At 36.3% G+C, this 72,089-nt stretch overlaps 1 protein-coding gene across 1 annotated transcript; it reads left to right on the forward strand.

The window, feature by feature from the left end:
- Positions 1–2,806: 2,806 nt before the first annotated feature.
- Positions 2,807–51,208, forward strand: AHR (aryl hydrocarbon receptor). The gene is made up of 11 exons (XM_059933951.1): positions 2,807–2,947; positions 13,210–13,397; positions 29,418–29,521; positions 36,569–36,658; positions 39,219–39,342; positions 40,037–40,167; positions 41,936–42,138; positions 42,857–42,966; positions 43,586–43,727; positions 46,400–47,666; positions 50,048–51,208. Exons 1-11 carry the CDS (start codon positions 2,883–2,885, stop codon positions 50,180–50,182), a joined length of 2,559 nt encoding a protein of 852 aa, XP_059789934.1. The 5' UTR covers positions 2,807–2,882; the 3' UTR covers positions 50,183–51,208.
- The last annotated feature ends 20,881 nt before the right edge of the window (positions 51,209–72,089 follow it).

Consider the following 72,089-nt stretch of genomic DNA (forward strand, 5'->3'; position numbering starts at 1 on the left):
TTACATACTGAAGTTTTTTGGTGCCCAGTCCTCCTTTTCTAGCATATATTTGCACCCCACAACCTTCATAATCTCTTCTTTGTCACTTAAATGCAAATGATTTCTGAGATGATATTCTCCAGCTCACACATCTTTGAGTTACAAACCTATATATCCTACGGCCTACTTGACACCTTTGATGTCTCAGAGGTACCTCAAACATAAGAGATCCAAGCTAAATTAATAATTTCCCACCAGCACATGTCATTATTACATAGCCTGATACATAGTCCAAAAAGCTATTATTGTGTTTTTGACACATCCTCTTCCGTCACTTTCCATCTTTCAAGACCTCCTCAAATTCTATGGAACCTATTCACTTTTTTTCCATCTACACTATCACCTCCACCCTTGTATCAGTAATTGTCATCCCTTGGCTGGGCTACTGCTAATGGTTTCCTAAGGAGTATCATTTCCATTCCTTTCTGCTCCTCCCTCTTTTATCTGTTCTACACCCTGCAGATATGGTGATATTTTGAAACACAAATTTGATCATTTGTGCCCTTCTCCCCTGCTCATCCTGAACTTGTTTTCGTCCATCATACTACTTACTAGGCTCCTTCCCACTAAACATTGTTGCTTGTACTATTTCATTGGCTTGGAATACCCTTCCCCTCTTTTCTCCTAAGACTTTATCCTTCAGACCGCAACTCAACCGTCATGATTTTGGGAAAGCCTATCTTTGTCTCAATGACTGGGTCAAATTTCTCTACTAGGAGACCATGCTGAATCGTGTACTTCTCCATTACAGTACTTCCTGAGAGTATGGTACTTTTCTGTTTTTGTTCACCACTGTCTCCTCAGTACTAGAACAATCTTGGCACACAGGCATTACCCTCAAAATATCTCTTAATTGAATTAATGTGTGGAGGGGATGATTATCCACAATATTTGGGTAGGAATCGCAAATGATATGGCATTTGAGTTGGGCACTCTCGGTGTTATTGAAGAATAAGGTGGAGGAAGGTGAATTAGGGATGTTGCTAAGCACAAAATTTAATAGTATTTGCTGGAATATTTAGATGTAAGTGGTAGGGGAGTTGAAGATGTTTCATAGGTTCATTGGAGAATGGTTGAGCCAATGACAGAGCAAGGTTTCAGCTAAAGAAAATGATGTTCAATTTATCACTGTTCTGAATTTGAGGTAACAGACTCACCAGGTGGAAATGGTTTGATGACGTTTTGAAATGTAGGAATGGATATGGTGTGAGATTTCATCTAGACATCTTAGTCTGATTGCCCTTCTGCTCCTGACAAGCAAAACATACTCCGCTCGTCATCTATTTCCTTATTAGCTATTCTTTCTTTTTTTTCTCTATCCCACTGTCACTTCCCTGGACTTTTACCTGGACTACTTCAACAACTCCCTAACTACTCTCCCTGCATCCAGTCTTGCTCTCCTGTAATCCAGTTTGCACTTTCATTCCAGAGTGACTTTTCCAAGACACCAGAATGTCATTTTCCTGCTGTGGATCCTTAAAATGTTTCCATTGACTGCAGAATAAAATCTGGACTCTTGATCAAGGCTTTATGATTTGATCCTAGAATTCCTGAATTTCACTTCCAGCTCCTCTCTCCCACCATACCAGACTACTTAACCTCAAATGCCTCCTGCTGCCTTTCTTCCTTCCTTTCTACCTTACTGAAATCTGACTATAGATGAACAAAGTTATTCTGGCTGGGGAAAAAATACTATACTGTCTAGTATGGAGACAAAAACCAAACCCAAACAAAAAGACAAGTAAACGCATAGCCTTCAAGTTCAACTCAGATGTGGCCTCCTGAAGATTTCTTCTCTAGGAAAATTTATAGTTCCACTGGTTATCTGCCAGCTCACTGTAATTCTTAGCCCAAAGTTAGCTGCGTCACTGTCTCTTACATAGGTGAATTTAAGCTCACTATTTGGCATTTCTATCCTTGAGACTGTCTAATTACAAAGCGTTTGGCTACACATAATTTGTTGTCACACGTCTATTCTGGGCTGGAAACGTGTCCACAGATTCCTTCCCTTGACCTCAAGAACATGGATACCGGGGGTGGGGGAGGGGGTCATTACGCCTTGCGTCATCACGTGCTGGGAGGGTGGGGCCCTCAAGGGAACTGTACGGAAGGGCGGAGTCAAGTAGAATGGGGCGGGGCTACGAGGGGCGGGGCCGCGAGGGCGGGGCCACGAGGGAGGGGCGGGGCCAGAGAGGAGTCGGGGGCGCTTCTGCCATTCAGCCGGTGCAAGCGGCGGCGGGAGGCAGTGCGTGGGGAGTCCCCTCGACGCTAGGTTACGAGAGCGTCCCTGGGACCACCGGCTCAGACCAGAGGCAGACGCGTAGTCGAGCGGAAGCTGGTGGCACCGAAAGCGGCGGCCGGAGTCCGAGCTCCAAAGGCGGGAAGTAGCCGGGATCGGGGAAGCCCCGAGAGCAGCGCGGCGGCGCCTCCCTTACCCAAGGGGCCGCGGCGACGGTCACGGGGCGCGGCGCCAGAGCGCGCGACCCAGGCTGGGATTCCAAACAGGCGGCCGAGGCTCCTCCTCCATTCGGGCCGCCTCACCTGCGGGCAGCGCGGCGCCGCCTCCGCTGGTATAGACGGCACCTGCGTCGCCCGGCTCACCGGTCTCCGCCCCTCGACCGCCGGCGCCAGGCCCGGGCGGCGCACCTGGACTCGGGGCTGCGGGAGCCGAGGCTCTTGGGGTGCGGCGTCTTCGCCACCGCCCGGGGAGGGTGCAGGTGGAGTGGGCGCGGCTGCGTGGAACCCGGCGCCGGCTGCTGCCGCCGCCGCCGTCCCGGTCGCCGCCGGGTCCCGGGGACCGGGCTGTCCGCGCCCGCGCCAGGAGCCGCCGCCAGCCGGGCACCATGAACAGCAGCAGCGCCAACATCACCTACGCCAGTCGCAAGCGGCGGAAGCCGGTGCAGAAAACGTGAGTGTCTGGTGCGCGTCCTCGGCGCGGGGGTGGGCGCGCAGGTGCGGGAGGCCGCCCCACTCGTGCCCACATCCCCGCGGCCTGGGGATTAGGTTCCTTCCCCACGCCGTCCGTGGAATCGCGATTTGGAGGCCGGTCGAGAAACCCAGGCCTTGGGTTTTTCCGTGTTTAAAGATTGCATTTAAAAAATTGTGCCCCGCGTTCCCCAGTCTCCAGAGCACGCGCACCCTCGCACCCCCCTACCCATTTGTAGCACTGTTCACTGTGCTGTGGTCCTAATTTGTTGACAGCTCTGGTCTGCCCTGTGGGGCTGGTGGATTAGTTAACCTAAGCCCGTCTTGAAATCCCCTTTCATATTTAATATCCTCCTCGGTTAGGTTAGAGGACGGTCACCATTCTCACTCCTGGTTGGGGGAGATGCTTTTAAGAGCTAAACACGTGCTGTCTGCAAGAAAGGGACTGAGTGCTTCTGAAGGTATTTTTTAGTACGGTGCAGCTGGCTTTCTGTTGCCCTCTTATTTACTTATTTGGCAGTAATTTTGTAGCGCTCAGCGTGAACGCATCGGTAGAAAGTATAGAGATGGTAGCAGTTTTGAGTGAGTGTAGTAGCCAGAATACAGTAGCGGATTTGTATTTTCAGTCACCTTTTGGGGGAGCTTTCTTATCACTTTGGAGGTGGTTTTAGGGTCTGTAAATGATTTGGAGCTGGAATTATTGAAACAGACGTTTTCATTCTTAGCATCTTTCTCTAATTCCCTTTTCCCTCTACTTCCAAGTTTAGTCAGTTCTGATAGATTACAAACTTAGATTTTTTGTTTGTTTGTTTTGGTGGGATATTTGTGTGAGATGGCAAATACTTTTTTTTTTTTTTCAGAAAAAAGAAAAATCCGTGCTTGAGACAGATTTACTTTTGTGAATTGGCAGTATTCATGTGTTTATTCCTAATTATTATCCCTGAGTTATTTTACTTCACATTTTTCAAACTTGCATAAACAATTTTCAGAACACATTAAACAGTTACCCAGAACAAATCAGAAGTGTGTATTTGGCTTAAAACTTAATTTAGGTCCAAACCAGAAAAATAACAGTTTAAGATTAATATTTAAGACCAGTTTAAAAGTTTCATTATTCTGGAGTTTTAATTTCCTTTTAGAATTTCAGTGATTATAGGTCTTCAGATCTAGACTTGGCATTAACAGAGGATATTCATCTATAAATAGACTGATTAAAATTTGGAAGACTTATCCTGCAGTGTGGCCGACATTAGGAATACTGCCGAGTCAGCAGTTTTTGTCTTGGCAGTTCTGTTGACATTGGTTTACGATACTTGCGTTTTATAGAGTGGTTTCTTATATAAAAATGTATTTGTCTAATTTGACTTTGTCCTTAGTGGTTATTTAAAATTGAGAGGCGTCACAAACACTTCTATGTATTTATTAATACAATAGTATACTTGGCACTATATATAATAGAGATATCATAGGTTTTATGTATATGGTCAGATAACCTGAAGATGTCCCTGATGGATTTTTAAGTTACTGCATTTCAGTCAGTGTGTTACAGAAAGACCTAGATGACTTTAATAGAATGTTTTAATTTTTATTCATCATAAAGTTTAACATTTTTGGCTTCTCATTAATGTTTTATTAAAGATTTTTCCTTTAAACACAGTACTGTACATTTTCTTTTATTTATGTAAGATGTACCTCCTATTATTTTAGCATTTTAATATACTTTCTAAGATGTTAGTATATTTGTATTTAATAATCTTCTCTAATACAACTAAAGCGTTTCCACATTCACCCTTATTTTATTTAGTTAGTATAAATGTTTATCAGATCTTTATTGAGCATCATGCGTTGCTTTTAATCATATAAATGCCTTAAAATGTCACTGCTCCGTAAGAAAAGCCTAGTGCTGGCATTTACAGAATCACATGAAATTGTTTATAAATTGTTTTTACCAGAATGAAAAAATGGTTAACTTAAAATGCAGTTAATCAAAGTCCATTTTAAGAATGGGGCCATAAACCCAATATTAAGTTTAATGCGTTTTTTTAGTTAAATTACTAGTTTTTGGCTAATAGGCTCTATAATATGTTGGCACATTGTCAGAAAAATTCATCTTGTTTGAGTTGAAAATGTTATTGAGATCTATTTCACTTTGACCCCTTAAGTCAACCATTGTATCTTACTTAAAGAGAAAGTATGTTGTAGCATAATTATAGGACTGTTAATAAGATGGCCATTTAAATATACAATTCCATAAAATTTTGGAATCAAGTGGGTGACATAATTTTAACCTGAAGCTCTTCCAGTCAATATTCAATGGAATTTATTAAACGGGATAAACGCCCCCTAGTGGCAAAGTCCAACGTTGAAAATTATCTTAGTACGAAATATATTTTAAACGTGTTAAATTTCGTCCCACTAAAGTATCTTGTACATAGCAGACACTCAGTAAATGTTTCTTTTCTTTTCGGAGTAATGAAAGCTAGAAGATTAAAGGATATGAAGCAACCTTGCATCTGATCCATGTTCCTAAAGAAATTTTCAAAGGTACCCTTAGGAATAGGTTCTGTTTCCTTACATGTTCCTTAAAATAACCCTGCTCAAAAAAAGAAAGAAAGAAAGAAAGAAAAAAACAATTTGTTTTAACTTAAATCCTCTTCTTGTTTTATTTTCTTTGGAGATGAAAGCCTTTTTGTACATTTCTTTAATTACTTTGCTGCATGAAGATAGGTGAAAAGCACACTATTGAATTAAATAGTGTCTGGGGTTTTTTTCCCCTAATGATAATAACTTTGGATGTATTTTTGTAGTTTTTAAGTTCTATTAATACATAAAAAGTTTTAGTGGTACTTCAATTTACCATATTTTTAGAAAATTAGTGCTGAATATTGGCAAATAATAGGTGTTGAGTAAATGAAATCTACACTTAAAAATGATATCAGCAGTGGTGGTGATCAAGCCAGCCATCATGAAGTGTCAGTTAGAAATAACTTCTCAGCCTTAGTTGACCCTTTTTACTTTGTTAACACACTAATAACATTACTATAAAAGCAGTGTCTTCCTTGCTATGTTTGCTAAATTGCTATTCATTCTATTTAAACCTAATGAGCCTCACTTATACAATACCTACTTAGTTGAATAAAATTATGTTTTACTGAAAACGTTTGATATAAACGTACTATGATAAAATTTCCTAAATAGCTTCTAAAATAAAAATATAGGTATTTTTAGTTACATAATTGTTTCTCCACTGTTGTTTTTCTTTCAAGTAAGCTTTGTTCAGATAGTTTATACATAGTGACTATAAAGGCTTTCACATATTGGACCTATGAAATAAAGTAAGTGAAAGTGATTAGTTATTGGTAACATTTATAAAAATAAATGGTGTAAAGACGAAACAGTGAACACTAGTTGAAAAAGCGCTAGTTCTAAACTAAAATTGAAAAAGCACTAGTTCTAAACTAAAAGATGAGGTCTAGTTTTCTCACTTGTGTAGGTCTGGGCAAGTGATTGACCAATAAGGCAGGCAGTCAACACCTACATTGCCACTCTCACAACTAAAATTAGCAGAAGAAGAGTATTTTATAAGCTGCAAAGACTTCTGAGAGAAATATAGATTCTATTCTTAAATAATTTCAGCTTACATTATCACAGAGCAATCAATTCTCCTGTGAAACAGTAAGAGGCAGTATATGATTGCATTCTCAATTGTGGGTAATGAAATGTGCTACTCCACTGGTGAGAAAACTTACACAGTACATGCTTATTGGTGCATATAATTTAGACACTTACTTAGAAATTAGTACCATGCAAATCTTTAACAACAGTACCTTTCTACTTCCACTCTTCTTTTAAAATTGATATTTTTGCATACTGGTTTTATATAACAAAAAAACTACTGTTTGTTAGTACTTATTGTGACATAAGCATGCACAGTGCTTTACAGACATCATTTTATTTCATTTTTATAATAGTAGTATGAAAAGGTATTATTATTTCAGTTTTCCAGATAGGGACCTGAGGTTCCGATTCAAAATTGTTAGGTAGTAAATGAAAGGATGAGTTTTAATATCAGATTCCAGGTCTTTTGGCTCCAAAGCTTACGTTCATTCCAACTTCGCAATGCTGTTCAGGTGGGTAAGTTCAGTGATGGCGTATGGTACACCCATATACTAGGGATTTCCTTAACGCTCACTGTTTCTTCTCAGATAGTGTTCTGAAATAAATTATTTACCTTTGCCCATACATGATTTGTGCTTGCTTGACTCCACACTCGCATTCATGCCCTTTCTTCTTAGAGTCTTTTCCTCCTATTTTCATTGATGTGCTAGCTACCTCCCCTCCTTTAAAACATTGTTTTCAGTGGCTGCATGGTACTCCCTTCTGTTAAAGTTCTGTAATTTATTTTGAGGCGGAAATTCTGTTATTTCCAATCTTTAAATATTTCAACTAGTACTTCAGAGAATACCCTTGAGATATGTGAATTTCTATGCAAATTTTTAGTTCATTCCTTAGGAAAAATTCCTGTAAGTGGAAATTTGGGTACAAAGATATGATATACTTTTACGGTTGAGCCAAATATTATGCTCTGAAACATGCTGTCAAATTACTCTGCAAAAAATTTCCAATCCTATTGGTAGTCTGTAGGAGTGCCTATATCCTTGCATTTTTGCTTTAAAAATATTAATTGGCAACTTCATAAGCAAAAGAAAAAATGGGATAGATAATTGAACTTCTATGTTGGGATTGTATGTGTGGAATAATAGTGAGTACGTTTGCAGATTTTTCTACTTGAGATGTCCTTTACATACTGATTTTCTTTGTCTTATGTTTTTTAGTTGTTTTTCAGTTTGCTCTTTTACCTTATTTTTAACGAAATACTATTTTGAAAAGTATTCGTTTTAAATAACACATGCACATGAAAAAGTCAATAATGTGTATAATGTTATCTTAAGTTTAGCATACTAGGCATTATCTGTTGATGTTTTATTGTGACTATTAGTTATGGTTATTAGTGCTATTTAATCTCTCCTCATCCTCCCAGTATAATTTTATCACAATTCTGGATTAAATTCACATGCAGTGTTTCCTTAACTGTAAGTATTGTTTCTTGCTGAGTTAAGTAATATACTATGATTACATTTTCCTTTCTGTTCTCCATTGTCATTGATTTCACTTACCTAATTTTCATCTTCATATTATTTATATCTGGGTTTAGCTGTGTCTTAGGTTTATCCAAGACAGATTTTGTGTTTCTATCTCTGATTTCCTCGTTTGGCATGATCTTCCAGAGAGAAGGGTAGTTGCAGAAAGCCATGTACTCTGCCATCATGAAACTGGAAGCAATTTACCTATCTTTAAGACCTAATGTAGAAGCCACATTTCCATGAAACCTTCCCCCATTACTCTACCTGTACGTGAGCTCTTACCTTCTTGAACCCTCCAGCATCACTTTTATGGCATCTACATTATTGAGCAGTACATTATGTTTGATTTTTGCCTTGTTATAGAATGTATCTCCTCCTAGTAAGAAAGACAAGCTCTGTAAAGATAGGTCTATCTTTTATTTGTCTTTATAGCAACCAGAGCTTCCTAGTACCATACACATAGTAGGTATTTGAGAATATTTACTAATTTAACAATTGGGCACCAGTTAAAATTTTTCATGTTTCAGTGATTTATTCTATGTGGGTTCCAAGGGAAATACAAAGAAAAAAAGTGTATATTTGAAAAAGAAGAGGAAAAAGGGAACATTCTTAATGATTTTTTTCCAGGATTTTGGAAGTAACAGTGATTTCTAGGGCATATTTCATGTTCCAGTTTTCATTGTTAAAGTCTTGTGCTCAAGATTATATGCTGTTTGTACCTCATCACCACTCCTTAAGCATAGCAAAAGAGGGAAAGGGAAGAACCCATCACAACTGTAGAGTGGCTGCAGGAGAGTGACTGAAGAATTCAGACTCCTTACAAGTAACTGCCAGCCAGAATTCTCAGAAGTTTTTGTAGACATTTTTTTGCCTCACATAGGGAAGTAAAATATCCAGCTGTATTCAGAGTAACAGTGAAATTTGACTTAATTTGTGTCACAGATCCCCTCTCCAATATCACATTAAGTATATAATTTATGATGATAAACATTCAACATTTATATTCAGAGATAAATAAGTATGCACTGAAGCCATGGGGAGGAAATGAAGAATGAATGGGTTTAAGAGTTGGGCTTAATGGGGTGTACGTGGTATGATAGAGAGATTTATCGAGAAATACTTCAATTTCCTAGCTGTTGGAATGAGAGTCATACCATAGTAGATGCAGAGAAGCAGTGCCCAACTTCTGAAAAATATGAATGTGAGGACGTTCAGGTACAGGGGCTGGAAATAAACAAGTTATTGGTAAGAAGACTGAAGCAGTGAGAGTAGATTAAATCACCCACAGGAAAAAGCCGATAGAGCAAAAAACTCAGTACTGTGATAGGTAATCTTCGTTAGAAAATGCCACCTTAATGTCAGGATTACTGAAACTTTGTCTTTGCCTGTCATTTTGAGGTTTTATGGTAAATGTCATAAAAATATAAACATTTACAATTACAGTAATTTATGATTAAACTGGGTTGTTATGTTTTTCAACTTTGTTTCAAACCCTGAGCACAAGTGATGAGCCTAAGAGACATTTTAGCCTGGGATATTAAACAGGCATTAAAGAGAGCATGCAAGCTGGCACTGGACATGCTATTGGGCTTGTTACCGCCAGTACTTATGGCATGCAGGGCTTCTAAATCAGAAGCATGGCATGCAGTCAGCTAAAGTCTTGCTTTCACAACAATTTTGATTTACAGGTTGGGACAAGATTTTTGAGGTTAAGGTTTAAAAAAATAATAAATTGCTCCTTTACCTGATCGACATCTACAGTCTATTTCAGGAGGTGTCTGAATTCCAGATATCCCAAATCCAATCTTGCGGGGACACTTATTTACATTTCGGATGTAGCCTTTTATTTAAATAGATGGTTGGCAGTATGTTTTGGCATAGGTTTAAAGACAATACAAAAGTAAAAGTACCAGCATAACTCAAGTGTCATTGGTGTAGAATTACTCTCTATTTTTAATTACTTGGTGCACTTTAATAGGTGTGGATAAGTATGAAGTATTTTCACAAAATAGTTCTGAATATTTCTCATAAAATCGGTGAAAAGGTGTCGCAGATCTATTACTTCAGCTTTAACAACAGTGGATTCGAAATGCCAAGTCCAGTGGGTACTTCTCAGCCCTGACTTTCCTTAATAACTTGGTGCATTTGACTTTGTTCTGTGACCTCCAAAATCTTCTGCCCGGATTCTTTTCCTATCCGCCTTATCATTCCTCCTCCGTCCTCTTTGCCCGCGGCCCTTTCCTCGACATTATACCTAAATGTTGGCGTCACTGAGGTCTGTCCTCAAGTCTCGTCTCTCTTCGTTTGGCATACCTTCCATTAGGAAATAGAGTTGTGATCCTAAGCTACGAATCCCAGTCATTTGCAACCTTTCCTCACTCACCGTTTTTCTCTCCCTTACTTCCTGTACCTAGGAAGGCAGCACGCCAGTTTAGCTGAGTGAACACTTGAGTCTGGCTATGTACCGAGCTCTGTGGTAGGTACAAAGTGCTGTGTTTAAACATCTCAAGCCAGGACTTACTTGTTATCTTCCCACTATCACTCCCTGTGGTCGGGCTCCAATCATTTCCTTTCTGGACTCTTCTGATCAGCAGCCATTAATTGAGAGTCCACTCTGTGTCAAGTCCTATGGCTGAGCACTGGGGATATAAAATGATTAAGTTGATATCGTAATAAGAGAACAAACAAGTGTATGCAATATAGGTTGCGTAACACTTAGGAAATTCAATCTCAAGCTAAATATTCCGTAATGTGCATAATAATACATTAGAGCTGTGGCCAGTTTTGCATTGTGTATAGACATAGTCTCATCTACTGCAGGGTTGACTACTGCAAGAAGCCAGCACAAGATAGGCAGCAATATCACATGGAGAAACACCTCTAAACCTCTTTATCCTGCTGTTATTGTTATTTCTTTCTGTGTCCTAGCAGCTTGTCTTGCTTCAATGTTTGTGTTACTGTCTTCTCCCCAGTGTTTTATAATCGTTACTGGAAAGCTACCAAGAGTGCACGACTAGATTTTATTTTCAGTTACGGGAAACGCTATCTGCACAGAATATTCCTTAATGGAATGGTGCTTAAGGCATTTACGTAAGATGCATAAAGTACAGTAGTCACCTGGGAGGAATCCAGTGGGAGTAGGTCAGGGAAGACTCTACAGTAAAGTGATCTAATTGAGCAGCGCTTTGAAGCTGGTTCACTGCTCAGTGTTCTGTGCTTGGCACGTGGTGGGTGGTCACTGTTTACTGAAGGAAGGTGGCTCTAACTAGCTTCCTCTTCTCTCTCTTTACCCTGTGCCTCACAGATAGGCCCTCTCACAGTTCACCTTTCCTCAGTTACGCCGCCCCCTGAAATACTGTTCACCTTTCAAGATGTAGCTCAGATACCACCTTTTCTATAAAAATCTTTTTTTCAAGCAGTTGCTCACTAGACTCAGTTCCCGTCACACTTTTTGAGTATATAGGAGAAGAATGTTTTCCTGGACCACCCGGGACATAGGTGCAAATAAATATTTGTTTTAACAGGCGATTAGTCAGTAGACAATTATTCAGTGAGGTAGACATGCCATTATAGGTAAAAGTTGAGATTCAGTTGATTAATTGGAGAGATGCAGTAATTAGGTGTGACTTGAATTTGATTATACACATGACTAGGGAAAATAGCTAGAGAAATAGTCACCAATTTCTGTTAAGTATGGAGTTACACACATAGTCTAGAGAAAGTATCTACTGACTTATTTTGTATATATGCCACTTTACCAGTTTCTTACTCTTATTTATTGTAGAAATAACATGAACTGTAATAGAAAAAAATAGAAATAGACAAGTTCTGAAGAAATTACTGGGTAGGGACATTGAAAAAAGCCTGTTAAGTTTTCATATTACTTTCTATTATCTTTTTGCATAAACTATTACTTCTTCATGTTCATATAACACTGAAAACATGTTATCTAGAAATGTTTTGATTGAATCAAATTAACAGCATTATACTCAAGCCAATTTCCGCTTTTTCAGATGTAATTAATTTGGATTATCAAAAATGTCTTTGTCTTCTCAGTAAAACTGGAGGAAAAAAGTCTTTGTCATAAGAATGCTCCGGCTAATTCTTTATTTTTCTGGCAAATGGAGGGGTACAGAGACATGATCTAAAAATTACTTTGTTTGGTTTTTTAATATCTTCTCTTTTCATTCAACATTAGGTGTCTGATGATCTGTAAATCCACTTTAATGAATTTCTGTTATGAAATCCTGGCTAAGGCTTTTGTGTGAAGTTCAGTTTCTCATTTCTGAACTCGAGTTATACTCCTAACCATAAGTATCTTTTCTCTCAGATGAAAATCATGCTAAATATTGGAATTTCATTGGATTTTCTAATTGAGACACAAACTATGATGGCTAATAATTAAGAAGGATTACTGACCAGTTCATAAAAGAAAAATTTGCTGGCAATTGCTGGTAAACAGTTAACCTCTAATATTTGTCACAATCAACAAATATCAATAACTAAAGTCAAATTTTTTCTTGCCTTAATATTGGAGGACCCCGTTAGATGGCTGGAGGACCCTGCGGAGATGCCACAATGGCTTTGAGAAGTTGTCACTGACAGGAAAGTGTTAAATATAGGAAGCTGAGGATGATGAAGAACAGCTTTTTATTTAGGGTCGCTCCTATTTATTTGCAACATAAATGATGCCAAGATGATTTTTGTGGAAGATAGCAAAGGAGGCATAATTTTCACATAACTTACTGCAGATTTCTTTCTTCCCCCTAACAATAGATGTGTCTGAAGGGGAAAAACTCCTAATAGATTTGTTAATTGGGAATCATGTACCACAAATGTATGAGGTATATAAGAGGTACTCAGCATTTTCCTGTGATGGGTTCATAAGTTTTTAATAAAACATTATGAAGGAGTTTACCCATTCCCTTGTTTTTCTTAATTAAGATATGAAGGGAGCATTTTGAAAGGATTTATGTAAACTTGGAAGTAGATTTTAGATGTTTGTTTTGTTAGAAAAATAGTTGAGGAGATGTTATAATGCGATCGAAATTTTTGCTTTATAGATTTTAATGTATTTTATGGAATTTTGTTTGTTTTTTAGTGTCAAGCCAGTCCCAGCTGAAGGAATCAAGTCGAATCCTTCAAAGCGGCATAGAGACCGACTTAATACGGAATTGGACCGTTTGGCCAGCCTGCTGCCTTTTCCACAAGATGTTATTAATAAGCTGGACAAACTTTCAGTTCTTAGGCTCAGTGTCAGTTATCTAAGAGCCAAGAGCTTCTTTGATGGTAAGACAGAAGGGTTTAATTTTTCTACAGTCGCTTACAAAATACTTACGTTGAATATGGCTGTTTCTGCTTCTGTGTTGAAAACTGCAAAAATTAGCCTTACGTGAAAAAGTTCTGTTTATTGCTGGATAGTAAAACTTAGGTAGCAAAGCCAAATTTTTAATATTTCTAAAATCAGTTTTCCAGATTGATTCATCAAACATATGCTGCCACTTAAATGATATGTGGTGTCATTCTTTGAAAATCGTAACACTCATATTAAGAAGGACACTTTCTGGTTCTTCTCCTTTCTACTCAATTTTTTAAGGTCTTTTTTTTTAATGGAAAGAATAAAACACATATTAACTACTATGATATATTTTTGCTGGATTTCCTTCAATATGTTTCACAGATACATCATTTTATTTGTCCTTTCAAAGTTATGTATACTTCTACTGCTTTATATTAACTATATGTTTGCTCCAGGAAAATGTAATTAAAAAATTGTTTTCCATTGGAAAGAGCATTTTGTCACTGGAGTCAGTAGAGTTGGATTTCAGTCTCCATTGTGCCACTGACACCTATTTGACTTTAACATGTTAGCATCGGTTTACTCTGCTTTAAGCTAGGGATTTGAACTAGGTGATATTTGTTACACCTTAATTGCACAGTATATCGTAGTCATAAATTATTTTAAATGGAAGTTTTTGTTTGAAAATAATGCTTCAGTGTGTCTTCTCATGTAAAATAATTCCTCGATTTCTCTTTTGGTCTGTTTATATGTCAGAAATAGATTTTTTAGGAACTGTTCCGTCTTTTAAATATACCATGTCATTTTACCCATAGTAGTAAAGAATTAATGATAAAATCTCAGTGACATGTCAGTGCTCTTAAACTTTAACGTGCTCGTAAATCACATAGGGACCCTGATAAGCTGAAGGTTCTTATTCAGTAGGTTTTGGTGTAGCCAGAGATTTTGCTCTTCTTACAAACTGTCAGATGATGCTGATACTGCTGCCCTTGACATATTTACAGATACTTGAATTTGCGATTTGTGTGTAGAATATTGCAGAACAGTTACTTCCCTTTAGGTTTATGTTTAGATGGTTTGCTGTGTTTAGTCTGAGCATCTTTTTTATTTATTGGTTTATTTGCATGCTGTATGTTCTTCATTTTGGATTAAAAATTATATAGTTTTTTTAGGTGAGAAATTCTTTTATCATATTTAGAATTAAAATATTTGCATTTTACAGTAAAAAGAATAGCAAAACACAAGATCGTGTACGAGCTTAGGTATTCAAGTTTTTGAAGAGCGAAAAAGGAAAAGGAGAATAATGGACTACCACAAAGCTGTAGTACAGTAATAAACGCCTTCAGTGAGTGCAGACTAAAGCGATAAATGTACTCCTTGGGTTTCTGATTCTTGGTCAAAAACTGCTCGACTAAATGATTAATATAATCCAGTTAAGAAGTTGCTTGGCTTTTTGTTGCTCCTACCCTGAGAAAACCATAATTCAAAAAGAGTCATGTACCACAATGTTCATTGCAGCTCTATTTACAATAGCCGGGACGTGGAAGCAACCTAAGCGTCCATCGACAGATGAATGGATAAAGAAGATGTGGCACATATATACAATGGAATACTACTCAGCCATAAAAAGAAACGAAATTGAGTTATTTGTAGTGAGGTGGATGGACCTAGAGACTGTCATACAGAGTGGAGTAAGTCAGAAAGAGAAAAAGAATTACTGTATGCTAACACATATATATGGAATCTTAAAAAAAAAAAAAATGGTTCTGAAGAACCTAGGGGCAGGACAGGAATAAAGACACGGACGTAGAGAACGGACTTGAGGACACAGGGAGGGGAAGGGTAAGCTGGGACGAAGTGAGAGAGTGGCATGGACATATATACACTACCAAATGTAAAATAGGTAGCTAGTGGGCAGCAGCTGCATAGCACAGGGAGATCAGCTCAGTGCTTTGTGACCACCTAGAGGGGTGGGATAGAGAAGGTGGGAGGGAGATGCAAGAGGGAGGGGATATGGGGATATATGTATATGTATAGCTGATTCAATTTGTTATAAAGCAGAAACTAACACACTGTTGTAAAGCAATTATACTCCAATAAAGATGTTAAAAAAAAATTGTATAGTTTAACCATTGTGATCTGGGCAATATACACTGATTTGAGGATAATAATTTCAGGGAAGATTATATATTTAAGTGTTCATAGTAGACACTTGTGTTTTCTCTGATCTATATAAAAAGCCTTTGAATTTTCAGTCTTCATGTATACCAGACCCTTCATCATCTAGGTGAGTCACGTGATGTTCAGTGGTGTGTGTGTGTGTGTGTGTGTGTGTGTATGTGTGTGTATCAGCTGTATATTTATTTTGTGATCGAGCTAGAACTAGGTTTCCACATTCCCTCTGTTGTTTTTGCTGACCATATCTCAGTTACTTCTCTTTTCTGGGAACCATATATATAGCAAAATCCTGAGAACTTTTCCCTAGATCTGTGATTCTCAAAGTATAGACCCTAGACAGTCAGCATTAGTGTCACCTGGGCATTTGTTAGAAATGCCAGATCTTGGGCCTTACCCTAGACCAATGGAATCATAAACTCTGGTGGTGTGGCAAGTTTGGGAGCCCCCGTTGTAGATTGTAACCCCAAGGTCAATCCCAGCTTCTTGGGATGCAGTCATGATCTTCAGCATTTATTCACATGCTGTGCTGTTTGACCTTATGATGGAGGGTTCCGTGACATGTAAGATGTGGTCTCTGTCCTTAGAAGGTTTATAATCGAGAAGCCAGGGAGGCACTATTCCTTGACTCTGGTCAAGATGTATTGACATGATCATTTTGCCTTTTCGTTTCCTGCTCCTCTATAATGGGAAATCAAATTATATGTTAAAAAGAGAAAAAAAATGTATGCGTTGTTCCCTGTTTAGAAGCAGTGGAGCAGAATTGAAGCTGCTTGGAGAATAGCCAGTGTGCCATTTCAGTATTAACATACTTACTGCTTTCTAGGCTGTCTCTATGTGTGTGAGTATGTGTATATGCTTACACACATGCATACACATACATATACATTATTATATGTATATTTCATGTAAAAAGTGGTCTCTCTCTCTCTCTCTCTCTATATATATATATATATATATAATTCATGATTAGATGTTTATCCTGTTCAATACCTCAAGTAAAAGTGATTCCCAAATCTACCTTATAAAGAATGTCATAGTGTAGCGGGGCTCATTGTGGAATTCTCACTTGTTAAAAAGTATTTTCTTGGCTTTTCATTAATAAGTTTATTTTTTATTCTGGCTCTGTATTCGACAGTAAGATCTTATTACCCTATTTGTGTCATTCCTTCATCAGTTATCTTTTTTTTTTTTAACATCTTTATTGGAGTATAATTGCTTTACAATGTTGTGTTAGTTACTGCTGTATAACAAAGTGAATCAGCTATATGTATACATATATCCCCATATCCCCTCCCTCTTGCATCTCCCTCCCACCCTCCCTATCCCACCCCTCTAGGGGGACACAAAGCACCGAGCTGATCTCCTTGTGCTATGCAGCTGCTTCCCACTAGCTATCTGTTTTACATTTGGTAGTGTATATATGTCAATGCTACTCTCTCACTTCGTCCCAGCTTACCCTTCCCCCTCCCCATGTCCTCAAGTCCATTCTCTACGTCTGCGTCCGTATTCCTGTCCTGCCCCTAGGTTCTTCAGAACCATTTTTTTTCTTTTTAGATTCCATATATGTGTTAGCATATTGTATTTGTTTTTCTCTTTCTGACTTACTTCACTCTGTATGACAGACTCTAGGTCCACCTACCTCACTACAAATAACTCAATTTCATTTCTTTTTATGGCTGAGTAATATTCCACTGTATATATGTGCCACATCTTCTGTATCCATTCATCTGTCGATGGACACTTAGGTTGCTTCCATGTCCTGGCTATTGTAAATAGGGCTGCAATGAACATTGTGGTACATGACTCGTTTTGAATTACAGTTTTCTCAGGGTATATGCCCAGTAGTGGGATTGCTGGGTCGTATTATCTCTAATTTTAGGTCCTTTGAATTACTGGTTTTTATACTTTAGTTTGCATCAGCATAACCTCGAAAGCCTGTTAAAATGCACATTCTAGGACGTGCTCTTTTTATGCTGATTCTTTGTAGGTTTATGTAGAACCCAGGAATCTGTATTTTTATAAGCATTCTAGATAAGTCTGAGGCAGTGATTTAACGTGGTTTTGATTATATCCTGAATTATTAAAAAAATTTTTTTCTTTGCCTTTAGAAAGACAAATCCAAATGTACAAAGTTTTAGAAAGACTCTAAGTGTGATTTCAGGGTAGTGTGTATATCTAAGCAGTTTTGTAGGGTTGTTCAGTACAGGAACAGAGTTTGATGGAAGGTGAGGGAAATAATGTGTGAAAAATCCCAAAGTCTTCCCCAGACCACCAGTTATCTAGGAAGGCAATGCAATATGTTTAGAGAATAAAATTTGCAAGTAATTCTTACGACCTGAACAAGTACTAAACGCAAACGAGGAGACTCAGAGCTGGCGGACAGTGAGGAGGACTTGTGTGTGCGGTTGAAACCACTCTCCCACTATTAGGGAAAGAGTAGAGCGAAGTGAAGGGAAGCTCCAAGTGAATAACAGGATGCAAACGGGGGGTGTGTGAATTCCTGCGGAAAGAACAATATAAACGAGTAATCATACAATCTTGTCAGAAAGGAAACTCAAGTTTTACTGTAACAATAGATATTTTTCCAAGAAAATACATCTATTTATTGTGAGTTTAAATAATCCAGCTTGGATGGGATCTTCTTAAACTTCGTGGAGCCATGACTATACTTCTAAGACTGTCCGAAAAGCAGCACTTAAGTTTCAAGTACAACATTAATCTTTATCCATTTCTAATTAACCAAAACATTCTAAAATACAACTTTGAAGTACTTGAACAGGACGCAGTCATTATGGTAAAGTTAGAAGGTGTTTCTTTGACATAATTAAACTGAAATTATTTTTTAATACATTTTGTAATTCAAGATTGTGCTGTGTTCTAAATAGTGTGCACTGTGCTGAATTCATGAAGAAGAGAAAGAGGGGAAAAAAGGCTTCTGCCCTCTAATAACTCAAGGTCGAGCATCTCAGAAACTGTGACAAATACTGTATGTGAAATCCTTTAAAAATGTGCACATTAAATATTTATAATGCAACATTTAGGGAGCATTTTCAAGGGAGGGAAAGGGATTAGAAGTTTCATTAGTTATTAGTTTTGGTTTCAACTGAGGAACAGTGGGAACCTTTGAACGTTTAATCCTTGAAAATTCTTGAACTATATGTATTCTAGACAGTAAAGCTCAGAGAATTGTTTTTCAGTTTGGACACTCTTTATTTTACAGATGATGAAGCAATCATTATAAAATTTTCATTTTCATAATATGCTTTTTTTTTGGTGCACTTAAATATGCCATTTATTGCCTGTTTTTCTCACTAGAATGGAAGGTCCTTGAGAATATTATCAATATGTTTACTGTTACACCTTAAACACTTAGGACAATGCCTGCCCCAGAGTGAGCACTCAATAATTATTTATTAACTTAATTGTATTAACATATCTGAAAAACAATGTGGAAATTCTAAATTATATACTTAGAAATATGGCTCTAGGGCTTAGTTTTTGACATTAATATTTTGCTATTTCCAAGTAAGCTTTCTGTTAAAAGCCAATTATAATTATTGGTTCTATCAATTATATTCTTCTCTATTTCTAAATGTACAAATGCAAGGAATGTTTGTTTTAAGGAATCAGAGCAGTAAGAAACTTTTTACATGGTTTTTAATTAATTGATTGGCTGGATCATACAGTGAAACGTGTAGAAGTATTTAAGGATTCAATCTTCTTTGAGCTAACTGTATCACTGTGCCCTTTCTTGGTGCTTTCAGTACTGCCCCTTAAGTTCTTATGCCATCCTCTTTGCTCCTTTGCCTTCACTTTGTGTTTATTATCTTGTTCCTGGGCCTACGGTCGTTTTCTTCTTTGCTGCATGTTCCTGTAGTATTAATACTTCCCAGTCGTCTGGCAATCTTGGTGTGTTTTTCAGTTTTGTCAGTGTAGATGGGATGGACAAATAGGTCTCTGGATTTAAAGGAAAAAAATCACTCCCTTTGTAAATTTGATAGATTAAAAATTCCAGAATAAAGTGATACTTTATTTTTAATTTCTGCACAATGGACACATTTAAACATGTTTAAGGATTAATAACAATGATATATTAATAATAGGTTAATTGAAATTGTAGAAGGTGTTTAAGTTCTATTCAGTTTCCTCAGTAACACTGTTCTTCTGTGTTACCGTCTATTCTTCCCTGCTTATTTTAACTGTTTAAAGACTTTTCTAAATTATGTATCTTTGAAGTACTTCTGTAGTGTCTTTTGTATTTTTAGGAAACAAATTTTAAAAGTTCAAAATTGCTATTTTCTCATGTTGGTAATTAAACATAGTAAAGTGCAAATTTTGCGTCTTGATAGATTAAATCAAAGTTGAGGGGAGCCTGAAGACAGAAAATTACCAAGTGGAGCTATGACCTGGCAAGTCAGTGTGGACTTAGGTCTTGGAAGTACAGACTGAAAGCCTAAAATCTTTAACATCACGTTCACACTTTTTCATCAAATTTCAAATTGTTAAAATTAAACTATCCCCTTCTAATTTAAAAAGAAAAGTAGAGAATAAAAAGAAGACCCCAGTCATAAAATGAGTTTTAGACTCACATATCATGTTACCTTTGAGATAGAAAATATTTAATAAGTTTAAATTACTTAATGACTATGATCAATCATAGTTTATTAGGAGAGACGTAGATTTGGGTGGTTATACGTAACCCAGTCTTTGAAATTGGTTGATGTGAAAGGAAAGGGTTGTTTCCTCCTATATTGTGTCTCTTAATGTCAGGATCAAACAGTGGACATTGTGCTTGTTAACCAGTTTGAATCAGTATGGTAATGTTATATTCTTAGCAAGAGTAATTTCAACATGTAAAAATTTTGAATTAGATTTCATTATCCGTTTTAAAAATATTCATCATCATGTAAGGATTGTTTAAATTATTCTACTTTTCGACAGCAATCCCCAAAATTGATGAGAATGACTAATCCACGTTCTTTGTTGAGACACAAATACCTAATGAGGTAAAAAAGGCAGAAAAGTTTTCTTTCTTTGAGACAATAGTAAATGTCAAGGGCATGTAGTATTTGTTAATTCTGTAAAATATTCATGGTAGTTATTATACCATTAAAATATAGTCATTAACTGTGAAATCTTTTATATCCTTCATTAATCTCAGTCATGAGTTACTCTTTATGACATCTCTATAATTGAGATGTACAAATTTAATTTGTGGGAAGGAAAACTTATAAACAAAAAGTGATTTTTGTGTAGGCTGCATTAAGCCTGACAGAGGTGAACTTGAGGATCTGAGTTTCTAATTCCAAAGTTCTGTGTTTGCAACTGTCATAGGGAATAGTTTTTTCTGGTTATTTTTAAAACTAGGCAGTGCAGGGGCAATGAGTCATGAATCATTATAAAATGGTGATTATTTTAAGCATGTATTAAGTGTAAATATTTTACATATTGGAGTATTTTAAATTCACCAAGTCTAAAAATGCTGTGAGAGGAGAGGATGGTGAGAGTTAACTTACATTATGTTGTGTTGTGATCTAAAATTTATTCAACCTCATTGTTTACCATGGATCTTTCTTGACTTCATTTTACATTAAAAATTATATGTGCTCTTTTCTTGGTCTTCCTTTTGTAGATACTTTAACAGTTCATTTCCAGTTCATTAGGTTTTCAAAAAGAGCTATTGTGTTTATTCATCTTCAGCTTGTGTGTTTCTCTGGATTTCAGAACATTATCTTGAAAAACAAATATATATGCATGTATATATATGAAGAATGAGCTTGAACGAGCAGTAAAAATGAATTAAATAGAAAGCCTTTTTAAGGGTTGATGTTTTATAAAGTTTAAGGCGTTTGTATGTGCGTGGTTTTTTACATTCACAGGGTTTGGGTACTAACTTTATCTGTTTTTTTTTTTTTTTTTTAATTACTGTGTGTCCAGTAATTTACAAAACTTTCAGTATCGCAGCAATTGTGATTTCTGAATTCTAGAAATGTCCGAAGTAGGTTTGTTTGCCTAAAAGATCAGCACATTTGAAATCATCAAATAGTGTTGAGTTTCATTAACCCATGGTGCTATCCATTTTAGATGGTAATTTAGATATGTGTTTTTTTCCAGAATTTACATTCGAAAACATGAAACTCTAACATTCATGATACCTTCTGTAACTAAAACTGTAAGATTTAGAGATTCTTTTAAATTTTAATTTATGGACTTAATATAATCAAATCCATGCAAATTGAAACATGGATGGATGAAAAGAATGGTAGGACATTCTTATTGAGTCAGGGTATCGTGGTATTCAAATCCTGGCTCTTATAGTTAATAATATGGCCTCTTTGGATCAGGAATTTAATGTCTCTTTTCCTCAGATATCCTAACTTACAGCAGAAGAGTCAAATTCTATGAATAAGTAAAATGAAAAAATAATTTTATGATATTTTACATAGGATACTTTTATCTCTGAGTGTTTTCCTTTGCTTTGACAAGTATTTTTTTAAAAACAGTGACAAATATATAACAGTTTCAAACTGAACCTACACTCATTATATCCTTTATTATATGTTTTGCTTCTTTCTTGTCTCTTTTAAATTTACTGCTTTAATAGGTTTTCTCTTTGAACATTTCCTAGTGTTATATGACTCTAGGATCCTTGATCCTTAATTGCTTGGCCATGAACAGTTCCAGTTGGTCATAAATTTATGGGCTTAGCTTTCTTTTTTAAACAGAGATTACCATTGAGGGAATATTAAAGCCAGCCAACTTTCAGCAATTTTCTCTTTTTTTTTTCCCAGTACAGATTTTAAATGTCTGTAGTTAAATTGTTTGACTTTCTGTGAGTCTTTGCTGATCTGGCTAATGGAAATATACATCTGCCATGTTATAGTGTTTTAGAAACTATTTTCACATGTAATGTAAAATTAATCACTTGAGGGTCTGTAATAAAACACATTTATATTACCACTAATCATTTTTATTTAGTAATTATATTTATGTGTTCTTTTTTAATCCTGCTCTTACGGCTTTTTGACTTTTTGATCAATCATTTTTAATCAGTAGATCAAATTCATTTATTTGTTTGTACTGGAGATTTAGATTTTGGAGTCATCATAATGTCATTGGAATAGTATTTTAAACTATGAAAGTGAATAAAATATTCCTGGGGAAAGCATATAGAATAAAAGGGAAAATACCAAAGATGAAATGTTTTAAGGATGGGCAGAGATAGAGGAAAGCACATCTCTGTGTGTGGAATATGAAACTGTGCTATGGTGATAATGAGTTTGCTCAAACATGACTTCATTTGGTGTTTCAAGTTCTTAAAGGGGCAAAGAGAAAATTGCACATGAAAGTGTAAACTAAAGTGAAATTAAAGTCTACAGAAAAATAATAATACTAGAGGAGGTAATTTCTGATTCTTGGTTGTCCATAGAAGACATAAAGCCATTCAGGTGTCAGCAGTGGGAGGTTGAGAGAAGAGACAGTCAAATTGGATCAACTTAATGAACCTAGAATTGTCTGTATTGAATTCTTCTAGCCTTAAATTTGCCCACATGATGTGGGAGTGCCTTTATGGTCAGTTTTACAGAATATTCTGTTGCCTCCTGCATCTTTGACAGTGTCTAGTTTCAAGTGTCTAGTCTCTGTGTTAGAGGCAGCTTGCCTCTCTTTGTCCTGGCCCAGTAGATGGAGACTGTGTCGTGTAAGGGGAGCACCAGCAGGCAGGGGACATGGGGGTAGTTCGGTTACTAACCCTGTGGCTTTAGATTAGACCTTTGTCATCACTGGTCCACAGAGTTCATCTTCTCAGCATGGACAGTAAGAATGCTTGCCTGCCTGATGTTTTAAGTGCGTAGTGGGTTTATCCTAAAAAGTAACATCTGTGTGAACCACAGTTATAAAATTAAAATTGTATACAGTTGACCCTTGAACAACACGAGGGTTAGTCGAAAATTGGCATATAACTTTACAGTCGGCTTTCCATATCCATGGTTCCTCCATCTCCAAAATTCTGCATCCGTGGATTCAACCAGTCAGGATCGTGTAGTGCTATATTATTTACTGGAAAAAACCCACATGTAAGTGGACCTGCCCAGTTCAAACCCCATGTTTTTCACAGGTCAACTGTACATACAGAATTTTTTGTTATTGCCCTGTGTTGCAGTAGTAAATTATGTGGTTCTACTTTCATCTTTATAAAATTGGGATTAGAATTACCTCCTGAAGACATAGTAATAATGAACTCTTTAAGCAGAGGAAAGGTAATTTTAGAAAGTACGAAGGAATGAGATCCAGAACATTTGTGAGTTATTTCCTAAATCCTGATTTTCTAAGTCACTAGTTCTCAAAATGTGATACCTGCTCCTCAGCAGCCCTTGGGAACTTGTTAGTAATGCAGACTGTGGGGCCCCTGAATCAGAAATTCTAGAGGGTGGAGTCCAGCAATGTGTTTCAGTAGCCTTCCAGATGATTCTAATGTCTATGAAAGTTTGAGAATCACTGCTCTGGCTGATTAAATTTTCCTACTTAGAATGCAGTTTTAATTCCACTCTAGTTTATGTGGAAAACTAAATGCAACTCATTCCCCACTGAAAAGGTAAATTAATTGCTCTAGTTGGTTTCATTAATTCAGAGACCTAATATATCGTTACAGTAGAATTGCATGTAACTAAATGTAAAACTGGAAAAATGTTGAGTAACATCTTTGGAAGTTAGTTTCCACTTAATCGAGAGTGAGAATAGATCTAACTTTTAAGGATTTTTGCAGCTTTAGAATGATGTGTGTTTTTAGATTTGCTAAAAAGACAGTAACCGCCAGTTATGCAACCTACATTCATTCATAAAGATATAAACTAACATGTGCCTTTTTAAAAACTGAATTTACTTTTATTCTGCCTTGGTGAGTAGAAACTTCTAGGCAGAAAAAAATCTGTGAATATCATCAAAAAGCACTGAACAGTGAACACCTAATCTTTGTCTCCTGAAAACTTAGAATATAACATAGTTTTTAAAAAAAATTTTCAGTTTCTTCCTTCTTTCCCTCAAAAGGACAATGCTTCATTTACCAAACAAACAAACAAACAAACTTGATGTTACTGAAGTGAAATTATCTATCTGTTACCTCAGAGGATCTAGAAGGAAGTGTTTTTTAGGTACACTTATATATGATTGGAAATTATTTGTAAATACTCATCCATACTAGACTGGGGATGTTTTCCTTGTATTCAAGAAATATACATTACTTAACCCTTTCTAATTTATAGGTGTAGTTGGTTGAATTTCATAATAGGTGATAGCTTTGCTCTCTTTTATGCTTATATGAATGTGGGAATGGAATTTAACTTTTCCTACCAGAAGTAGTAAAGGGGGATGATAAACATTATTGTAAAATAAATTGAATTTATATCAACAATTAGAGATTAAAAAGGCTTATGCTTTTTCCTGGCAAGACATTTACCATGTCATCTTTCTGTTTAAATGCCAACTACAGTAACAAAATACAAAGTATAGTTTACCACATGCCAATATTTGTTCCCCATGAATTTCTCTCTTGAAAAATTCAGAACATGTTTTTTGAAGAGGAAATATTTGGCTTGTAGGGAGAAATGGAAATCTGAGCTTAGATGTATAAGGAAGGAAAGTGCCATATTAGGAAACATGGATATGATTAAATGCATGTGGGAATAAGACTTGAATACGGGAAAAAGACTTGAATCAGTTGGTAATAATTATATGGATAATATTACAATCTGATAATGCTGTGATATATTTACACTCTAAATTCCATTATCAATTAAATTCTTGTTTAATTGCATCATTGATCTCTCAAAAGAGCAAATAGTTGAAATATTTTGATGGTTTATTATCTTAATATTCCGCTGAATGCTGAAAGTCAGAGCCTTACACTTTGGAAGGTGTGCCGTTCCTGCACATGCGGGGAGGATTTTAACAAATGTCTCTTCAGTACGGCCAGCGTTTCCCAAGTAGCAGAATTGGCTCATGACTTATTTTCAGATACTATATTTTGTTTCTATGAACTGCCATGTATTTAATTCCAGGGGTGTAATGATTAAAGTGTCTTCTGCATCTGATGATGCATATAAATTTTATAACAATTTACAAGTTTGAAGTACCTTCAAATTTATGTTGCATAGTCATCATATTAGTCCTGTTAGACACTCATTAATGCTCCCTGTTTAGAGAGGAGAAAACACTCAATTATCCCTAGTTTGCAACTTTTAGTGTCAGCTTCCATAATGGTTTGAGGGTGTGTAAACTCAGCATATAGCCCATTTTCTCCATCCTTGACTGTCAGTTATAGATTCAGGCATTACCCAGGTACTCTACATGTTATTTTAGCTCTCACAAGAATTTGTCTCCAGAGGTATCACTGTCCTAATTTAAAGATGAGGAAACTAAAGGTCGAAGGTGGTTAGCTTGGGGGAGAAGTCTGGTAGGTGGTTAATAATAGCTCATGCACTTAGGATTAGGCTACCTGGGTTCTTATCTAGGCTCTACCACTTAAAGCTAGAACCTTGGGAAAGTTTCCTAACCTCCTTAACTCTCAGTTTCCTAATCTACTGAAAGGACAGTAAGGCCAGTCCCATAGAACTCTTGTGAAGATTAAATAAATAAGACGTAATACATGCCTGGCATACAGTGTGGGCTCTGAGTATCACATATTATTATGAAGGAAGTTATTTAAGGCCACTCAGATGGTAGGAGGTCATATCCCCACATCATCTTCTTACTCTTCTATTGCTTTCTGATCAAGGCAAGAGATGTACATGTGAAAGTGAGTAGTATTAATTAATACATCTTCCAGTAACTTTAAGAAGGGAGGGGTGGTAGGTATGAGATCAAGAAATAGAGGACAAACTTCATGGAAAGGCAAAAATTACATAGTTTGGGTCAGGTGGCTAGGACATAAAATAAGTTTTCTAAAAAGTCATATTAGTATTTTTTAGATGAGAATGGGAAGGGAGTGCACCCTTCCTGGACTCATCTTTGCACAATATTTACTTAAATTCTTAACTGATTAATTATTAGCCTTAAACAAGAGAGCAACAGAAATACTTGTTTGCTTGTTTTTGGAAGGACCCTCCAATGATCCTTCCCCCAAATGCACTTATCACTTTTCCTACTTAAGCAGTAGTTACACATACATATTAAATATTGTCCCTCTAACATTTAGAATTGTAAGCATTGTTGTTTAAAAAGAATTTATTCTTTTTCAAGTTCCTCTAATGCTTTAATTAAATTCCATCCTGGTACTTAATATTTTTGACATTCTTTTCTGGTTCTTCATTTCCATAGCTTATATGCCCTACTTAAAGGCAGAGTCTGTCTAATGTCTAATTACATTGGCTAACATCCCCAATACAAGACCAGAAACAAATTGTAAGTTACTGAGATGAATGGCCTCTTTCACTTCTTATTCAGCTTCTCAGTGGTCCAATAACTCTAGTGGGAACTGACATCATTCCATTGATTAAAAGTTAATTTTAAAAGATTCCTAAGAAAATTTAGACATTGTAAATTTGACACAATTAATATCTATCCATTTTTAGGATGACTTTGCTTCTTTCATAATGTCAGGGTTTGGGTTTTGTTGTTTTCTTTCTAATAGCAAATCTTATTGATATTTGGTATAACTCTTAAATTGTGCCTCGTACTGGAGCTTTTGGAAAAGTAGGAGACTGTAGTTAACCCTTACGTTGTGAGGTTTTAATGCGTTCAAGCAAATGTGGCCACTGGAAAGCAAGGAACAACAAAGCTTACAGGACAGAAAGGGAGGAAAGGCCTCTCTGTCCTTTACCTTTCAACGAGAAAAGATGAAGCCTTTCCTTTGGTCTTGGTTAACTGTTACATCAGTTAATTTACCTCAAACTATATTTTGGCCTAAGGAAATCTGTTCTGTGGCCTTTTGGAATTGTTATATTCAGAGGCCAGGTTTTTGGCTTCTTCTTTCAAAGAGATATGCTTCAAGTTCTGCAAAGGCAAGGACTTGGCATAAGAGTCCAGTGTGACACATGCACTGATGGTTTACCAGAAAATATGCTTCACACATGAAAATGTTTTATATGTGATGCTTTGCTCAAGCTGAGAGAAAAATCTGGTTATTAATATATCTCCAGCTTATCACTGAGCCAGATTATCCTTAGTGCATAAAAATCTAATGAAATAAGAAATCTTAAAAGGAACGTCACGGTTAGTTTGGCTTAATGATTTCTCTTATTTTAAATATCACAGGTTAAAAAAAGATCAGAAAAATAGAAAGGTGATGTAATAGTGTCTAAAAGTATAAACTTTATAACAGGGCAATCTATGAGCTTTGGGAAATACTGCTAATAATTAAAGCTACCAACTAATATTGAGCTGCTCTACGCCAGGAACTTCACATATATTCTAATTATTCTTCACAACGGCCCTGCAGGGTGTTTTTTTTTGTTGTTTGCTTTTTCAATTACCACTTTACATATTAGGAGACAGGCTCAGAAAGCTCACACATTTAGGAAATGGCAGAGCTGAGATTTGAACTCAGCTCTGTCAGATACCAATGTCCCTCCACATGTTTTAACTGAGAAAACATTTGAGAGTGCTTGGAAAAATGCTAAATAAGTAAATGGTAGCAATTATTATTTCTATTCAGCTGTGCTGCCTCCCAGACTATAAATGCTTGCACACACACACGATGTGGAGAGAGATGGGAAGGTGGGGAGATGCAGCATTACAGCGTGCTACCCTCTAGAGTAAGCACCCCACCATCCCGTCAGACTCCCGTTCACGTATGCAATCCATAAGCAACTAGAAGATGATAATGAAAGAGAAGCCACGTTACAAGGTGTAATACCTAGGAATAGACGTAAAAATACTTTTTTGTGGAGAACTTCAAAACATTCTAGTGGGACAAAAAATACAGACTTGAACAAATGGGAAAACAAACATGTTCTCAGATTGATTCAACATCATAAAGACATTAATTCTCCATGAATTGATCTATAAATTTAATATGAACTTAATAATACTACTAACAGTTTTTTTACCTTAAAACTAGACAAGAAGATCCTAACCTCAGGGGACATATATTTCTTAATAAGGCATTTGGTGGATTCTTCTTCTCACCACCCATTAGTTCACAGATGTTAAGATAAATATGTAGAGACATATTAAAAATATTTTTATAGGTTAGGGTGTGAGGAACCTTATTCTCCTAAATAGATAAGAACCGGAGGAGTGTTTATAGCAATGTCATGGCAATCCTTTGAAACTCCTTAAGTAATATGCCAAAAAGCATATAGTGAACTCATCAAAAATTATCTTTAAGAATCTGTCAGGGGCTTCCCTGGTGGCGCAGTGGTTAAGAATCTGCCTGCCAACGCAGGGGACACGGGTTCCATCTCTGGTCCGGGAAGATCCCACATGCCGCGGAGCAGCTAAGCCTGTGCGACACAACTACTGAGCCCGTGCTCTAGAGCCCGCGAGCCACAACTGCTGAAGCCCGCGCTTAGATCCCGTGCTCAGCAACAAGAGAAGCCACCGTGATGAGAAGCCCGCACACCAACGAAGAGTAGCCCCCGCCTGCCGCAACTAGAGAAAGCCAGCGCAGCAACGAAGACCCAATGCAGCCAAAAAAAAACACCAGAATCTGTCAGCTGACTGGAAACCACCCATTGGCAAAGGATTGTTCACTTAGTTACTGTAGTACCAGTAGATACCAATTTTTCAAATTATCTCTGTGTTTGGTGTACAGAGGTGTTTTATTATAGCTCTTTGAAACTGCTTATTTTTAAAACCACCTATACTATATCATTGTTTTTCCCTTTTTTCCCTAGTTGCATTACAGTCCACTCCAGCTGACAGAAATGGAGTCCAGGACAACTGTAGAACAAAATGCAGAGAAGGCCTGAACTTGCAGGAAGGAGAATTCTTACTGCAGGTAAATTGTAGTAAATTTAGTTCGTTTTCATTAGGACAATTATAAATGGAAAATTAATTAACAGCCTTTTAATTATCCCCAGTTTATTTAGGACTCACCCAGCGTTTCATACCACTTTCATCTGAACTGCAATAGTGGTATAATGTTAGTATTGTACATGAAAAAAATGGAATTTTATGAAGCATATATATTAGAAGTCTAGTTACCACTTTCTGTGTTGCATTTCTTTAAATAGCAAGAACTCCTAGATTATTTTAAAGGTTCTCATTTAAGACATTGGATTTATGTATATGTTTTGAGGAATATAGCTCCATTAAGATAATTTTATTTGTTAAATAGTTTGAAATTGTTCTTAACCTGAACTTTATTTTTTTCAATGTGTTCTTATAACTATATTTTCTTTTAGCAGCTGTGTGTGACTTATCAACTTGCTACAGATTTTTTTCAACAGCCGTTAGCCCTATTGTCATGCGCTAGAACTTGGAGAGTTTCTAGTAGATTTGTCTATAAAAGTATTTTAAATCTTTTCCAATTTTTCTTTGTTTTGGATCTGATACGATGCTCGATTCTCAGTTAAAAATTCTCAGGTATTTATCTTGTTAAAGAAAGATAGAATGAAGATGTGTGCTATAAAGAATATATATATATATATATATGTATAACTGCATCACTTTGCTGTACACCTGAAACTAACTCAACACTGTAAATTAACTATACTTCAATTAAAAATATGGTAAAAAAAAAAAACTAGTTAAATAAAACAAAACAGAAAAGATGTGTGCTATAATCTGTGCTATTACTATTACATAATTTTCAATTCTACCCAGTGAACTGAGTGGAGAACTTAATTTGCCTTTGTGACAAAAAGTAGCTGTAAGTTTCAGTAACTCCATTCATTCAGTAAACGCTTAAGTGTAACCTAACAATTTATAAGATTTTATTATAATTTTGTAATTGTGTTCAAATCCCTGATAGTGGAAATTAACTTTTGCTTCCATTATGTTAGAAAAAATTAAATATATTCAACCGTGAGTCGTCCTCCTCCTGCCTCTAGCTGAGGATTTTTATGTATATTAGCTGAAACGTAAAGACCCCTTATTCAGGTCACAGGAAGCATTCTAATAATTGCTGCTTAATGTGATTAAACACGCATCTTAGTTTATGTAGTAAAGTAATAAGGAAGTTCTTTATCTCAAGTGAAAATAGACAAATGTGGCATGTTTAACACTTGTAAACTGCTTTAAATTATGGGCCAGTGATTATTTTTTTAACATCTTTATTGGAGTATAATTGCTTTACAATGGTGTGTTAGTTTCCGCTGTATAACAAAGTGAATCAGCTATATGTATACATATATCCCCATATCCCCTCCCCCTTGCGTCTCCCTCCCACCCTCCCTATTCCACCCCTCTAGGTGGTCACAAAGCACTGAGCTGATCTCCCTGTGCTATGCAGCTGCTTCCCACTAGCTATCTATTTTACATTTGGTAGTGTATATATGTCCATGCCACTCTCTCACTTCATCCCAGCTTACCCTTCCCCCTCCCTGTGTCCTCAAGTCCATTCTCTACGTCTGTGTCTTTATTCCTGTCCTGCCCCTGCGTTCTTCAGAACCATTTTTTTTCTTTTTAGATTCCATATATGTGTTGGCATACAATACTTCTTTTTCTCTTTCTGACTTACTTCATTCTGTATGACAGTCTCTAGGTCCATCCACCTCACTGCAAATAACTCAATTTCGTTTGTTTTTATGGCTGAGTAATATTCCATGGTATATATATACCACATGTTCTTTATCCATTCATCTGTTGATGGACACTTCAGTTGCTTCCATGTCCTGGCTATTGAAAATAGTGCTGCAGTGAACATTGTGGTACATGACTCTTTTTGAATTATGGTTTTCTCAGGGTATATGCTCAGTAGTGGGATGGCTGGGTCGTATGATAGTTCTATTTTTAGTTTTCTAAGGAACCTCCATACTGTTCTCTATAGTGGCTGTATCAATTTACATTCCTACCAACAGTGCAAGAGGGTTCCCTTTTCTCCACACCCTCTCCAGCATTTATTGTTTGTAGGTTTTTTGATGATGGCCATTCTGACTGGTGTGAGGTGATACCTCATTGTAATTTTGATTTGCATTTCTCTAATGATTAGTGATGTTGAGCATCCTTTCATGTGTTTGTTGGCAATCTGTATATCTTCTTTGGAGAAATGTCTATTTAGGTCTTCTGCCCATTTTTGGATTGGGTTGTTTTTTTTTTTTGATACTGAGCTGCATGAGCTGCTTGTAAATTTTGGAGATTAATCGTTTGTCAGTTGCTTCGTTTGCAAGTATTTTCTCCCATTCTGAGGGGTGTCTTTTCGTCTTGTTTATGGTTTCCTTTGCTGTGCAAAAGCTTTTAAGTTTCATTAGGTCCCATTTGTTTATTTTTGGTTTTTATTTCCATTTCTCTAGCAGGTGGGTCAAAAAGGATCTTGCTGAGATTTATGTCATAGAGTGTTCTGCCTATGTTTTCTTCTAAGAGTTTTATAGTGTCTGGCCTTACAGTTAGGCCTTTAATCCATTTTGAGTTTATTTTTGTGTATAGTGTTAGGGAGTGTTCTAATTTCATTCTTTTACATGTAGCTGTCCAGTTTTCCCAGCACGACTTATTGAAGAGGCTGTCTTTTCTCTATTGTATATTCTTGCCTCCTTTATCAAAAATAAGGTGACCATATGTGCATGGGTTTATCTCTGGGCTTTCTATCCTGTTCCATTGATCTATATTTCTGTTTCTATGCCAGTACCATACTGTCTTGATGACTGTAGCTTTGTAGAATAGTCTGAAGTCAGGGAGCCTGATTCCTCCAGCTCCATTTTTCTTTCTCAAGATTGCTTTGGCTATTCGGGGTCTTTTGTGTTTCCATACAAATCGTGAAATTTTTTGTTCTCGTTCTGTGAAAAATGCCGTTGGTACTTTGATAGGGATTGCATTGAATCTGTAGATTGCTTTGGGTAGTAGAGTCATTTTCACAATGTTGATTCTTCCAATCCAAGAACATCGTATATCTCTCCATCTGTTTGTATCATTTTAATTTCTTTCATCAGTATCTTATAGTTTTCTGCATACAGGTCTTTTGTCTCCTTAGGTAGGTTTATTCCTAGGTATTTTATTCTTTTTGTTGCAGTGGTAAATGGGAGTGTTTCCTTAATTTCTCTTTCAGGCTTTTCAGTATTAGTGTATAGGAATGCAAGAGATTTATGTGCATTAATTTTGTATCCTGCTGTTTTACCAAATGCATTGATTAGCTCTAGTAGTTTTCTGGTGGCATCTTTAGGATTCTCTATGTGTAGTATCATGTCATCTGCAAACAGTGACAGTTTTACTTCTTCTTTTCCAATTGGGATTCCTTTTATTTCTTTTTCTTGTCTGATTGCTGTGGCTAAAACTTCCAAAACTATGTTGAATAATAGTGGTGAGAGTGGACAACCTTGTCTTGTTCCTGATCTTAGTGGAAATGGTTTCAGCTTTTCAGCATTGAGAACGATGTTGGCTGTGGGTTTTTCATAGATGGCCTTTATTATGTTGAGGTAAGTTCCTTCCATGCCTACTTTCTGGAGGGTTTTTATCATAAATGGGTGTTGAATTTTGTCGAAAGCTTTTTCTGCATCTATTGAGATGATCATATGGTTTTTCTTCTTCAGTTTGTTAATATGGTTTATCACATTGATTGATTTGCATATACTGATGAATCCTTGCATTCCTGGGATAATTCCCACTTGATCATAGTGTATGCCCCTTTTAATGTGCTGTTGGATTCTGTTTGCTAGTATTTTGTTGAGGATTTTCGCATCTATGTTCATCAGTGATATCTGGGCCCGTGATTTTTATTTTTCCCCTAGAATGTTTAGACAAATTGTAAACATATCCTATGTCAAGGACCCAGAATTAAAATACACTGTTGCAAAACTAGTGTTAACTTTTTAATTTTCTGAAAATTGGAAACATTTAGGTATTTAAAATAAATGGTCTTGTCATTAATTCTGTTGGATGCCATTTGTATAGTGTGTGATGCTTCCTCTCTAGTAGGAAGCATCACACACTATACAATTTGCTTAGGGCCATACCTCTTATCTCTTATGAAGCAGATGAGCACATTGTAGACATGTGAATATGGCATATTTCATTATACACAGTTGCCATAATGGCATCTTACTTTATATTTCCAATGTGCGGTTATCACCTAGTTACCACTTAGATGCAGAGGATGTTTCCAGAGGTACAGTATACCATTTGGCTTGAAACTTTTGAAACGAAATCTTTTCCTTTGGTTTTAACAAAGGAGGCACATGAAGAAAATGTTACAAGATGTTTAATGAAAGTTTAAAATATTTATTTTTTTGATTAGCTTAAATTTGTTACTGTTTTATGAGGAATAAAAATAAAACAATAAAATAACTTTTTGTATCCTTTCATTATCTGTTATTTGCTTTAGTTGTTTATTTTCATATATTTAAATATGTTCTATCCATTGCTACGTAATACTGTGCTTATTAAAATCTGTAGCTTCATTTTTGAGATAACAGCAGTTGAAATTATAAATAACAGTATTAATTGCAGTTTATTTCTCTTATTAAATAGTAAGTGAAGCTCAACATGATTTTCAGATAGAGAGTTGTGACTTAGACCAAAGAATAATAATCTCTTTTATTAATATGTAATGACCAAATTAATTCCTTCTTTTAATTTACTAAGATAATAATTCAGTTCAAGTAATAACCTTGGTGCACATGGTATTTAAGATCATTTAATATCCATATAATTGGTATGTATATATTCTTTTAAGATTGGTATGTATATATTCTTTTAAGAGGCTTTTTGTTTTATTTCTGACAGTTAACATTTGTCTAAAAGTGTTTATCTGTCATACCCTAAATTATCTTTGTGTCACCTGGCATGCACTAATGAGCTTATTGTGCAGTACTAAATTCGTTCCACTGTTTGAAAAACATGATATTCTACAAAATAACATGCATATGATCAATGGATACTATTTTCTAGAAGGAAGACATTTGCAAGATAAAAAAAATGCGGTAATGGATATATACTATTACTGCCAGCTAAAACTTAAGAATACTCAGTTTTGGGGGTGTTAATCATTAAACATTTAAGTTCTTGGTGGGTGCCATCGCCATTTTTCATCCTGGGGAAATTGCCAGGTTTTATAAGGCATAATATCTAAAGTCAAGGATCTTAGATCCCAGTTGTGATTACATGAGATATAGGCGTGCAACAGTTGGTGATCAGTAACACATAAAAGCAGTAGATCATGATATAACGTTAAGTGTGCAGGCTTTAGAGCTAGACAAAGTTTACCTTCTGGCTCAGCTTTTTCCTAGCTGTGTGGCTGTGGGCAAGTTACTGTGCAGCTCTTTACCTCAGTTTCCTCGATTTAAAAACTGGAATATGACATCTACTTCAGTGGATTGCTGAGGGAATTAAAGTACTTGAATACATTAAAAAAAGCATTTAGAAAAGTGGCTGTTAATTAGTAGGTGCTGTTTGTTGTCTGCATAATCAAGTTCTCAGAAGTATAATATAGACCAGGGATCTTGAAGGTGAAAGGACTTTGAGGGAAAAGGAAGACAGTCACCGTATTTCTTTTACCTCATCTAACAGTGAGGGTATCTGCAAGACTGTGTGAGCATCAGAAGCACAGGCGCAGTAGCTCCTTCAGTTTTGAATCTCAGTACTTAGCACGCATCCTCTTTGGCATGCAGTATTTCATTAAATGTTGAATGAACTACTTGCTCTCGTTTATATATATCTCTATAGTTCACAAAGCATGATCATGTAAATCTTTATCTGCTCATTTCCACAACCTCATATTATAGTAACGGTGCCTTACATGAACTGAGTGCCAGCTCTGTACCAGGCACTGTACAGTGCCTGTTTTTCAAACAATGACACTAAAGCTTGAACGGGTAAATAACTTAATAAAACCACACAGTAAGTAAGAAACAGAAGAATCCATTCCAAATTCTGACTCCAAACTATGTGGTTCTTAAACTAAACCATTCCACGTCTCATCTTACATGAAGAAGAGTGTCTCGGGAGGGTTTAACAATGATCGCATAGCATAGAGTAAAACAAGTACTGAATTAAACTCAAGCAGGAAATAATGAGGGCTTTAGAATTAAAATATGTGATCACAATTAATGTTTAAGTTGATCTAAATACTTTTATTACCTTAGAGTATAGAGATATTAACATTGGACTTGAACCACCACTGAAAGAACAGGAAAAGAGAGGATAACTTCTAAACTAAAAGAAAGAAGAAGGAGTAATAAAAAATAACTGGCCCAAAGCAGGCAAAATGGAAAGAAAAAGCAGCATAGTATAAGTGGAACAGATAAGAGTAACACCTATAAAATGATAGCTTTAAACCTAAATATATTAGTAATTATATTAAATTTAAATGGACTATACTTGCTGTGTACTTGTCTTACATGTATTTGTTCTACATGTGTATTTTATGTAGAGTCCATTTGTGTATTCCTTTTCTAATAAAAAGTTTTTAAAAGTTTTATAATACTTTGAGAGCATCCACATTTCAAACTGTGTCAGTGCTTAAACTGTCTTTGCACAGAGCTTTTCTTCTATCAAATTTTTTTATGGTTCTAATAAACATCTTTACACACTATCTTCCTTTAAAAGCAATGTGACAGATTACAGTAAATGATGTGTATACAATTATATTTTAAAAACATGTATATTTAAAACAAAATCTAAAGCATGAGGAAGAAGAAGAAATAAATATTAAAGTTATTGTGATTGAATATTAAATTAGCTCTAAGCTTTTCTTTGGCAGAATCAAAAGGTGTGAATAGATTCTTCTCACTCCTGGGGTGTGTGGTGTTTCTGCATTTGTGGAGTGTAGTAATATTAACCATTTTAAAGATTTTTTTCATCAATAAAAGTAACAGCCTTAACTGAAGTCAATATTTATGGATGATAATATTTTTATTTAGTCACATTACTAATTTTGTAACTTTTTTCCTTGTAGGCACTGAATGGCTTTGTATTGGTTGTCACTACAGATGCTTTGGTCTTTTACGCTTCTTCTACTATACAAGATTACCTGGGGTTTCAGCAGGTAAATATATTTTTCTTAGGTCATTAAAAAAATTTTTTTTGAAAATTAATTTTCTACTTTTAATTTATCTTATACTTAGGGACACAAGTGATAGTTTGTTTATATAAAATGTAATTAAAATACATGTGCTATAGAATAAAAAAGTATATGTTTGCAGCTAATATATTTTTATACTTTTAAAAATCTACTGCATTATAATTTCCTTAAGGGTATATGTGATTCATGGATTTTGTGTTTCTTCTTTCACTTATAAAGAACTCTTACGTATACGAAACTTTAGGGTAAGGGGCAGATAGGGTTTGGACAGGGGCAGACAAGAGAATATTTACCATCAAATTAGTTATGGATACTGGAAGGTATATGACAACTATGCAATGAATGAGGTGATATGTAAAGGAATGAGCAAAATACTACGGCTTCTCCCTTTAATTCCGACTTGTATGGATTATGGAAGCTTTCCTGAAGGAAATGGTATTTAAGCTAACCTAAAGAAAGTGTAGGATCCGGATGGGTGGACAATTGTGGAGGGAACACAGAGAAGAAAAGCTAGACGTACTGTAGACAGTAGGTTGGAAGGCCTTGAAGGAGGCGAGCGTGTTTGGTTTAATGTTACTGAGTGTATAGTGAATAAATGGAGTAATAAGGTGTTCGGCATATTTGAGGGGCAGGAACATCCAATATGATTTGAGAAGTTTGTAAGTACACTTGAATGCTAACTACTCTTATATATCAGTAGTTCTTAAATTCTAATGTGCATAAGAATCACCTGAAGAACTTCATAAGATGTCATAAAATTGATGGGCCTCATTCCCATATAATCTGATTCAGTACGTCAGAGTGGGGCCCATGTATTTCATTTCTAACAAGCTGGCAGGTGATGCCAAGACTGATAGTTGAATGGCACCGTCTGCACCGTTATATAGACTGAAGTTTAAATTATGTCATACACACTATAGAAGCCACTCAATGTTTTTGTTAAAGGGAACGTGTATGCTCCCATCTATATTTCAGAAGATAACTCTGGCATTGTGTAATGGATGGCATAGAGATGACTTCATGCTAGAAGATAAAGTTCGTAGGAAGATTTAAGTCCAGATAGCTAAAGTGGTGGAATCTGGCTACTGACACAAAGCCTAACTTAAGTATTTTTGAATTTTAAAGAAAATATACTAATGTCCATGGCAAAGCCTGTTTGCAACTTAATTACATAACTAGTTTAATTATTATTTGATCTGATTCATAACAGTTAAGAAATCAGAAAGATTAGCTGTTTCCCAATCTGTTTTTTTCTTCATATATACATATAACCTGGATATTCTTTAAGAAAACATTCATATCTGACATTGGTGGTGGTTTATGGCACCATTTTTAAAACTGCACCTTGTGACTCATTAGTGGGTTATGAAATTGATATAGTGGATCACCATCAATCATTCCTTTTAGTTGCTTAAAATGAAATAAAATAGAAAACACAATATTGCCACACATATGTGGAATCTAGAAAAATGGTAGAGATGACCTTATTTGCCAAGCAGAAATAGAGACACAGACGTAGAGAACAAATGTATGGACACCAAGGGGGAAAGGGGTCGGGTGGGAGGAATTGGGAGATTGCGATTGACACATATACACTATTGATACTATGTATAAAATAGACAACTGATGGGAACATACTGTATAGCACAGAGAACTCTACTTAATGCACTGTGGTGTCCTAAATGGGAGGGAAATACAAAAGAGAGGGTATACATACATAGATAGATAGATAGATAGATAGATAGATAGATAGCTGGCTGATTCATTTTGCTGTACAATAGAAGCTAACAGGACATTGTAAAGCAACTATACACCAGTAAAAATAATTTAAAAAATATTGTCACACATAAAAGAAGTGTTCTGTGAAACTTTTTTCCACGTGTGTATACACACACACACACACACACACACACACACGATGGATAGGAAATGTATTTCTTGCCATGAGTTGCAATAAAAAGAGTTAGAGCAATTCTGGTGGAAGGGCTAAGGGCTCAGCACTGTAGTAAATGCTGAGAAGCAAGAGGTGAAGGAGGGATTCTGACCTGGTAATGGCATAATCCCTTACTCTTATGGAATCTACTAGAAGTAAAAGTTTCATATAAGGAAAATGATTAGAGAGCAGTGAAGGAACTACATAATACTATGAAGCTTAGAGAAGTCAAATGCAGCTGGATGTTCAGACAAGGTTTTGTGGAAGGAGGATTTTAAAAGATCAGTAAATAGATGAAAATCAGCAGAACTTAATGTGCTGCAATTAAGGAGTGGGAAGGTGACTTATTTGACTGAAAAGCATTCCCACAAGGAAGTGATGGCAAATAACTTTTGACTTGTCAATTACCGTGCTAGTCTCTTTCTAGCTTTTCCTATATTTATTGGATTCCTGGAGAGCTTTGCAATCACTTCATTTGCGTTCATCACCACTAACAAGCACCCACGAATCTAGCAAGGTTTTGAAATTAGTAAACCACATTTTGAAAAAATCAGTACTTCTTGTTCATTTCCTTGTGCTTTTTTTCTGTAGTCTGATGTCATCCATCAGAGTGTGTATGAACTGATCCACACTGAAGACCGAGCTGAATTTCAGCGCCAGCTACACTGGGCATTAAACCCTTCACAGTGTCCAGACTCTGGACAAAAAATTGATGGTAAGAGTGTTTACCAAAAGATAGTGTTGGGGATTTTTTGATATAATTCTGGGAAAGAAGGCAGAGAACCTTTAGGGGCATAGAACTCCGTGGTGAAGGTTGGGAAGAAGGGGAAAGACATGAATCTCTGGCTGTGGGCCAGAGCCAGGTCACAGGGAGCCTGGTGACCTAAGGAGGATTTTGACAGATGACAGCCATTGATGAATTTCACGTGACAAAGCATAGCCATATACTCACTAATATATTGTATAAAAAGAACTCTTACACTATTGTGAAAAGGGGGAAGGAATGTACAAGGTTGATTCTGGAGTGTGTGTAAATTGTTCTGTGTTTAACATGCACCAAATACAAAAGCAGACTAGCATATGCAAGGATAAAAAAGCTTCTTTTAATGCAAGCAGTGTTTTCACACATCTGTGAAAATGTTAAAAAGAAAAAAAGGCTTAGAAGATACAGAAATTGTTGACAGGATAGCTCAATAGAAATAAAAACACGAATAGGTAAAGTTCTATGTAGTGAAAATGTTATTCAATAAGTTTTAATTTCTTTTCACTAGCTCCCCTTCTGAAAGCGATTTTTTTTTGTAATCCAAATACAGACTTTGGTTTAGAAATTAACAAAAATTTCATCTATTCAAACACTTAATTTTACAGCAAAATGGAAAGTAACTTTTGTGTTGCTATTATTTCTACAGAAGCTAATGGCCTCTCACAGCCAGCAGTCTATTATAACCCAGACCAGGTTCCTCCAGAGAACTCTTCGTCTATGGAAAGGTGCTTCGTTTGCCGACTAAGGTGTCTGCTGGATAATTCATCTGGTTTTCTGGTAAGGTGCAAAATCTTTTACTGACATTTACTATTAAGTTTTAGAAAATTAAAAAGAAAAGTGGGGGCTTCCCTGGTGGCGCAGTGGTTGAGAATCTGCCTGCCAATGCAGGGGACACGGGTTCGAGCCCTGGTCTGGGAAGATCCCACATGCCGCGGAGCAGCTAGGCCCGTGAGCCAACAATTACTGAGCCTGCGCATCTGGAGCCTGTGCTCCGCAACAAGAGAGGCCGCAATAATGAAAGGCCCGCGCACCACGATGAAGAGTGGCCCCCACTTGCCGCAACTAGAGAAAGCCCTCGCACAGAAACGAAGACCCAACACAGCCATAAATAAATAAATAAATAAAAATTGTATAACTTAAAAAAAAAAAAAAAAAAAAGTGAAACCAATTTAATTTGAATGTATTTGAGTTTGGGTTATAAAAATCTACTTTATTAAATAATTTTATAAAGGACAGTAACTTTTTAAAATCTTTCTAAAGTTTTAAAAATAAAATATTCCATAACTCAAAATCTCTGTCCTTTAGGATGCAGTAACAAAGACAGTGGAATAACAGGGAACTCTCTATATTTTTCCCCTTTTTTTGGACTTTTTAGGTGTAAGATAGAGAATTATATAGCACTTCTTTGGCAGCAGACTGCTTACCCGCCTTGGATTTAATGCCTGTCAAATGGAAAAATGATCACGGCCTTTTCCGCACGGCTGGGATAACTGCCGTGTAAAAAAGTGGCTGTGTCTTCATGATTGCAGGATCCTCCTCTAGTATGAGATGCTCTTGAGCAGTGTGAACTCCTGAGCAGGATGGCCAGGGAGCAGCGTAGGCAGGACGCTAGGAGTAGAGACGGCCCGGCCTCTCAGGTGCCTGTGTCCTGAAGACGGTGCACTCCACCAGGTACAGAAGAAGAGACAAAGCATGTTGCGTATCACTTTTGTGACTTCTCAGGAATTGGAAACAGATAATCAAATCTATTAGCAAACGATGATTCTTGTTGGTGTGTTTATTCCTGAAGATAGTTTTGCTGACCCACAATTAGAACTGTGCTTTGAGCTAGTTTCCTAGTACTGATGATCAAGTTAGTATGTATGTCTAGGTGGAATTTCTCTGTGTAATTGGGCCTTTTCTCCCTTGTGCTGCTCTCATATTGATGTCAGAATCATCCTTTGGCCTGGTACTGTTTTAAGCAACCCAGATTGATCATGGTCATGATTAAATTGTCTCCGTTTCCTCTGTCTTCTAAAATTATTCTCTAATAGAGTTCTGTGTTCTTTGTATGGTTTTATGATTCATTTTAGTGTTTTTAAACAGTTGTGTTTCTCTCTCTATCAAAGATTCCCATGAATTTTGAAATATACTCTGAGCTGTGGACTAATCCACAGACTATATCTGAAAATTAATACGTACCTGATGACTGTATCACTATTCATTCGTTCAGGAAATAGAGTTTGAGTGTGCGGTGTGCACGGACCCGTGCTAGGCGTGGATGGTAGGGCAGCCGCAAGGTCAGAAAACCATGAGGTCTTCCTTTTGTGACCTATTTTAAAGCACCGAGTGGTTCACTTACCAATCCCTTGAGGATAGTCCTCATACTACCTTTTAGGATATTTTTAATGGGCTTCCTGGGGAGAAAGGAACTAAAGTCACATTTGATAGCCTCATGAACTTTTATGGAATTATCAAGAACACTGGAAATGGCCTTGATGGAGCCTTTTAAAAAGGAGCCATTTTAAAGTGTTAATCTTAATGAACTGTGTTTCGGTTTTCTCAGGCAATGAATTTCCAAGGGAGGTTGAAGTACCTTCATGGACAGAACAGGAAAGGGAAGGATGGATCAATACTTCCGCCTCAGTTGGCTTTGTTTGCAATAGCTACTCCACTCCAGCCACCGTCCATACTTGAAATCCGAACCAAAAACTTCATCTTTAGAACCAAACACAAGCTAGACTTTACACCTACCGGCTGCGATGCCAAGTAAGTGAAACCTTTTCAGGTTTATTTTTACTAAATGTATATTTTGTTGCCGTAAGTGTGTCTTAGCATGTATATATTTTCCATATGGTGTTGATTGTAGTATTGTTTATTATTATAGTAGCTATTATTATTTCATACTTTACAATATAGCCTTTTAAAATAAAATTTCATCACGTTCACAGATCATTTTATTATTTTACAATATTTGACATAATTTCTGTATTGTACAGATGATGCGTTTATATAAGATTCAGTATCCTGATGACATTTATTGTTGGCTTGTTGTACATTTTTAAATTATACAAACTTTGACTTTTAGCCCTAGACGTTTAGTAACCAAAACATGTTGCTGCTTTTCTCCTTCCTAATACGGGAATGCAGGCAGGTTGGAGAAACCCTGCCCCTCAAAATGCAGTATAAGTATTTTAGAAGTTAATTAGAGATTTTGTGTTTCACCTATATAATCTACTCTGTTAGACTCATCTTTAGCAATAATTTTCATGGTCTTTCTTCAGGAGAAGAAAGGAGTCTAAAAGTGAAATTTGCAGCCATAAGCAAAAGAGAGCAGTTACAGAATTGTGTGTGTTGCTACCTGCTAGTGTGAAATTCTGAATGTCAACATAGTACAGAAACTAGCACATAACTAATGAATTTATGTTGGCTACTTCATTTTTGTTAAATTTTAATTTCATTCTTATTTTGCCTTGTTTTTAAACAGAGGAAGAATTGTTTTAGGCTATACTGAAGCAGAGCTATGCATGAGAGGATCAGGATATCAATTTATTCATGCTGCTGATATGCTTTATTGCGCTGAGTACCATATCCGGAGTAAGTTGTAGTTTCTTATGAGCTTGGCTGTGAAAGCAGCTTACGCTCTAGTACGTGTTTCAAATTATTACTAATGTAATGTGTTTAAGGAAACTATTTGGATAAACTTCTCCTTAGTATCACACAATTATGATTAAGCCTGAGTTACACTCTCTATTCATTAGCTGCCACACAGGAATTAAGTAGTTTAATTACTATGAAAATGACCATTTTGCCCATGTTTTTGCTCAGGAGTTGTTTTAATAGCATCATTTTTAATTCTAAAATTTATGTTAATACAGATTATGCTTTAAAATTGTATAGTAAAATATTAGGCTGTAGGAAATGTTCCCTTTTTTTTTGAAACAAAAACTGTTTTCCCTCCAAACTCTGTACTCTCTTTTCACGTTACGAGAATTGTCTGACTTAATCTTTCCTTGAACCACTTAAATAATAAATTTAGTATGAAATAGGAAAAAACAGCAATGCTGAAGAAGTATTTTGATACATTTTAATATAGTGTGCTTAAAAGTCGTCAATATATTTATCATCTTTAGTGATATGTGAATTGCATCTAGAAATATTACAGAGATTATTGTGTTGATTTTGGATTTGATAATTTAATTCTTTTTTGTTTTAGTGATTAAGACTGGAGAGAGTGGCATGATAGTGTTCAGGCTTCTTACGAAAGACAATCGATGGACTTGGGTGCAGTCAAATGCACGCTTAGTTTATAAGAATGGAAGACCAGATTATATCATTGCAACTCAGAGACCTCTAACGTAAGCACAAAGACCTAGAACATTTCATGTTTTGGTTTTTTATTTTAATAACACTTTGGTTTATAAATTCTCCTACATGAAAACCTAAAAATAAATTTTAAGAGAATTTACACTGGAAATAAAAATTGAAAGGTAATAATGTATAGAAAGAAGAAGGCATAGGGTAAGGACATTGAGAAAACAGAGTTAACAAACTTTCTTGAAAAACTGTGTATGTAGAGCTACAGGAAGAGAATAATCAAAGAAAACTCCAAGGGTTTATCCTGGGTATATGAAGGAAAGATGAAAAGCCAGTGCCATCTGTCAAATAAAATAAAAACGTAACAGTGCTTTCTTCAGCATGTTTGCTAATAAGCAGGCAGTGATTTTTAAGCTTCTCATATATTCTCGAAGTGAGTAGTTTGTCAAATATTTGTATTGCAAATGTTTTCTCCAGTCTGGAGAATTGATTTTAGTATGTGGTTTTGAGGGCAAGGATCAAGATTATTCTTTTTCCTTATATGGATATCTAGCTGACTAGTAACATTTATTGGAAAGATGGTTTTTTGAAAAGACCATCTTTTCCCCACTGCACTGCATTTCAATCAGGGGATTGTATCTGGGGTTCTGTTTCTGGGTTCCATTGGTCTGGTTGTCTATTTTTAGACCAAAGCACATTGTCTTAACTATTCTGTACCTTAATATGCCTTGATATCTTGATGTATGCCCACCATCTCGTTTGTTCAGAATTTTTGTTGTTCTCTTTCAAGAGAATCTTGTCTCTTTACATTTCTATATAAGTAGTTTAGGAATCAGTTGTCAATTCCCATGGGAAAATTTGTTGAGATTTTGAATGGGACTGCATTGAAATTATAGTTTCTTTTGTGAGAATTAACATCTTCTATAATATTGAATCTTCCAACCCATGAACATGGTGAATGTATATATATATGCATATGGGTACATGTGTATGCATGTACCCATGTCTTTATCTCAATAATGGTTGTATTTTTCTTAGTTTCATACATCTTTTAATTTTATTCCAAAATATTTTATGTTCTGTGATGTTGTTTTAAATGGTATATATATATAATTTTTTATAGAAATAGTTGACTTTTTAATATTGGTTTATTATATCCAGTGACCTTAGTAAAAATTCACTTGTTAATTCTAATAAGGTATCATCTGTAGATGCTTTTAAGGTTTTCTACTATATATATACCATGTTGTTTGTTTGCAAATAATTTTTTTCCTTTCATCCTTTAGACTTAGTTTCGTTGTTGTTAATTCTCCTATTGCACTGGCTAAGCCCTCAGTGAAATGTAATGGAAATAATAATTCATTTTTGTCTTATTCCCAACCTTAAGGGTGAAAGCCTTTAGTATTTTACCATACCATTATGAATCGTTGTTGAATTTTACCGAACACTTCCTCTGCATTCATTAACATCATGATTTTTCTCCTTTATGCTCTTCTTTTCTTTTTACTGTATAAAGTCTGTAGTGGTATAATTTTAAGAAGCATTTCCTGGTATTGGGAATTTGTGCCCTCTTAATCACTATTACTAGAAGGACATTAATTTTATTCTTCTTCTCAAGGAGCCAGCTTTTGGTTTGTTGATTTTTCCTGTTGTACATTTGTTAATCCATTTTATTTATGTCTGCTCATTATTATTTCCTTCCTTCTACTCTTTTGGGTATAATTTGAATTTCTTCCCAACTTTTTTAATATATATGGTTAAGCTAAGCTATCACTTTTCCTTTAAGTATGAGTATCTACAACCCTTATGTTTTGGTATGTCTTATTATTATCATTCAATTGAAAATATTTGTTTGTATTTATTTTGACTTTTTTTAGTCATGAATTATTTAGAAATATAGTGTTATTATATCCTTTGTGCTATTTGTTAGGAGATTTTCTAGTTGTCTTTTTGTTACTTTAAGCTTAATTCCACTGAAGTTAGAGAATAGTCTATATGATTTCAGTCCTTTGAAATTTGTGGTGGCTTTCTTTATGATCTAGTATATGGTCAATGTTAAAATATCCCATATGCTCTTATCAATACATGTTCTGTTGTATGTATAGTATGTATAGTATTCTTTATATATCAGTGGTCTGGTTTGTGGTGTTCATGTTTTTATACATTTGATATTTTTGTTTGCTTGTTCTATTAGTTATTAAGAGGTTATGAGATCCATTGGAGCTCTTTACCTAATATGGATATTAAATTTTACATATATACACTCTGTATAGTACATATGAACCTATAACTATGACATTTTCTCCGTGCCTTGATTTATGAATTCCTTTCCCATGCAAAAATTTTTAATTTTCATGTGTCAATCTTCCTTTAGAGCTTCTGGGTTTTATATTTCAACAAGCCTCATTTTTATATTGGGATCTTTATTCCATTTGTAATCCATTTTTTCAGGTAGGGATGAAACCTGAGTGTGAAATTAATGACTGTATGAAGTTTTTTGACAAATTCTAAATTATTTAAATTTGTCTGAGAAACAATTTTAAGTACTTAACCATCAGAAAGCTTTCTCTCAAAGTTCATGTTCCCTGCTATGAAACTCAACTCCAGTGTATTTTGCTTGCTATTATTTTTTCTTTTCTAAAATTTCTTATTTTGAAATGTTTATGATGTGACTCTTCTTAACATATGCCAACTTTCTTGTGCACAATTTTAGAGATGAAGAAGGAACAGAGCATTTACGAAAACGAAATATGAAGTTGCCTTTTATGTTTACCACTGGCGAAGCTGTTTTATATGAGGTAACCAACCCTTTTCCTCCCATAATGGATCCCTTACCAATAAGGACTAAAACTGGTGCTGGTGGAAAAGGTTCTGCTACCAAATCAACTCTAAATAAGGATTCCCTCAATCCCAGTTCCCTCCTGAATGCCATGATGCAACAAGATGAATCTATTTATCTCTATCCTGCTTCAAGTAGTACACCTTTTGAAAGAAACTTTTTCAGTGACTCTCAGAATGAGTGCAGTAGTTGGCAAAGCAACGTTGCACCAATGGGAAGTGACAATATCCTGAAACATGAGCAGATTGGCCAGTCTCAGGAAATAATGAACCCCACAGTCTCCGGAGATCACGCAGGGCTCTTTCCAGATAATAGAAATAGTGACTTGTACAGCATTATGAAACACCTAGGCATTGATTTTGAAGATATCAAACACATGCAACAGAATGAGGAATTTTTCAGAACTGACTTTTCTGGTGAAGATGACTTCAGAGATATTGACTTAACAGATGAAATTCTGACTTACGTCGAAGACTCTTTAAATAAGTCTGCCTTTGGCTGTTCAGGTTACCACCAGCAACAGTCCATGGCTCTGAACCCGAGCTGCATGGTACAGGAGCACCTCCAGTTAGAACAGCAAGAGCAGCTACAGCACCGTCAGCAGCACATAGCAGCGGAGCAGCAGCAACAGCTGTGTCAGAAGATGAAGCACATGCAGGTTAACGGCATGTTTGCAAACTGGAACTCCGACCAATCCGTGCCTTTTAACTGTCCTCAGCAAGACTTACAGCAGTACAGTGTCTTTTCAGACTTACCTGGGACCAGTCAAGAGTTTCCCTACAAAGCTGAGATTGACACTCTGCCTTACGCACAGAACTTTATCCCCTGTAGTCAGTCTGTGTTGCCGCCACATTCTGAGGGTACACAGTTAGACTTTCCCATTGGGGATTTCGAACCAGCCCCATACCCTACACCTTCTTCTAATTTAGAAGATTTTGTCACATGTTTACAAGTTCCTCAAAACCAAAAGCACAGACTCAATCCACAGTCAGCCCTAGTAACTCCTCAGACGTGTTATGCGGGGGCTGTGTCAATGTACCAGTGCCAGCCGGAAGCTCAGCACAGCCATGTGCCTCAGATGCAGTACAACCCCACGATGCCAGGCCCAACGGTGCCAGGCCCGCAGGCGTTTTTAAACAAGGTAAGGGTTTTTATCAAACTGAATAAGCCCTTTAGATGATTCTTCGTACATTATAAATCGAACCAAGTTATAAATTTTCTATGTCAGTGACTGATTTTAATCTATTTTCTGTAGCATTCATGTGAGAGAGCATTTTTAATTTTATCTGTGACTACTATTTTTTTTTATAAGCCAGTACTTTTTTAATATGTTAGTAATACAAGTATATCATAGTTACCTGAAAGGAGAAAGAAATCAAGGAAAAAAGCAACATGGCCTTAAGTGACGACCAGGTGAAATTAGTTAAAAGTATATTATTTAGAATAATCTTGATTTTTAAAAATAGGGCCTTTTAAAAATTCGGACTTCAAAAAGATGATTTAAATTTTTAAAAATATTTTCTTCAAAGCTCATTTTTTTTGCTGACATATAATTGATGTACAATTACTTTCAGGTGTACAACGTAGTGATTTAATATTTTTATAGATTATTGGCTCGATTTCTGTTGAAATTGGATTAAAATCAATATAGTTGTGCTTCCTTCAAATGCTTTTGTCCTAGATGATCTCTGGAATTCAGTGCTCGGTTCCTTGGTGTTCTCTGGCAGTCCCTCCATGTGACCTGCCAGATGCTCATGTTTTCCTTCAAGATAGAATAGTTTTTTTTCCTGGCATTCTTTAAAAAAAAAAATTGGGTAACTCAGCTGGCTTTCTATCAGGGGACTCAAACTGGATGTTTTATGTTTGTTTAAATGTGTCATTCGAGCCCTTCTAGCATCACGGTAACTTTAAAAAATAAAGTGCTTGCTGATGAGTGCTGCTCTCTGTGGCCACCCAGGAATATATCATGTTTGCATTTATGCTTTTCCATTAGAAAATATTTAGTTCATTTTATAGTATATTTAAGTTTAGTTTTGAAGTAAATCCTGGTTATAAGAGTACGTATTATAATAGTTTATAAATGTTACTTGAATCTTTTTCACCAATTGTTTTTTCTGGCCGTTTTTTATACACGTGGTTTTGTCTGATTATATATGAGGTTTGTCTGATTATATGAGCTTATTAATCGAAAATGGCTGTGAAAGTTTTTCTTATCCTCATTCCTGACTTCCTTCAGTTATTTAACAATTGGTTACAGTCTATCTCACACCATTGCTGTGAAGTAAGCCTGGGTAGGTAACTTCGGTACAGTTTACTGTACAAGTTAATTATGTAAAATTACATTTTGAACAGGGCCTGCATTAGCATGAGTTCCTTACAGTATTTTCTTCCCCCACTGTTTTGTATTACTTCTTTATGAATGATAAGAATTCTATACCTATATATTCCCCCTAGGAGTTATTAAAACTAAAGAAAATTAAAATTCCATCTGTGGCTCACATTATATTCTGGTGGACAGCACTGCTATAGACAATATATTTAAAGAGAATTGCTGATGTGCATTGTATTATGACTGATGAGAGAGTAATTTATTCAAAACCTACCATTCTCTGGGCAATTACTATATTCCCTTTGAAAGCTCCACGAAGTTTAGAAGCAGTCTGTTTTGATTGCTGAAACCTAATGTTATGTAGGCTTTAGAAAGGTAGCTTTCATTCAGAGCAATTAAGGGTATGATTATAATGTTACTTTCACTAACTATATTCTAAAATACAAAAGGCTGTCTAATCTATAAAAATCCTACAGAACTAGGTATCTCTGTCCTCCCTCCTCCTTTTTTTTCAGTAGCAGTTATGGAAATCAGCCTAATTTCATTGTTACACGGCAAGAGCAAGTATTCTACTTTGGTAACTTATTTCCATAATTAGGACAGTCATTTTAGTAGTAAAGCATGTTATGAATTAAAAAACTTGGTTCTAGCAATCATGTACCCATGGTGTAATATGTTAGGAATGTTAAGAAACCTCTTGCAAATCAAAACTTACCTCCTTTGAGAAGGTTCTAGGTTCTCTGTAGTCCAGTGTAGTGATCTTCAATGTAATTAATTCATTGGTACCTAGAACTTAGATAAAATCTGGTCAAAACAAACTTACTTACGACAGAGAGTTCAGTAACTGTGATGCACGATTGGTACTCTCTGATCCATCAGTTCCTTTCCAAACCAAAGGCAGCTCGCTGATCAAGTACTCTCTCAGTGTATGGAATGCCAAATCTGAAGTGAGACAATGCTATTATTCATCCGTACCATGTAATAGAGAAACCAAAAGGCTGTAAACGCAACTAATACAGAATATATGTTCAGTATGTCTTCACTGAAGGATTTAAAATTTAACAGCAGGAGAGGAATTTGAAGTTTAACAACGTGCAGGACAAAGATGTTAAAAATACATTTTCATACATCTAATGGCTTAAGATATACGAAGGATCTGTTCTAATAAGTTGCATTGCAATTTTTGTTTTCAGTTTCAGAATGGAGGAGTCTTAAATGAAACCTATCCAGCTGAATTAAATAGCATAAATAACACTCAGCCTACCGCCCATCTTCACCCGTCAGAAGCCAGACCTTTCCCTGACTTGACATCCACTGGATTCCTGTAATTCCAAGCCCACTTTTCATCTTGGTTTTTTGATTAAATTCGTTTGTGAAACATCATGACGGAGTAATAAAACTGTCATTGTTGGATGTTAGCAAGTTCACGTGGAGGCATTGATGTATGTAGTTCTGTTATTCCAAACCAAATTTTAATGTTTTTCTAAGAGGAGTTAATTACATATATTACCATCATTAAAATAGAAAAAGTATGCTGCCACAGAGGAGTGAAATAATCTACACTTTATAGTATTCTGAGATACCACAGAATATACAAAACTTATTCAGGGGGACATTATGACACTTTTAAATAAGAAAATTTTCTCTGTTGGAATTATTTCTGTCAGAATAAAATGAAATACTTTGAGTTTTGAACTTCAACATTCTTATTAGTGTACCAAATATGAACTATTTCCTTTTATTTGTAGCTTCTGCTTTTATCTCAGATGTTAAAACGAGTGGTTTGGTGCTTTTATAAAAAGGTTATCTCAGTGCTCTCCTCCTTCCTTGGTAATGTAAGTGCCTCACTATTTTTTCTACCTATAACACTGTAGGAGTATGTTTTATATAAAATATACTTTCTCTTTTTAAAATTAATAACATTCTGCACACAAATATTATCGGTGTTTCTTAAATTCAGTCATTTTTATTAATCCAGGCATGTTTTAACTGCACTACTCACCCACTTTCTTCAGGTAAAGGGCAAAAAATGGTTGAAAAGATAATTAATTATTTAATCTAGTTGTTTCTAGACTTTAATGTTGCCGTGTGCCTTATGTTGAAAAATTTTGAAAGTGAAGATGTCTTTCCAAATTATTTTTTAATTATCATATAAATAAGACAGCAGCACTAAAATTTCAAGTTTTCAGAAGTAAGAGATATACCACCATTTAGCTTTACTAAAATCTCCACCTTAATAGTTGAATGTTGCAGTGTAAAGAATCTGCTGTTAAATGCAACAGCATTTAACTTAACATGTATATTAACTTAAAATGAAGAGAAGCAGCTTTATTTTTAGCTCTTTAATAAGTAAAGCACCCATTTCAATATGTATAATTTCTTTAAAAACTGTTTTAGATCTATGATCCTTTAAGATGTTGGAATATGTTGGCTTTATAAATTTCACTTCTTAGTACAGTGGAAACTGTTTTTCTCATATTTGAGGAGTGTTAAGATTGAATATAGCAATGTTTGTGCAAAGTGTTGGTATGAGTGAAAATAATGGTGCGTTTTGTGTAGTTTATAATGAACAAAATTATTTGTAAAATATTTTCAGTCTTTCATTTAAAGATAGTGCACACCTTATATATGCACGTAAATAATTTGTTTGGGTCTTCACATATTTTATCAGTGTGTCTTTTTAAGATAGCAAATAATGAATCCAACTTCTTTCCAAATTTGGTATTAAGAAAAAGACAATCATGCAGTTCTCTTAACTTCCAATATTAGGTTGTTTCTATGCTATAATGACCTCTATTATCAATAAGGCAAATTAATCAGGCTATAATTTAACCATCCTCAGGTGACTTAAAAGTGCCACCATCTGCCTTTCTTTTATTTAACTATGACATCTGAAAGGCATAGACATATTTTGCATGTATTATATAAAAACATGATGGAATCCCACACTGAAATATAGTGTTAAAGTACATTTTTTATTTTTATTTTTTTAGTAAATTAATGTATATAAAAGTGACTTCAGACAAAATATCTTCTACATCAGTTTTATGCATTTTCAGACAAAAGTTTGAACCTGTAGAATCAATTTAAGTGTTGAAAATAATAAATTTGTCTAAAACATTTCATAATTTGTTTCTGGCATGAGGTATCACTAAAGATTTAGACCAGTGATCCAGATTAATATTCCATTTTCACATTTAAACCTTTCATTAGAAGTCTTCATATAAACCATTTTTGTTAGTCTCTTCCACATGTTACTGAATGGTTTAGTGTAGTGGGGGAAAAAAATAGGCTTTTTAAATTGTGAATATGATGACAATCAAGTATACACTTATAAAATTTAAGAAACTTAAAGCAATATTGTATATTTTTATCTATAAAACTAAAATTTATCTAAGAATAATAAAATCACATTAAACCAAATACACCTTTGTCTGTACTGCTAAGTGCCAAACAAAGGAAGAATGGTTTGTGTACTGCTGTATTGAGGGATTTATTTTTAGATGATGTGCACTTCTGAGGATGTGGATATGCCTCATTTGATCTTTTTCCTATGCCAGGTTGTTCTTACTGTACCTGAAGATTTACCAGTGTTCCAATGTATTATATAGCTTTCAATCATTGCTATGCACAAACTAGTGTTTTTCAGTATTACTAAATTTGAGGTAAATGTTTTCATGGGTATTCTCTCCTTCAAGATGTTAATGCTTACATATGCCGTGAATACATTTTTGTTTAAAATATGATTTATAATAAATATCCTTCCTTATTATCAAAAAATTGTATACAGTAATATATATGGTAATAAAATAATCACCAAGTATGAATAATATGTTTTAATGCAGATTCTTCTTTCTGGTCCATATAAAGGAAGTGAGTATTTATAGTACAGTGTTTTATATTAGATGAAAGCAGTCTTCAATATTTAAGGATAGGTTAAGTCAATAATTCATAAACTTCTTATAAAGTTCTGCCCCTGGATATTTTGGCCTTGACAGGAATTTAAAAATACACACTTCAAGTAACTTCATAGGTTAAAATGCTTCTGAAATGCATGTTCTTTTAAACCTTGTCTTATCAGTGTTATAGTCTAATGGTGTTTTTTAGTATCTCAGATTAAAATCCAACATTCCATTTTAATAGACAATATTTTAAGAATATTTATGACAAAAATGTAAACAACCCATGTTCTATTTTATGCTTAGATTAGAAAAGTTATTGCCCAAACTTACACCTCTAACAAATATAAATGGCATGCTAAGCCTTTGGTGTTAAATTCATCACTATTAAACACTCACCAAGAATTCTGCAGTTAGAATTGAAGAAAAATTCCTGGGAAAAAGTTTTCATTCTAGTAACAATTTTTTACATTAATTTTACCTTTATTCTTAATCATTAGGTATTTTTCTCAACACGTCGATAAAAACATAGCAAATTAGCATCATACTTAATTCTGAATATTTGCGAAAGACTAACACTGTCTTTTGCCTACGTGCATAATATATTCAGTTTTAACTGTTGGATCTGAAAGAATCAAGAAAAATCCAGATAATATTTCTGATCCCTACTTTCAGTCAAATGACTTCATCAGCATGAATGACTTCAACTTGCCCCCTTGTCACCAAGCCTGTCAGACACTGACCAGGGATGTTAGCTACTCACTCACAAGACTAGGGAATATCTCTCAAGTTCCTTCCCAGTGTCCGCAGAGGACCATGCTTCCAGTTCCACTAATACGACTGAAACCATCAAAACCCCACAGGACATCCGAAGTGTGTCTGTACTTCTACCTCAACAATACCACCGTCCTCTGCTCTTAGGCCAACCTCCAACATGGGAGGAGGAGAAGCTCCCCGGCCTCCAAGATGGACACTCTTCCCTAACCACAACCTGCCCCTCCATCCCTCCCCCAGCCCCTCCCCCTGGGCAACCACAAGTCTGTTCTCTACATCCAGAGGTTGGGGGTAGCAGATGTAAGCTAATGTATTTGGAATGGATAAACAACAAGGCCCTACTATACAGCACAGAGAACTGTATTCAGTAGCCTATGATAAAGCATAATGAATAAGAATGTAAAAAAGAACATGTGTATATATATTTAACAATGACTTTGCTGTACAGCAGAAATTAACACAACACTGTAAATCAACTCTACTTCAATAAAAAAAACAAACACCCTTCCTTTCCAGTTTTCATACACTCAGCTACTCCATCTCCCTCTTCCAGAGTCTTTTCTCTCTCCTATGGGCACCCCTGTGTACAGGTCATCCTCTATCAAGAAAAATTACTTGATTCTGCATCCTTTTTCTTATTAAATTACTTCCTTGCCTCCTTTCTCTAAAATAATGTTGGTCTCCTGAAATCTTGTTTTCTTCCTATTACGCTGCTTTGTTGATGTTCACTTAACTTCCTTCTTACCATAGGCTGATTCTCTATGGCCCTGCACCCTCAATGAACTTTTTTCCTCCCTTAGGTTCTGTGACATTAGTTGTCCTGCATCCTGTTTATTTTATTCCCTCATTTGCCTTTGTTAGCTACTCTCCTCTCCTCCCACCTGGCAACAGGCTGAGTTCTGACCGCCATGTGTGGTTCTTTCTCTACATACTGACCCTTTGGAAGCTCATCCATTCTGCAGCTACTACCTTTATGACGAATCCCTTGTGATCTCACCTCTGAAAAAGAGTGAAGTAAAGACACCTTATCTCTGATTGCCTTTCGTTGAGCATCCTTTCCCTCTAAGAGCAGCATAGCAAAGCTAAGCACACAGACTCTGAAGACTCCTGGCCTCAACACACACATGACGTGAATCATTGGGAAGGTTTCTTACTCTCTCTGAGCCTGAGTTTCCGTTTCTACAAAATAAGGATAACAGTAATAGGCGCCTCACAGGATTGTTGGAGAATTCGATAAATAATTTATGTAAAAACAGTTCCCAATTGCCAGAACTGGAACAATTTGAGCAAAAAAATAACAGCATTGGATTATAACCCAAAGAATAAAATATCCATGAGTCCATCCTGATACAAATAAATGATTGAAGAAATAAATAAATGGGGAAGAAGGGGCAAATCTTCCTTACAGGAAAATCACAAATATAGATAACTATGCCTTCCAATAGATGGAGCTTAATACCCCTCCCCTTGAGTGTGGGCTAAACTCAGCCTCTTGCTTCTAAAGAATACAGTACAGAAAGGGGAAAAAAATGTTTATATTGTAGAAATCTGGCAAGCACCACTTTAACCAAGAGATCGAGTTTGACATCAATTATGTCGTGGTGTTCTCACAGATATGATGCTATATGATCAGCACACTTCTGCCCTGTGGTATTTTCTCAAACACACATAGCCCTAGTCTAATCATCAGAAAATGTCAGAGAAACCCAAATTGAGAGACATTCCACAAGACTCCTGGGAGTATTCTTTAAAGTGTTAAGGTCAAGAAAAACACGTTGAGACGTCACAGGTCGGAGGAGACTAAGGAGGCATGACAACGAAATACAAAGTACAATAGAGTATCTTGGATTGCATTCTGCAATAGAAAAGAGGCATTAGTGGAACAACTGCAGAAAGCCGAATAACGTTTAGTTAATAGTATTGTACCACTGTCACTTCCTAGCTTTACCAATGTACCATGGTTATGTAAGAGGTTAAGTTTAGAGGAAAACGGATGAAGGGAAGGAAGAAAGTCTGTATCTTCACAACTTTTATGTAAATCTAAAATTATTCCTAAATAGTTAATTTAAAAATCATTTTTATATTAAAAACACAGTTTCTTGTTTGTCACATAGCAAGTACTCAATAAATGTCTGCCATTTCTAATATTTCCCTGCGATTTCCAATCAACCTCTCCCTCAGTTGTAGGTGAATCTCTAATTGACCCTACTCCTCATTCTGTTTACTTCTGATCTCATGAATATTTAGGTTTTTAGTCTCTAGTTCAGTGTTGCTTTCTACTTTAAAGTCCTGATATCATCCTTATCAATGATCCTTCTAGCCTTGTTTCCATAACTACTACACATCAATATAATAACCTATTTTTCCATTCCAGCCAAGAATAATCACATCTCATACTTAGAGCATTTGTAACTGCCTTATTTTTGACAACTTGAAATTTCCTCTTCTCAGCACACCATCTTTCTTCCACTTTCCCATTCCTTTCTTCTTTATTCAACTAGCTCTCTGCGCTCCTTGTGATCTCTAGCCCCATGAGTACCCATTGTTCTTTTTCAGTCCATCCGCCTGGACCTCAGTATCGGGGTTTCAGCAGTATGTTTGCTTGTACCCTAGAATTGCTCACTTCCTTATTGGAAACTGCCACTCCAATCCATAGCCCTGGCCAAAACATTTCTTTTCCTGATAACCAGTTTTGCTAGAAAAAGTGACAAAACTGGAATAATGGCCTCATCACAAATGTTTCACCATGTCTATGGCAGAAACTGACAATTACCAAACACCACCATCATCTTCCCGTCCTTCTTTGTAAGAGAACCCTGACATTTCTCTGGTCACAATGAGGGAACAGAACTATATTTTCCAGCCTCCTTTGCGAATAGGTGTAGCTGATAAAAGTTCTGGCCAAATATATGAAAGCAAAACTTTTGTGATACTTCCAAAAAGGCTGCTGAAAGAGACCTAATGCAGCTGCAAGGAGCCGTTTTTGCTTTTCTGCTTTTCCTTTCTAGCCAGCACACATGGGTGTGATCAATGGAGATCCAGCACCTCTCTTGAACCATGAAGACAGAAGCTATAAACTAGGATGGTGAATTGAAAACAGGATGAGCCAGGGCCCCTCATGACTTGGAGCCACATGTTTGGAACCACCAAATAAACCCTGTCTGTGTACCTCGTGACTTCTTTTATATGAGATAAAGAGACTTCTGCCTTGGTTAACCCATCATTCTATTATCTATCCCACCCCCACTGCCAGCCACCCACGGTATCTTCATCTTCTCAGTCTCTCCAGTGACGTTATCTCCAACTTGACTCAGAAAAGTCTGATATAATTTTCAGTTTCCTCCTTTTTTACTTTTATGTTGCTATCTATCAATTATCCTCTCAGATTTTCCTTAACTCCTTTTTCTTTGCATTTTCAGTCATTGAATGTGTTGGTTTCTCCAGCAAGCATCATCCATTTTCTTGTAAGGACAATAAATCAAACTGCTACTTCATTCTTTTTTCTTTATCCAGGCATCCATTCACTCATTCATTTTTATTGTTTTACATCTGAATAGAGCAGCTTGCTACGATTTGCTTTCTTCATTACTGACCTCTTATTTCTTAAATCTTCAGTGTGAACTTACTACCAATTTGTATGTAACAAATGTTCTATTAAGTCAAGAAATCTTCTTTCCTTGATACTTTCTCACCTTGGCTTCTGTAACATTGTACTCTAATTAGTTTCCTGATTTGATTACTCCTGGTCCCTCTCTCTCCTTCTATATTGCTACAGATAGGCTTTTTTTTTTTTTTTAACAGTTTGATCTGTGTCCTTTTTCCTACCCTCCCTATACCTCCCTCTCTTTATAATCTCACCTACTCAAATCACTGTGTATAACTCAATATGTAACCTAGACCTCTTTTCTGCGTTCCTGGCCCAGATTTCCAATGGTGTATTTTGTACAATATGTAATATAGTATAGTTTTCTTTTAAAAATCCTGCCAGCACCTTAAATTGTCTTTGAACAAAACTGAATGACTGATTTTCCCTCCCGAGTCTAGGGATTCTCCTACCATTTTTGTTAACACCGCCATTTCCATCTTCTAGGAGCTCAAACCCAATCCTCACATCTGGCCCTCTCTATTACCACAGTAGTCAGTCCCACTGGACAATGGAATTCTTTGCTTCTGTACTTATAATCTGAGACACTTTAGATTGAAACTATAGTTAGGAACTCAGCAAGAGTGATCTGCCGACTTGCAGTAAGAAAAGACAGAATGGGAAGAAAAAAAACTTCTACCGAAGATCTGACAGGAGCGTGTAGGGAGAGACTGGTTGTAGGGATTGAGAGAAGTTTCAAAATTAAAAACAAAAATGGTTTCAACAAACAAGGATTTGGGAGTGGTTAGAGAGGAGGAGCAGGGAGTCATTCATTCATTCAACAAACATTTAGCCATCCAGGCCTACAGGGAGCCATTCTAGGTTGACCATAAAGCATCCAGCTGAATAGTTCTCTATTTTATTCCATCACGGTGGGACCTATGGTGGGGTCCTCAGGATTTGGTGTATCTGATGTCAAAAGAACCAGAAACAGTGTATTTTACTGAGTGTCCATGGGCCATCTGCATATCTATGGAGAGAGCTATTGAAAATTAGATTTGTGGACACCCCATGCTCACTGAATCCAATTTGTAGGCCTGAGAATCTTATTTTTAACAAGCTACTCTGATGATATGATATGAAAACCACCAGGATAGTCTTACAATTTAAGTATTAGACTAGGGAGGCCTGCCCAGGATACACTGTTCCTTGCGTGATCCCAGTTGATCCTCTGGCTCCCAACTGAGGAGTAAAATCACGTTTATTACGTGAACTGCCCTTCTCTCGTGGTATGTGATCGTTAGGATATCACCATGTGCTTGGATAGAATTTAAGTCTGCCCCATCAGCTTTCCTGTGCTGATGAGCTTAGACTTTTAAAACTCCAGGAGGCAGAACCAGCCCTGGCTTCCTTTCCCCATCTCCAACCCCACTGCCACCATCTTGGACACGATCCACAGCCCCTGGAGATCAGTTTCTGATACTAGTTCTTCCACCTCTAGCAAAATTTTTCAGGAAGAGCAATGGACAGAACTCTATTTGTGCTGTCTAAAGTACACAGGCCTGCATGAAACAGCTTACAATTTAAGACCAACCAGAATTAGGAAGGAACACAAACTCATATATAGAAGAATTTATAGGAATCAGGGATTAATAGATTAGAAAAGAGTGATCTCTGATGTGATTACCTACTTCAAATAACTAATATGCTAGCAAGGGTGAGGGGGAAGAGATTATTCTTGTCATTTATGGTCCAGAAGTTAATCCAGGATCAATGATAAAAGTTACAAGTTAACACATTTTACCTCAATATAAAGAAGACTCTATTATTGAAAGATGTCTGGAGATGAAATAGGCTGATTTGAAATGTAATGATCTTCCTCTCTCTAGAAACGCCACTTAGAATTTATGCTGAGAAAATAATTCACTACTGTTTCCTTCTATTTCAGAGAGTCTATGATTCCATTAACTTCCATGTTAGATGTGAGCTTTGAGATGTATTTCATACCCCCTGTTTTATGCTTGAAGAAAAAACAAGGCCCAGATACTATCCTGTGCAAGTCTCACAATTAGTTGATAAAATGATCTCACCTATCTTGAGTTCTGGTACAGTATTCTTTCCCCAACACAAGAAGTTGGCTTTATTCCCCACTTAGGGAAATCAAAATATTCAAATAACTTTATTTTTTAATCTTTATGTATGAAATTTTTGTTTTCCTTCTATTCAGAATTATAGTTTCACCCTCCTTTCCAACAGAGCTGGATATCCTAATGCTTGTGGAAAGTCTAAAAATTTATCTCAACTCCATTTCCCCATCAGGTTGTATCTTCAAAAATTTTAAACTACATATTTGTTGACATTTTAGGGTATTGAAATCTAATTTGGGGACTTTGCCATAAACATTTAGAACTGACTGAACTCTGTGTTTCAGAATTAGGTTGACATGAATTCTGACTAAATGAATATCTATTTCAAGGATGTTAATTTCCATTGTCTGGGAAGACACTTCCCTTCCTCCTTATTCAATCAACTGACATGTAGAAAATCCAGACCAGCCGCCTTTGAATACTGAGTGTTTCATTGCACTTAAAAGGGGATAGAAAAATTTACCTTATTGTCAAGGTAAACTGTGCATGGTCTGAGATTCTACCCTACATTCAAGCCAACAGGTTAACCAGCTGCAGAAAGACATGTGATTCCTGGGTCAGAGTCAAAGGGCACTTGATAACTTACAACAGTAGCAGCAACCAGTGACAGCATTTGTGTTGGTTGCCCACAAGGCAAAACAAACATCCCCACATGCAGTTACAGGAAAGGAACCCTGACCTTAGGGAACCCAAATCTTTCATGACAGCAGTACACATGCCTGACCCTTTACTCTGAAGGGAGACACTGTCACTATCTTCTAAGGCTGCTCACTATACAAACATCCTTGGAAAGATGGTTCAGAACAAAAGCAGTCAGTGCCTCTGCTTGCAACACGTGCAGAAACACAAGAGACCCTCGGAGAATGGTCTCCAGCACTTACCCTGATGGGTTCTGCTTGCCCTTTCAAGTAAAATGTTCATCCTTCCTCTGTTGACTGCCTCCTGTTTTGACTACAGAGACGATTGTTATTTGAGAGGGGGAGCATGGCAAACCTGAAGCATTTTCTATCCTCAAGTTACATTATTCTGACTTTCCATAGAAATAGCTCTGAAACCCTGCATTTAAGTCTCTGCTCCAAGTCCTTGTAAAGGGCAAAGACACCATGATGTTTAAGATTCAAGGCAGGGGGCACTGGGTTTGAACTCTGACTCTCTCCCTTGCTAGATGTGTAGTATAAATTGCTCATTTAACGTTCTTTGCCTTCATTCCTTCCTTTGTAAAAAGAAGATGTAATGACTTTACCTTAAAGGATCTTCATGAGACCCAAAATACATAATACATGCAAAGTGCTCAGCACAGACACTGGCACATGACAATAAGTGTTAAAGAGGACCAATCACAAGTACGGAAATTGAAACTCTGATTTTAAAGCTCCCAGGAAACAAAACTCCAGGACCAGATAGCTTCACAGGCGAATTCTATCAAACATTTAGAGAATAGTTAACACCTATCCTTCTGAAACTCTTCCCAAAAATTGCAGAGGAAGGAATTCTCCCAAACTCATTCTATGAGGCCACCATTACCCTGATACCAAAACCAGACGATACCACAAAAAAGAAAATTAGTGACCAATATCACTTATAAATATAGATGCAAATATCCTCAATAAAATACTAGTAATCCGAATCCAACAATATGTTAAAAGGATCATACACCATGATCAAGTGGGATTTATCCCAGGGATGCAAGGATTTTCCAATATCCACAAATCAATCAATGTGATACACCACACCAACAAATTGAAGAATAGAAACCATATGATCATCTCAATAGATGCAGAAAAAGCTTTTGACTTTGGCAAAATTTGACACCCATTTATGATAAAAGCTCTCCAGAAACTGGGCACAGAGGGAACATACCTCAACATAATAAAGGCCATATATGACAAACACCATACTCAATGGTGAAAAGCTAGAAGCATTTCCTTTAAGATCAGGAACAAGACAAGGATGTCCACTCTCGCCAGTCTTATTCAACATAGTTTTTGAAGTCCTAGCCATGTCAATCAGAGAAGAAAAAGAAATAAAAGGAATCCAAATTGGAAAAGAAGAAGTAAAACTATCACTGTTTGCAGATGACATGATACTATACATAGAAAATCCTCAAGATGCTACCAGAAAACTACTAGAGCTCATAAATGAATTCAGTAAAGTTGCAGGACCCAAAATTAACACACAGAAATCCATTGCACTTCTATACACTAACAATGAAAGATCAGAAAGAGAAATTAAAGAAGCAATCCCATTTACCATAGCATCAAAAAGAATAAAATATCTAGGAATAAACCTACCTAAGGAGACAAAAGACCTGTACTCCAAAAACTATAAGATGCTGATGAAAGAAATTGAAGATGACACAAACAGTTGGAAAAATATACCATATCCTTGGATAGGAAGAATCAAATTGTCAAAATGACTATACTACCCAAGACAATCTACAGATTCAGTGCAATCCCTATCAAATTACCAATGGCATTTTTCTCAGAACTAGAACAAAAAATCTTAAAATTTGTATGGGAACACAAAAGTCCCTGAATTGCCAAAGCAAACTTGAAAAAGAAAAACAGAGCCAGGAATCAGACTCCCTGACTTCAGACTATACTATACTTCAGACTATACTAAAGTCACCAAAACAGTATGGTACTGGCCCAAAAACAGAAATATAGATCAATGGACCAGGATAGAAAGCCCAGAAATAAACCCATGCACCTATTGTCAATCAATGTACAACAAAGGAGGCAAGACTATACAATGGAGAAAAGACAGTCTCTTCCATAAATGGTGCTGGAAAAACTCGTTAACTACATGTAAAAAATGAAATGAGAACACTTTTTAACATCATACACAAAAACAAACTCAAAATGGATTAAAGAACTAAATGTATGACTGGATAATATAAAACTCTTAGAGGAAAACATAGGCAGAGCAATCTTTGACATGAGTCGCAGCAGTATCTTTTTTGAGCCATCTCCTAAAGTATAGGCAATAAAAACAAAAATAAACAAATGGGACCTAATTCAACTCAAAATCTTTTGCACAGCAAAGGAAACCATAGACAAAACAAAAAGACAACCCACAGAATGGGAGAAAATAATTGCAAATGATGCGACCAACAAGGGATTAGTCTACAAAATTTACAAACAGCTCATGCAGCTCAATATCAAAAAACAACCCAATCAAAAAATGGGCAGAAGGCCTAAAAAGACATTTCTCCAAAGAAGACATACAGATGGCCAAGAAGCACATGAAAAGATGCTCAACATCAGTAATTATTAGAGAAATGCAAATCAAAACTAAAATGAGATATCACCTCACACCAGTCAGAATGGCCATCATCAAAAAGTCTACAGACAATAAATGCTGGAGAGGGTGTGGAGAAATGGGAATCCTCCTACACTGTTTGTGGGAATGTAAATTGGTACAGCCACTATGGAGAACAGTGTGGAGGTTCCTTAAAGAACTAAAAATAGAGCTATACCATATGATCCAGCAATTCCCACGGCTGGGCTTATATCCCTAGAAAAACATAGGTCAAAAGGATACATGCACCCCAATGTTCATTGCAGTGCTGTTTAGAAGAGCCAAGACATGGAAGCAACCTAAATGTCCATCGACAAAAGAATGGAAAAAGAAGATGTGGTACATATATATAGTGGAATACTACTCGGCCATTAAAAAGAATGAAATAATGCCATTTGCAGCAACATGGATGGACCTGGAGATGATCATACTAAGTGAAGTAAGTCAGGCAGAGAAAGATGAATATATGATATCACTTATATGTGGAATCTAAAAAAAATGATACAAACGAACTTATTTACAAAACAGAAACAGACTCACAGACTTAGACAACAAACTTATGGTTACCAGGGGAGGGAAAGATTGGGAGTTTGAGATTGACATGTACACACCGCTATATTTAAAATAGATAACCAACAAGGACCTACTATATAGCACAGGGAACTCTGCTCAATATCCTGTAATAACCTAAATGGGAAAAGAATATGAAAAAGAATACGTACATGTATATGTATAACTGAATCACTGTGCTGTACACCTGAAACTAACACAACATTGTTAATCAACTATGCGCCAATATAAAATAAAAAATTTTTTTAGAAAACTCAAAAAAAGTGTTAAAGAATTGTTAGCTCTTATTGTTTTTGGAGTCTGTATTAGCTAAAGACCAACTTGCTATAATGAAGAGATCAAAGAATGAGTTGTTTCAAAAATAGACTTTTGTCTCATGTGAGTGGGCTCTGCTCCAGAATGCCACCCAGGCTGGTGGGGCAACTCTTCTATCCTCAATATGCTCCAGCCACTGCTTCTTCCTACCAGGAGAAAGGAAAGGAAGGAACTTGTCCGGGCCAAGGATCTTTGAGAGCTTAAGTCAGAAGGTGTATACATTGCTTCTACCCACATTCGGTACCCATGAACTTAGTCCTATGGTCACACCTGGCTGCCACCATCTGCCCAGCAACAATTCTATTTCTTTGGAAAAAGAAGAAACAGATTTTGGTGGGCAACTGAAAGGACCAAGAATAAAAATAAATATCACTTCTCTATTCCACTTGAATTTTGAAGCTATTGAGAAATAAGAAAAAAGTGTAAACAGGGCAAATGTCATCATTATTAGAAACTATAACTTGGAAGAGTCACATGGGGATTGACCACTCCATTCCCCAGTCTTTAATCTAGACCTTAGCGTAAACTATTCTGGGATATTTTCAGTGAGTAGAGCCAGCCTACTTTTCCATGTCACTGCCTCTTGCCATTCCAGAGAGAGAAAAAGGGAAAAAGAGACCCAATTCCTCATGCCTGGGCCACTGATAGGTGTGCTTCACATATGTGAGGAGAGTGGAGAGTGGCTGTCACCCACCCAGGCTTTCTACCATGGGGAGAATTAAGGAATAAGGCAAGAGGCTAGGAGCGCTCATCCTTCCTCATGGAAACTCGAGCAACAGGAAAAAGATTTTCCTGGCCAGACATGACCACCATCACCACCATCATTATTATTATAAGGCAAACTAATTGGGTAAAAACTTCTCTTACGGGCCCTGTCCACTGTCCATTATTTTGTTCAATGACACCAATGAGATGCAGAACTAAGTCAGAGTTTAGACTGAGAAAAAAGGTTTGTCTCTTCTGTCAAAGCGCTGCATAATGTCTTTCATTTACCTGTTTGCTCTGCCAGGAAGCACAGAATTCAGTTTTGTACTTAGTGCAACAGTTTCCCTCTGCCTTTATTTCTGGCACATTTATTTGTGCTTCTGCCTGAATACTCTTCCTGCTTCATCTGTTACTTCCCTCTAGACGTCACCACTTTTAAGTTTTCATGTCAGCTGCCACAAATTCTTTTTAGGTAGGATATAAATTATCCTCATAAAGATGCAATCAGTAAATGCAGTGATGTAGGAAAAAATGTTGAAGAGAAACATGCTATCCATGAGTGCTTTTGGAGAAAGTGTTGGCCAATTAAACTTGGGAGCATTTACAGGAGACAGATTGGCTCAGTACAGAAGTAGCCTTAAGATGAAGTGATGATGACTATGAATCGTGGTTTCAATCTTGTCTGCCTTTCTGGAGCTGTGACATTTTTTCATGATCCTTCTCTCTGACACTGCTAACTTGAAATTATTTGCACTGTCATGAAATTCTTTACTTTTTGACCCTTCTAATATCCCCCATTGTGGTTGTCATGTCTTCGACTATTTCCTATCCTACAGATTATCTGCTTTCTTTTCTGGACCTGAGTAAAAAGGGCCCAGAGTGGGAACACTTGGGAGAACTGATGTGTGGATACATGCAAAACACCACCTTAACACTCCTACAAATAAGTAGGTGACACTGTAAGAAGGTTGTAAGTGCTTTCTTTTATAGGTGGAGTCATATTGCAATTTGGGTCATTATTCACAGGCTGATGAGAAAACTCAGGTGACGCACTTAAAGATGCAAAAAGTGAGGCCAAAGAGGCCAAGTGGCCTGTTCAGGTAACATAGTCGGTAGTGGGTACAGAATCTAGACTTTGCACCTCTGAATTGAGAGCACTTACAAAAAGTAAATCTTCTAATGGCCACCATGCAAGCACTTTGCTGTGATGCTGAAGCCAACCTATCTCATGAACTCTTTATCTCCAGGAGGTGAATATAATTGTCCCAACTTTACACATGATGAAACTATTTTAAAAAGTAATCAAAACAACCAACATGGTGGCAGTAGATAAAATAATGCCCCACCCCCCAACCAAAGATGTGCATATTCTAATCCCCAGATTGGATGGCAAGAGGGTCTCCACAGATGTTACTAAGGGAAGAAGCTTGAGATGGAATGGTTATCCTCTATTATCTTGGTGGACCCATGTAATCACAGGAGGCCTTATAAGAAGAAGACAGGAGGGTCAGAGTCAAAGGAGTAGATGTGATGAGAGAAGGAGAGATGAGAGAGAGAAAGAAAGAGAAAAAGAGAGAGAGAGAAGATTTGAACATACTCTGCTGCTGGCCTTGAAGATGGAGGGCCACAGGCCAAGGAATGCAGGCAGCCTCTAAAAGCTGGAAAAGGCAAGGAAACCAATTCTCCCCTAGTGCCTTCAGAAGGAAGGCAGCCCTGCCAACACCTTGATTTTAGGGTTTCTGACTTCCAGTACTGTAAGATAATTAATCTGTATTGTTTTAGCCCACTAAGTTTGTGGTAATTTAGGAATTACCACCAATAGGAAACTAATCCGTTGGTTATCGATTTTAAGAAGGCAAGGGAGGCATTTGGGGAAAAAAACACTCCTCTGTTATAATCATGTCTAGAGAAGAATAGAAGAGCTGCTCTCTGTACCTCTCCCTGACCATTCTGCAGGAGAGGACCAGGAAGGTCTGGCAGTACTCCCCATCCCTGCACTCCACCCTTAGATACATCTGGGTCTGAAAAAGAACCTCCACTTTATAGATGATAGCGGTGCCTTACGGGCGCCAGCCTTGCCTTGCCTTTGCAAAGAAATGTGGAAGAACACAGCCAATGCACAGTTTCATTACAGCTTTGCCTTTTCCAGATGTTTAGCTCATGTCAGAAGCCAGGAAATACATTGCTTACAGCCCACATGTGTTTCTGAAGAAGGGTCCTGATAAATGTGTCTGGTCTTTGCAAATAACCCAAAAAACTGGCCTGATTCCTAGGAGAAGAATGGTTTTACTACAGTAAGTTAGACATTACACAAGCAGTGTCAGTTATACAGCTTTAAGTGTTTGTTCTTATTTTAAAATTAATAAAGCCTTTTTGAGGATGCTATTTGCAACTATGCATCTAAGGTTCTTGTATATGGGGAAAAACACATTTTTACCTAGACCTTGACGGTCTCACACAGGTGGATCTAAGAAAAGACCATTAAAAGAGAATAAGTGACCCAGAAGTGTCAGAAAGTTTTTCTTTTCTGAACACAGGGCAGCATATATCTGGTCAGTGCTTTATTTACCCAGAAATTCCACAACCATTATCAGAATTGATTCCAACGACTATGCTACAATAAGGTGAATTTTTATGGAAAAGGAAGACTCCAAGAAGATTATGCAACACCGTACAGCCAGTAACTGGTAGCATCAAAAACTGTGCTCAAGTCATCTGACCTCCAAGTTCAAAAATTTTTTTAAGGGTATTTCAGGTTGGTCTTCAGTAGGATACAACAGGAATTGAATCACTGGTTTAACTACACGCATCAAACAGTTAAAATTTCCCTTGAAGTTGAGATGCTACACTGTGGGTTAATCTTCAGATAGCAGGGCAGGAATACGTGTGTGGAATCTGTTGAGGAAAGACTACTGAGGAATTCCTACAGTGGAGGAAATTGAAGCTAGAATATGAGATAATCAATGCTTGTTCTACCTAAAATGCCCCTTATTGGTCTAGTAAATTAATATAACCAGATTTAAGAATCATCTGGTCATTTGACTGACCAATCTTTTAGGAGGTTTCTCTGCTTGATTCAAGTGAGATATGAAACTGTTTCCCACTGAACATTCATATCAACTAGGATATTCAAGATGGCTCTTTGCTCTTGACAGAACTTCGCTGTTCCCAGAAAATTAACATGTGCCTCTACACAAGGGCCATTGACAAAGTATAGTCTTACATTTGTGTACGTATCAAAGAAAAGTCCTAAGCTGCAAATTGGACTTTTAAAAATTTATGAGAATACCTCACTTAAAAAACAAAGAAAACAGACTCCCATATTTTCCCTGAATTCACAACCTACGGCATTTGAAAATTCATTTAAAAATCAAGTTACCCAACAGATTTTATAGTATAGAAAAGAATTTTGACTTCTGATTACCTTCCATGTTATAAACATCCAATATATAAATTTTCATTAGCCTTTTGAGGTTCTAAGGAAGCCATATGTCCATTTAATACTTGTTTAAAGTAGATATACCAGAATCCTATTCTGGCTGTGGGTGTGCAAGAGCTTTGAGTTAATGTCTACTGTTTTGTTTCCTAGAACATTCTTCACAATGTTTTTTAAAGTGATTTTAATCTTAATAACATTGAGTCAATGTCATCAGAAACTATGAGATATTTTTCAGTGTCTGTTTTATAGATTAGTCACACCAAATGTTAACGTGGATTTGATGATCAAATAAGTTTGGGAAACACTAGGCAAAGAAAAGTTAATCAGATTCCTTTATTACAGATCTCTAATGTATTACTGTGCTGTGTAGTATTGTGTAGTACTACCATGTAATACTACTACTAATTTTCCAAGAGATGGAACTGGTATGCAATATTTTCCAAACTTATTTGACACTGGAGCCATTTTCAGACCTTATCACATGATGTTAGTATGCCAAGGAAAATACTTTGAGAAAATTTGATCTATGGTAAAAGATCCCAGGTTCTTCTCTTGGATTGTTCCTATGGCTCAGAGTCCTTATTTTACAGATATGGTTTGGAATACCTATGATGTACCCATCCACATTGAAATCATCTGCCATTTCTCTGCCTAAGCACACAGATTCCTCCAATCCAGCTTTTCACTATGTGGAGGAGTTTAATGTTATTTTTATACTTCAAGTACTCACTGCAGGGGCTCTTCTCTATATCAGCTATAAAAATATTGTAAGGTTTTCTTCTGATCAAGCTTGACCATCAAAAATCTCTGTAGTTTAACCACATTATTTTGACTATATGCAGAAAGAGTTTCACCGAGTTTATTTTGGAAGGTTTTGATCTTAGTTTTTGTTGAGGGGTAGTAGGAAAAGCAGTCCTATGAGATATATTATGGCAATTACTGTAGAGATTGTATTTAAGTCCCTTTGCGAAGATCCATACGCATTTTTTAGTATTAGAACTAGGAAAACAGCATGTTTTCTCCTCATCAAACTATAATTGAGTCTCTTTTTATTCTGAACACCAGGAAGCTTAAAGCCAAGTAAGAGCACAACTAGATCAAGGATTTATGCTCTTACAGACTGCACATTTGTGTTATATTTTCACCTCTCTCTAACTTGTGTTAACCTCTCCCTCTAATTTATATTTTCTCTGCTGTTATCTTGCTTTTTTTTTTTTCTGTTCCTGCTATACTATTTTATGTGTTCTCATTTTAATCAGATTTATTTTTTCTTTTTGGAATGATTTGATAAAAGAAGAAAACAAAGAATGTAAAAAAAGAAAGAAAAATAACTCTGGTTCTAGTAATTCTTGATGACTAGAAGCAGTGATACCAGATATAACTGATACTGGGTGAGTACTTAACATTCATAGTTCAATTTGGAATACATGTCAACAAAGTTCATGGTAGCTAATTTTTTTCTGGTTTTATAATAGTGCTAGCATACACATTATAGGAACCAAACTCTTCAATCCTCCTTAATTGCTTCAGTTAAAAATCCATGAGTATCTAAAGGGGTGACCAAGATAGTTATGAACAGGGAGGTCAACCAAGATGGCAATACAGGAGGCTCCTGAATTCCCCTCCTATGTACACAATGAATCTATGGCTACACAAAGAGCAATTACCTCTGAAAGAAATCTGAAACTAGGGAACAATTCCTACACATCAAGCAAATTAGAAAATTACCCACATCAAAATGGGTAGAAAAGGCTGAGATATACACATGCCATAAACTCCACCCCTGCACAGCACCATACAATTGGAAGGGAACTCCTAATTTCCAGATTCTCCATGAGGAGCAAAGAGTTTGCTCCAGCATTTAATACCCAAACTTTTAAAACTCTCAGTTGAGGTACAGGCCCCTAAAACATCTATTTCTTAAAGCCAATGAGGCTTGTATCTGTAAGACTATAGCAAACAAAGGAATAGTTGTTAACAGGTACGCAAGTGCTTGCAATAGAGCTGTTCTCCCAGGGTTCAGTACAGAGGGAGCAGGCAAAATTGCCCAAGTCCTAGTCTTTCCCCCAAAAGGAGTCCATCTGCATACTTGGAAAGCTACTGCCTGAGATTTAGGCCTTTTGATTTAGCACACATACAGGGGCTAGCTGGAAATTCCTGGAAACCAGGGAAACTAACAAACACCTTTCTCATTGACTCCTGGTACCCTGCTCCAAGTCACCAGTATCTTCCTGGAAGAAGCTTCCTGGAAAAGCATCCCAGCTTTTGCAGCTGCTGCACAAGGGGCAAGTCCCTGGTATGTCTGGCACTAATAGCCAGTGGGGCTTCCCTTTACAGGTCCAACAGGGCTATGGCAATTACAGGTAACTCCCGCAGCTATACACCTGGATCCAGTACAGAGGAAGCAGGAAGAAAAATACCCATCTCTGGTTTCTCTATGAAACGGACTTACCTACATACATTCCCTTCCACCTAAGGGGGTCCACATTCTAGACACTGAATGCAATCCTCCCTCTAGGGACACTGACAGGTCTTGGCACACCCTCAACTACTGTAAGTCACTAAGAACAAAGAGGGCAGCTTGGTCAATTACAAAGTCTTGAGAGAAAACCAGGATCCTAGGCTGGACTGATTGATGAGGTTCATCTCCTATATGAGAGCACTCTGTCAGGACTGGGAAATGTGGCTGCTCTATTTCATGCATAGAAAACAACACAGACAGTCAAGGAAAATGAATAAAAAGGAATGTGTTTCAAATAAAAGAACAAGATAATTCTCCAGAAACAGATCTTAATGACACAAACTTTAGTAATTAACCTGGTAGAGAGTTCAAAATAATGCTGGTAAAGATGCTCATCAAGGTCAGGAGAGCAATGCATGAACAAAGGAAGAATTTCAACAAAGAGAAAGAAAATATTAAAAAATACCAAAGAGAAATCACAGATCAGAAGAATATAATAATTGAACTGAAAAATTCAATAGAGGGGTTTAACAGCAGACTAGATCAACCAAAAGAGAAGATCAGCAAACTGAAAGACAAGGCAGTGGAATTCATCCAATCGAGGAGTGAAAGGAAAAATGAATGAAAAAAATGAAGATAGCTTAAGGGACTTACGGGACACCATCAAGCAGCCAATATTCAAACTATAAGGGATCCCAGAAGTAGAGAGAAAGGAGCAGAAGGTTTATTCAAAGAAATAATGACTGAAAATTTCCCTAACCTAGATAAATAAACAGACTTTCAGATGCAGGAAACCAGTAGAATTCCAAATAAGAGGAATCCAAAGAGAGCCACACCGAGATACACCATAATTAAGTTGTCGAAAATTAAAAACAAGAAAAAAACCTTTAAAAGTAGCAAGAGAAAAGCAACTTTTTACATACAAGGGAACCCTATCATCAGAATTTTTAGCAGAAATTTTGCAAGCCAGAAGGGAGGGGCATGATTTAGTCAAAATGCTGAAAGAAAAAAACTGCTAACAAGAATACTCCACTGCAAAATTATCTTTCAGAATTGAAGGAAAAATAGTTTTCCAAGCAAACACAAGCTAAAGGAGTTCATCACCACGAGACCAGACTTACAAGAAAAGTTAAAGGGGATTCTTCAGCTGAAACAAAAGGATGTTAATTAGTAACATGAAAAAAAGATGATAGTATAAAGCTCATTGGTAAAAGTAAATATATAATTAAATTCAGGATACTTTAATGTGGTAAAGGAGGTGAGTAAATCACTTATAACTCTAGTACAAAGAGCAAAAGACAAACGTATTAAAATAACTTAATTACAATAATTTGTTAATGGACACACAAAGTAAAAATACGTAAATTTTGACACCAAAACACAAAATGCAAGGAGGGAGAGTTAAAATTTAGAGCTTTCGTGTGCATTTGAAGTTGTTACCAGCTTAAAATAGACTGTTACAAATATAACATGTTTTACGTAAGCTTCATGATAACCACAAAGCAAAAACTTATAGTAGATACACAGATGATAAAGAAAAAGGATTCTAAGCATATCACTACAGAAAATCATCAAATCACAAAGGAAGAGAACAAAAGAGGAAGAAAGGAAGAGAGGATGTATAGAACAACCAGAAAACAATTGACAAAATGGCAACAGTAAGTCCATACCTGTCAATAATTACTTTAAATAGAAATGAACTAAATTCTCCAATCAAGAGACATAGAGTGACAGAATGGTTACAAAAACAAGACCCAACTACACACTGTCTACAGGTGACTCACTTTAGCTTTAAGGGCACACATAGGCTGAAACTGAAGGGATGGAAAAATATATTCCATGCAGATGGAAGCAGAAAGAAACAGGGGTAGCTATACTTATATCAGACAAAACAGACTTTTAACCAAAAAAACTGTAACAAGAGTCAAAGAAGGTTATTATATAATGATAAAGGGGTCCATTCATCTGGAGGATATTACATTAATAAATATTCATGCACCCAACAGAGGAACACCTAAATATTTAAAGCAAATATTAACTTA

Source organism: Balaenoptera ricei, chromosome 9 (genome assembly GCF_028023285.1).
Source record: "Balaenoptera ricei isolate mBalRic1 chromosome 9, mBalRic1.hap2, whole genome shotgun sequence".
NCBI lineage: Eukaryota > Metazoa > Chordata > Mammalia > Artiodactyla > Balaenopteridae > Balaenoptera > Balaenoptera ricei.

Bases quoted from the DNA above. Each gene is read 5' to 3' on its own strand.
- AHR (XM_059933951.1), top strand. From the start codon at position 2,883: ATGAACAGCAGCAGCGCCAACATCACCTACGCCAGTCGCAAGCGGCGG. The intron at 29,522-36,568 runs GTAAATTGTAGT...TTTTCCTTGTAG, and splicing joins AAGGAGAATTCTTACTGCAG to GCACTGAATGGCTTTGTATT. The intron at 43,728-46,399 runs GTAAGCACAAAG...GCACAATTTTAG, and splicing joins GCAACTCAGAGACCTCTAAC to AGATGAAGAAGGAACAGAGC.